The following is a 71447-nucleotide window of genomic DNA, read 5'->3' on the forward strand; positions in this document are numbered from 1 at the left end:
GGAGCCGTTTGGTGGCTATATAGAGTCACTGCTTGAAGGGTGCCTGGATCCTGCCTGTTCTGCTGCCTGCCCACTGTATACACTGAAGTGTGACTGGGTCAGACGTGGGGGTTGGTTTACCTGGGACTGGACACCTGCAGGCTTTCATTTGTGTGATATGCCTCCGTATAGGTTGGGCTTGGCATGAAAGCACATCTGCTGTGCATGATATAACTGTGACATAAAATGCAGTGACCCACTGAATCAGAACAATAGTCCCCATAACCCAGCTCTTGGTGTCCTGTCGTGTCAGCAGGAGATGGTATTCTGCAATAGCATGGGAATCTAACTGCTCTCAGCAGGTCCTTCACTGCATACCCCACCAGCACCATGGCATTTGGTGAGCAGCAGTTCTGCTTTCAGCTTATCTACCAGACTCAGTCAGTCTGCAAAACTTCCTAACATCCTCCTCTCAAAGCAAAGACCCCAGCCATTTCAGACTTTCCTCCCACAGTGGTTGCTCCATCATTTGGCCATTTTAGTTGCTCTTCTCCATGCCTTCTCTGCCTGCATGCTGCATTCCTGGGAAGCAGGGACCAAACCTGCCTACCATACCCCAGAGCTACGTGCACCTGGGTTTTATATGGTAGAGAAATGGTACAAAGGAAGAGAACTGCACAGTGGTGTCCCGTTCCACTCAGGAATCATCAACTCCAGCCAGTGCTACCTTTGATCCCTTTTCCCATCCATTCCTGGTATTGGACAAAGTCATTTTCACCAATCACTTTAGCTATGATATTTTCCCAACCTTTCTGTCCTTATAAACACAACACTAAGCAGGGAAACTTTCACAGGGTGAGTGAAAGAGAGAAATCCTGACTTCTCATGCTGCAAATGTGAGGACAGCTCAGCTCAAAGCTCAGGCTCCCTTCCAAGCAATGCAGTGAAGGGAGCAAGAGTAGATGCATCCTCAAGGAATATGCAGCCACCTCTGGGTAGGAAGATACAGCAGCAGTGTGGTGAACCAGGGAAGTGTGAAGGTGAGGGCTACTGCTAACAGGAGTGGCTTGGGGGAATTTTTTGACAGACTAACTCCATGAGTTAGCAGTTCACAGAATCACAGAATATGCTGAGTTGGAAGGGACCCATAAGGATCATTGAGGCCAACCCTTAGCCCTGCACAGGACCAACCCCAAGAGTCACACCATGTCCCTGATAGTATCATCCAAATGGAGAACCTCTCGTAAACCAGCCTTGCAGAGTGTCCATCAGACAGTATTTCTGATGACCTTGCTGAAAGGTCTGCTGTGAGGCAGAGGAGCAAGAATGAAGGAAGGCCCTGCCGCATTTCATTTACCAGTTGGATGTTCTGGGGGAGATGACAGCACGTGGGGGCCCCAGCAGACAGGGAGGGGTTCTCTGCTGATTGAGCATAGCACAGTTGTTTTTGGGGGCACTTGTGACATGGCAGGCCTGAGGCATCCTGTACTCAGCTCCTGAGGTATGTCTGGGTGAAATGCACATTGTGTGGGAGGGCAGAATATCCCTCAGAATAGTGAAACAGCCTGGAAAACATATTTGCCCATTTTCATCCTGGTCCTTTTGCTGAACTCACCTCTATAGCAGAGACAAGCAACTTGAGCCTTCTGAGTCTTGGTGTCATCAGCTAAAAAATGGGGTTAATATCAAGCTTACTTACTTTCCAGTGAGTCTCAGCTAATTAGAGTTAGTGTTAGTTAATGTTTGCACAGCCCTGGGATGTGAAAATGGTAATATCATGCTAAGTATTACTCCTGGTGCCTTGACACCATGATTCTTCATAACCAGAGCAGTCAATTAAATTAGCTGGAAGTAAAAAGATGCAGCAGCGAGGAAGGCAGATGATATATACAAACATAATACTGTATGCATGATGGCCTGCAGCTGCACAGGGCAGGGAAAGCTCTGTTCCTGCTACTTAGGGAGCCAGAGAGAGACCTCTCTGTTTGTGTAGGAGTGCAGATGTTCTCCAATAGCTTTGGGCTGCACTGTAGCAGTACAATGGCTGAGGAAGGGAAGGGTCAGTTCCTGACAAATTTATGGGCTCTGTTTAGTCCTCACATGGCCCTTGCTCATGTTCTGTTGAGGATCTTCTGGACAAAGCAGAGCAACATTTCCTAGAGAGTGAAGGCCAACCCTGTCTGGTGTCTCTCAGCCAGCAGTATCCTCAGTGCAGAGTAAGGAAAACTCTTCACTGCAGGTAGTACAGGGCAGTGTTTCACCAGCCACAGTGCAGGACAGCACTGGGCATAGCACAGCCAGGTAGGTACACTGTCTCCAACAGGAGACCATCTCAACCACACCAGCTGTGGGCATGGAGCAGACACTCAGGGAGAGTATGGGAGAAGTAGGGTAGGAAAAGAGCCTTTTCTGTTCCCAGCAAGGCACTGCTTTGAAGGGGAAAGGAAAGTAATGAGACTTGGCTGAAACCCAAAAGGAGGATGTAAAAGTGTGTGATGCCATTTCTCAAACCTGGATTTTGTCCAAGACACTTGGATCAATACCATGTTTTTTGGTGATTGATGAGGTATAACTACCCATGCCAGGACCCTGGCTTGCAGCCTTTCAAGAGCTGTCCCCAGCCACACAGAGGTCTGACCATCTGTAGGGGCATGATCCCCCAGGGAGGCAGAATGAGGAGTGTCACACTCTGGGTCACCAGTGCTGTTTTCTTACAGCTTCCTGGTGCTAACCTACATATTAGCTGAGGCCTTGGCTATAGCTCCTGACCAGCTTCCATACTCTGCAATTGCATTCTGCTGCCTTGAAGTCCCTCTCCTCACACACATGCACATGCATACCCCATGGTTTTAGAGGGAAACAGAAACTGTCACTGCTTTCTGTCCAAAATTCCTGCACAGTAGTGGAGTTGGCTCATCCTTCTCAGGAACATACTCCATTTCAGGGCCACAAGACATGAACTATGTGCCTGGAAATGTTATAAAAACTCCTTGGGACCCTTTGGAAGGAAGATGCAATCTTGAGATGAAAAGTGACAATAAAATGTCACCTGTTTTGACTCCTGGCATGATCAGGGCCTGTGGCTTTGACTAGGGAGAGGTGTCCTCATGATGCTGGGAAAGATTGCTGACACTAAGCATATTCCACTTATGGAGTCATAAAGATGTCTGTACAAGGCAACTGATTTAGGATTTTGTTTCTCCTTCCTCTTGCTTTCCCTGTCCTGTGTTTTTTCTTCAGCCTCCTCTGCCCCACACTCTCTCTTCCCCTCCCAGAGAAGCCAAGTATCTCCTGATGTCAGAACTACTATTCTTCCCTGCATTAGAATGAATGATTAGTCTTTGTCTAGTTGCCTCCATAATTAACTGCAGCATGAAAGAACATTTTTGTAAGTAACCAAGGTGGTTGCTCCCTGTGGGGCTGTTGGGAGCATGGTGAGGCTCTCCATCGGCTTACAGGTAGAGAGGGGAGTGTTTGAGTGTTCTACACAGAGATGCATTCACACACACCCCCTGACACAGGTACTGCACGCTCAAGCTGCTGTGCAAGTAAGAGCAAGGTAACCAAACTATGGCTATGTGCACAGGATGGTCTCTTTGCATTCATTTGTGGGCTCCTACAGATATCCCAGTTGATGTGTGTATGTGCAGGGGAAAAACACTCCACCCCTAGTCCAGGTACCCAGCCCTACACAGGCTTGTACACTCCCGACCAAGGACTGAGTCTCTGCATACCTCCAGCTTGCCTTTCTCATTTCCCTGGCTCAAAACCATCAGTCTAGTCCTTTCCCATCTCACTATACCCCCTGGATAACCCCATATTAAGAGAAGGCTCTCGGGGAAGGGCTGACGTAAGGGGAGAGGTGGTGAGTGGAGAAAGGATATTAGACAGTAATAAAGTGTAAAGAACACCCCACCCTTCCTATAAATATCCCAACAGCTCCCTCTGCTTCCTAGCAGCACTAATGAGGCTCAACAGGAGTGATGGAGGGGGACAAAGGAATCACTGATGAACAATCAGAGATGGTGCTTGGTTGCTAATGGGACTAATGAGCTGCTTTGCATAAGATGAGAGGGAGGGAGGAAGAAGAGCTAATGGGCTCTTGGAGGGAAGGCTAGTGGCAGCAGGAGCCCCACGAGGAGTGCCCTGCAGTATGGTAGCACTTGCTGCTGTCTTTCTGCTCCTTCCTGGCCAGAGACACTGACCATGGGAGGGCCAGCACTGGGCAGCTCTGCCAGAGTAGCTCAGGCACAGCTGACATCGTGGTGTGAACTTATCACAACATGCCTCAACCCACATGGCAGTTCTTATATCGTCCTTGTGCACCAGGGAGGTTAATCCAACCATTTGCTGAGGAAAGGGGGACATATCTTCTGTAACTCCAGTGGCCAAGACATAGACATGTAGACCTCCAAAGGACAATTCACCCTAATCTTAAAGATATCCAGGTCAGAGCAAATATGTCACACTCTGAAAGTGTGTTTACTGTGGCAGGCTGGATTGATTCTCCACTTGTCTATCTTCTGAGCAGACATCAGATGACCAACTGACAAAGCAGATGGGGGTTATTATCCTGCTTTGAAGGAGATTAGCATCTTGTTCCCTACTTTTTGCCAGTAGGAATGGGGCAGCTGTATGTGAGAAACTCAGGTTTCACAGCGAGTTGACAGATGTGATATTGTTGAGGAAGGAGTGTACAGGAGAAACAGCAATACAGAGAGGCATATGCTGCAAAGGAGATACACTAGTCTGTGCCTCTGTCAGCCACATATAGGCAAACCATAGTCTAATCTCAGCCCACATCACTAAGGCTTGACAAAGGTTTTGTGATTTAAGAGACTTAAGTGCCTGGTGCACTCCGGCAATGCATGGCAGGTACACAAAGAGGATTTCCCATCTTGAGAATATGACACAGGCAAAACACATTTGAGTCACTTTTCCTTGGCACATTAGTACCACTTCTACTATGATTGTTAATGTGAGACTATGAATCCCTGTTTTGCTGCCTACACCTGACTGCTGATCCTCCCAGCACTGCTGGATGAGAGCAGGTATACCATCTTTGTCACCCTATTTCAGTCCTTGACCCTTCTTCTGAGGCTTCAGGCAACCACACAAGTTATGATCTCCATTGCAATCCAGACAAGCATCTGCTAATAGCTGGCCTGAAGTCTGTTAATGCATTTCCCTTTCACAGAAGCTCCCCGAACAGCCAGAAGACAGTGACGACCATGCAGCAAGAGCAGTAGGTTAGAAAGGCCTCAGTGTTGCTCTCTTTTGAATTCAGAAACAGATATTCTAAATTATCTTGCAGGTACAAGGAGCTGTATGGATGATTTTCTGCCTCACTTCCATAATTCATTGGCACTTTATCTAAGTGCACAGCTGCAGATGGGGTGTCCTCGCAGTAGGGAGAATGCACTGAGCTCTCTGCCCACTTATTAGCTTGTATTGGGAGAGATGATGTTGGGCTGGGTGCAAGTAGTGTAGCAAAGAGGAGGTGATGAAAACCCTGTTTCCTCTAGGGCAGACAGTGTTCAAGGCTGTATGCTGACTCCCACTCCTGATACAATGTCCAGTGTAAGGGGCATCTCTAGCATGAGATGGACCCAGAGAACCAGTTCTGTATTCAGAGAAGCCTGTGGGCTACATAAAGCCACCAGATATTCAGATGGCCCCTATGTTTCTCTAACTTTTTCAGGGAATGGGAATAATGGAAAGGGATAATTTAGTACTGGACAGATGAGAATTACAGTGACATGTTTTCTTGAAGCCATTCAGTTTGGGTGCTCTCATTGTTGGTCCAGGATAGACTCCATGCCCTAGGGGTGTTCACAGAGAAGCTGCGCTCCAGCTGTCCTCAGGCCTTTTCCAGCTGCTGTTTCACCACTCCAGAGTCCTGCATGTTGAACTCCAGCATGTGAACTCCCTGAGTTAAGCCCAGGGGGATTTGATACCTATACCTAAACAGGGTGGTGTTGAGTCATGGGTTGGACTCGATGATCTCAGAGGTATTTTCCAACCTGATTGATTCTGTCATTCGGTGATTCTGTGATTCTATGGAGATCTGAGGTGAGCTATGAGGCAGATCACTTACAGGATCTTTGTGTTGCTTCTGGGATATTCAGTCCTCTTGCACTTGTCAAGTCTGCCTGCCTAGAGTCCTGCACTCTGTGACTTGCTGCGAGTGTCCCTCTGTCACTGTAGCCCCCCTGTTGCCCTCTAAGGGCTGCTGAAAATGCTTCTCCAGGATCACCTTCTGGCAGCTTTGCATAGCTGCAGAGCAGACCTGTAGAAAAACCCTGTAGGTTTTCTCTGCATGGAGAGTATTGTAAGGAAAAGAAGTAACAAAGCATGCTTGGCTCAAAATTCAACTCCCATCTTTTCAAATGGCCACCGTGCTGTTCTGATGCCTGATCAGAGAAAGAAATCTACCTCTTTGGTAACGTGATGGGTAATGTGATGTTATCCTTAATAGACTGTAGTGACATGAGGCTAAGGGAGGACAGAGCCTCATGAACATGCAGACGTAGATGTATAGATTTTGTGTGTCCCAAGAGTTTACAGGAGAAATCCATGATAGACAACTGGGGCAGAACATAAAAACACAATTAACAAAATGCTGCGGGAGTTTTGGAGTTGTGGTTGTCAGTGCCAGGCTGGTGGGGGTGGCAGGAGTGAGTGAGTGGCACTTGATTAGGTGGGATGAAAGAAGGGCTGGAAGCTAGCCTGTAGCACTGAGGAGAGAAAGCACTGCAATGCAAAACTGCAGAAAGTGATGGAAGGATGTTGACTATAGCCATTGGTCTCTGCCTCGTCTGCCTCTGTAACTGCTTTGCCAGTTTCAGACTGTGATTGGCATTTACTACCAGCTCCTTCCGCAGAGAGAAGAAAGGATACTGCTGTCCAGGCCTAACAATTAAGTACGTTTTTGCCTTCGGGATCCAGAGGTGCTAAGATTGCTCACTTGGAGCACAGTTTTGTAGCCGGTTCTGCTGATGATCTTGGCATCGGTACCTGAGAGCACAGCTACTTTTTTTCTTAGCTATTGGCACACTTCAGTCTCCACTCGCCTCCTCTCCACATTTCTTTTCCCAGAAGTTAGTCAGGCAGAGGCAAAATGAGGAGGAAGGACACCAGATAGACCTGCCCAATAGAATTTTTTCCCAACATGTCCTTTCATAGTCTGGCCCTTAAAATACAGGACAGGGTGGTTGTTGCTGCCTTAAGTGACTATATGCAGCTGATCACTGTAGCGATATCTTCCTTTCAGCTGGTAAATTCTCTCCTGCTTCCTCTGTGTAATAGGCTATTATGGCTGAAGGATGTTGGATTTTTTTTTTTTTTTGTTTAGTTGGTGCTGTTTCTAGTTTGGAAAGAAATCATCTTTGCTGAAACCATGGTGGGCAAAGGAGTGTCTGTCATGTTGCCATGACAATGGAGCTGTTGTGCTGCCTATGTTTATTCCACCTGTATGATTATACTGGGTCTCAGCAGCTGAGCTGCATCTGCAGAATTCTTCAACCGAACACCTGGAGATATTACTCTGGAGATATTTGTGTCATTAGACATTTGGATGAAGGTCAGGAGCTGTAGGTTCAACCACTTCTATCACAAACTTCCATTGCAACTTCAGACAAGGTGTTTTAACCTTTTGCACCTCATCCTTGCCTCCTATCTGCAAAATACAGATATCTAACTTTTTTTCTTACCCACTTGGATTTTAAGTTCTTTGGAGCAAAGAGGTGTTGTTTTCCACAACATGTGTAACTGCCTGTCTTTGCGCTTCCGAGCAACACTATACCACAGACAGATAGTTTTAGTTACTATTAAATCTCATCATTTTTACTAAGTGATGATCTAATGATGCTCTTTGCAAGAGGATGAAAGCTTTGTTTGGACTCCTGTTCCAGTTCTTCTCATATCAGTATTTTCTGTATCTCTTCAGTTTCCTCTCCTATGTCATTTTCCTTTTTTTTTCTTGAATTCTTTCATACCATGCTGCTGTGGCAAAACAGCTGCCATGGAGCACCTCAGCTTTGACATATATGTATGTGAGCTATAGGAGGTGAAAGTTGGGAACAAAATCCTCTTATCTTGGATGAGAACTGCAAATTCCTATTCCAAAATCTGCATTCAAGAACAATTTTAGCTCTTAAGTTTCTATTGACACCTTGTGCCATACTCATACAGCAAAGCAGCATCGTGGAAGGGCAAAAACCCACAATGCAGCCAAATCTTCAGACATTTGGCCTGCAACAGTCACCTACACTTGCCTCAGAGCTCACTCTGTCATCTATGAAGACATCCATTTCCAGGGGCTGTGTAACATCTGAGTGCTTACATACATCAACTGGAATATTTACAAATGCAGCCAGTTGAGGGAAGGGGTCTCAGTAATTATCTTTCACTTCACTGGAATACCTAACAGGGAAAGTCCTCTTTCTCTGGTAGATTGCTCCAGCAGATGCACCATAGGATATGTTGCCATGGAAACAAAGCCTTTTCCCTCTCATATTTCAACAATGTGTTGAAGGTTTTCAAGGCCTTTTCCCTTTTTTGCTCTGCTTGGCCTTTCAGCATTTACTGTGCATCATATGCTGGAAGTGCAATGCTCTTATTCTTCAAAACCCAAGCAAAAAACTCACAAAATTGTTTCTTCCATCTGAACTGACCCTCTGCCATCCCTGCCTCTTATTCCTCATCTCTGTCATTTGATGGCTTTCTATGACACTAGCTCCAGATCAGGAATTTGCTTTGTGTGATACAAAGTTCCTTCGCCTATGCCCAAAAGCTCTCCCCAAGGGCAAGGGAGAAGCCCTGCTGCTGTGGATCTGTTTTGCAGATGAAGTTTTTCCCTGTTACACAATGCAGTTGAATGTCTTGAATGTCTTTTGGGGTATCGGGGGTGAGGAGGAAGGAGGTGTAAGCTTTTCCACTCATGGGAAGAAAGTGATGAAATGTGCTTTCACAGCAATGATTTCTATCTCTGTGGATTCAATGCCTTGCAGTCTCTGGTGTGAAACCTACAACCACAGCCTGTTGCTTCCTTGCATAGCGCTGGATGCACTTGCTTATTAAAGTCCTGGTTGTTGAAAAGCATAACAGATTAAAGACGAGATCTAGGAGCAGTTAAGTACTGAGGAGGGATCCTCACTATGCTGCGCAGCTGCCTGTTTCCTTGCATGGTCCATTCCTCTAATAGATCCTGCAAGTCACTCTAAACAATGCATGTCCCACTGTAGCTCCTCCCTTACAGTCTGCAGATGACTCTCAGCTCATGAAAACCTTTTGAAAAGCCAAGAGAAGGTCTTATGTTTGTGGCTATCATGTTACATTCCATTAGAATTCATGGGCTGTATTTCAGATAAACATTATTATGAGCACATTTCCCAGTCACTGCTTCCCTCCACTCTTTCCCTCTGAAAGCACAGCTTTGGTTACCTCTGCTCTTACTTGCTAAAGCTGACTACAAAGGATGTAGTGTGTTTATGTTTTGTTGCTTTAGAGTGTGTCGGAATAACTGTCAGCCCTAGAGGGCAAACAGTGTTTTCTAGACAATTATTAAAAAAAAAGCAATTTATTTGAATACAGCAGGGGTTTTGATGGCACTGAAGGTGTCTTCTGACCCATCAAAAGAATAAGCTAGGGCATCCAAAAGCACCAGACAATGCACAAGGTTACTGCATTTGACTGCCAGGAATAAGAACAGGAGCTGCATCTCATAGCTGAGATGCTGAGATGGGATAACAAGAGAGCAGATAATCAACAATCACTCCTAATGAGTGCTAGGCCTGCTGAAGAAAGAGAGAAAAATAAAAGGAGGGTTTTTTTATGAAGCAATACTACTTTGGTAGTTTGGGAATATGGGAACATGCTCTAAAACTAGTCATCAACCACCATCACTAACTCCCCATAATCTACAGCAACTGGCCCACTCCTGGAGAAGTATCAAAGGGGAAGATTACCAGACCCCAATGTGTGCACTGCTGGGAAGCTTAAGAGTGCAACAGCACAGTATACGCTCCCAGGGAAATTAGTCTCTGCCTGTGCTCTCAGAAGGGAGTCAGGTCGAACTAAGTCTTTCTTCGTTTAGGAGACCCGTAACTTGGACTAGAAAAAGGTTTTGATGGATTCAGAATCAGCAAAATTCCCCCAGAGTCCATGGAAAATGTTCACAAGGCAAGGGTGTGCTTTGGAAGGTGCTGTCTTTCTGGGGAACAGAACCATAACACTTGAAGTCGTGGAAGGCTTTGCCCTCCAGGCCCAAATGACCCAGGGTGGCAAAAGTGCTAAAACACACCCTGAGTTCACAGTTTAACAACAGAATTGTCTACCACTCAAGAAAGTGCTTGAGATTAAGCCATTATGTAATCGCTCTGTAAACTCAAATTACTTATAGCATTTCCTTCCAAAGATGCAGGGATGAACAGTGTCTCATTTTGTAGCAATTACTGATAACAAATGGTTTAGTTAAAGCTTAGTAAAGATACTTTTAGTTGAAGCCCCTATTTTTCCACTGTGGACTGGAACTTATTATTTTTGGCCACAGCCCAAAGAGGTGACATTTCGAAGTATGAATAAAACTAGCATAACAACTTGCAATCGTGCAAAGACAACTAAGATCTACATTTCCTCTAATTCCTTCTGTTGTCTGCTGTTTTTTCTCATGAGCTGTACCGTCTCCGTTTGGTTAAACAGCCAAATAAAAAGGCAAGAGCCATCTTTCTGCTACAGTTTTATCTAGTGCCTTGCACAAGAGCTGCTGGGGACTGCTAACGGGGGATGAGGTGTGTGGGGCCCTATCAGCAGAGATGAAACTACAGTTGTAATGAGACAAGATGAGATGGACTGCACAGAACTGGGAGGGTGGTCCCATGGGAAATGTAATCATCATGCTGGTGCCAGTCACAGTTAGTAGCACTGTGGCTTAAATCCCCATTATCAGGGTTATCAGTGCTGGCAGGAAAAAGGAAGCAGTTTAGGCAGATGGAATATCTCTAATCTTCCTAGTCGTTGTGCTTGTGTGTTGCTGCCATGAGGGCAAATAATATGGACATCTAAATCCCTTGTCTACACTTGGAGTGTATCCAAATGGATGCCAAGGTAAACAATCACAAATCCTGGCTTGGACTGTCTACTCTTGAGGCCTCCAGCAATGCTGCCAGGCTGGGTGATTGTGGATTTTAGGCCCTGCCAAATGTACACAGGATTTACTCCGTATGTGTCCTTTGGAGCAGAGTTCCCTTCTTGACATGCTTTTTAGGAGCTAACCCTTGTGCTGGCACCTGAGCCAGTCTGCAGCTCTGTCTTGCAGTGAAAAGGGGCTATGGGACTGATAGAAAGCAAGAATTTGGGACAGCTGGGAGCATGTGGGCGACAACCTCTCCCATGAGATTTTGTGTGCACAACATTTTCCCCAGGGGAGGGTCTGTGCTCTTCAGACAGCGGCAATGTGAGGCTGTGGGGCTTGGCTGGACTCCTCTGAGCTACTGACGTGCTGTGTGGATGTGCTCCATGGCTGCCTGGCTTCTAGGGCATAAATCAGCAGAGCTGCACGGCATGAGGTAGGAGGCCAATCTGCTTTCCGGGCAAAAGGGCAGCTGCCTATGGGTGCAGTTTGATTGTGATAGTAGCAGACAGTGGATGTCCACCAAGACAGAGTCCCAGTTAGAGGTGCATACTCCAGCCACCCTATCCCACTTCAGCATTTTGGCCCCTTTCATTCCAGAGCTCATAGCTATTGCACTGCTGTCTCAGAGCTTAAATGGTTCCTGCTTCCGTACGTTTTCAGAGGCTGCTTCCTATCCCCCCCCCAGACCATCCCCAGCCCACCCTGCATCTATAACCCCCTCCTAACTCCCTGGCAGAGCTGCCCACCTGATACATGAAGTTCACCACCCCCCTCCCACTGGTGCCTATTTTTCAGATATGTCCCTTTTTTCATCCTTCTTGTCAGTGGTAATTTCTGCTCGTTAGTGTGGCTGCTCCAGCCACCCCTCACCTGACTCCCCAAGGGAATGATTTCTCCAGTGCATTATGCAGATGTGCAAACAGCTGGATGCAGGAAGCACTTGCCAAAATTTCTCCTCTGAAGTAATCAAATATCACAAAAAAAGATGTGTCTAGGGAAAACTTGACTTTTGCTAATCCTATTGTTGACTTCTACTAAGGATACAGTAACTTTGTCTTACTATTTTTTATAACTCTGTCATGAATCTGTTTAAAAACTAAGGGGGTTTTGGTGGAGGAGAACAAATTTATTAGGCATTTGGGCCAAGTTTGAGAGAAGATATTGGTATTTTGAAACAGTTAATTTTGGACACAGATAGAAATTTGATTTGGGTGATTTTGTAAATAACCTAAAAATACTGAAAAAAATACAAATATTGCTAAAAAAAATGACCTTGCTGAAAACAAGAAAAATGGGAACATCTTTCCAAAGTGATTAAATAACTCCAAACTGTAAGAGAGGTCAGTTTGGAAAGAACGAAAGAGGTCAGGCTGGATCCAGAATAAACTACTTTGCTTAAAATCTGCTTAAAAATCTTGTTATGGGTTGAATGTTATTGAAGGCTATATAAAAATAAATAAATGCCTCCCCAGCTCTACTTCACACAACAGTAAGAAACGCTAGAGGTGGACTTGCAGACTTTTGAATGGAGGCAATCCTATTTTTGTACAGTACAGAAAGAAAGAGACAGTCATAGCACAGCAGAATGTGCAACCTCTAAAGAAAAGGACAGAGGGAAAAAGAAATACAGGGAGAAAGGATATGTTCTGTCAGAAAGAAAAAAAAAAAGCCTTGGTAATATATATTTGTTTTATGGTGATACGTTTTATTAATGACATTTTAAACACTGTTTTGGCTTGTTTAAACACCAGTTTTATACAGATTTAACTAAATTGGTTTACAAAACAATTGAATTAAGTCAGGCAATCTCTGAGAGCACAGGCACCTGTATCATAAGTGTTTATATTGGCTTAGCTTGTGTTAGTAAATCATCCTTTGCTGCTCGGCTTCTTCCCACAGCAGTTGCTTGATTGCATTGCAAGTAGCTTTGCCTCCCTCTCTCTCTCTGGAATTTGACACCATTCCCCTGCAGCAGAACAGCCGTGAGCAGGGAGGAAAGGCAGAATGAAGGCCGGTCTCTCTAGTGGGCTTTCTGGGAGGAAAAAGAGGTGGACTTTTTCCTGAGGAGGAAAAAGAGGCAGAGGGGATGGGTAGCAGCTTTGCAGATGCAATGCCTGCATCAGCTCAGAGATGCAGCTTGCAGCTGACTACAGTGGAGCTCTGGCTCACCCAACAGCCATTTTAGTTGCTGGAACTCAGACACTAGCAAAAAAGTTTTCTGTTTTTGTTTTTTTTTTCTGCAAGTGAGCAGTGCATGTGAAGATGCCACTTCTTCATGTTTTGTCCCTGTGCTGGCTACTTTCCTCCTAACCCGAAATGTTTTGTGAAAATGTCTTTTTGCCAGGTACAGGGATGCTGCTGTTAAGACAGTTTCCATTGCCTCACACTGAAGCAGGATTCTTCACTGACTACTGCAGCGTGGGCCCCAGAGAGGTACAGAGCAGCACACGCCCCTTGCAAACCAGCCTCTGTTGGTCAACAGCCCTGACATTTTTGTACCTTCCTGCACTTCACTTGTTGCTGGACTCACACATCAGCAGGTGACATTTCAGCCTCCACCTATGGCTGATGCGTGAGGAGAAAGAGAGACAGTAGCCAGGGTCTGTGGAGGAACCCCGCAATGCGCAGCACCCATCACGGAGGATCAGCTGCCTGGCACTCAGCGTGTCATCTGTCCCGTCAGCTGATGGTGCTGCCCGTGTCCAGATGTTCACAGGTGATGGTGCTGTGTGGAAAAAAAGGGAGCAGAGCTTCCTGCGGGACGACAAGTGCACAGCTTTATAAAACCAGTTGTGTAGGCCTTCAGTGAGGAAGGAGGAAGGTGTGTGCCCCAACGTGTTGTGACCACGGCCAGTGTCAGGGTAACATTATTTTTGTAGTGTTACTTTTGTAGCGACACGTTGCAAGTACCCCCTGCGGTGCAGGACTGGTCTCCCAGACGGGACCTCCAGGATGAGAGATCCAACTGGCAGTCAGATGCCTGGGACTCGGCGGGACCTTCGTGGGGTGCAGGGGAGATGGACCCTCCGAGGCCTCTCTCCTAGGAGCACAGCCGGACAGCAAGTGGCTGAGGGGCAGGGGGACAGAGGCAGCCTCTCTGCCCGAGGGTCTGCCAGCAGACACCCGGGGCAGCGCGGGGCAAGGGGGAGCACACACAGAGCCCACACACACACACGCAGCCCGCCCCCAGCCCACACACACACAGAGCCCCCCCCCAGAGCCCACACACACACAGAGCCCCCCACACACAGACCACCCCCCCCCCCCCGAGACTCCCCCCCACACAGCCCCACACACACAGCCTACCCCCAGAGCCCCCTCGGCTCCTCCCGCCGGGGCCGGGGCCGGGGCCGGGGCCGGGGCCGTGCACGGCTCACCGGGGGCGGCGGGCGCCACCTGCCGGGCGGCGCTGGGCCGGGCCCGGGCCGCTGCCACCCGCCGCTCCCTCACAGGCCGTGCCTCCGGCCGCCCTCCCTCCCTTGCCCGGCCGCACAGCTCCTGTCCCTTTATTAATTTTTGCTTCACACTTTCCCTGGCCGTGCGTCGCCACTGCGACCGTCCAAGATGCTCAGTCTCACTAGGGCATCCTTCCCAATCTGGTACCTATCAAGCTAAATGAGGCATAATTAGGAATAATTATGACATGACATAGTCTGGAATGAGAAGCAGATGGGGTTCCCCCAGGATGCAGCAGGTTGGATTTCAGGGAGGAGGGGACGGGCACAGAGCAGGGACACGGTTGTCCGTCACGATTTCCTACTTGTTGTCACCTCCGCTGGCAGGGGCTGGAGACACTGTCCTGGCCAGCAGTGTGCTGCAGCAAGACCTGTGATATGGGTCTGTGCTCTGAGACACCCGTCTTGGCCACTGTGGCTCCTCTGTAGTGGTTTTACTCACTCTCTGCTAGAAAAGTGAAGCAGCACCATGTGTGCTGTCCTTCTGACTCCTCCTTCTATGCAACATCAGTCCTAATTTTGCAGTAATATATGGAGTTTTTCTCTAGCAAGTAGGTGGAAGAGAGAGAATTCAGGAGTATTGGCTCTTTGGTACCAGCAGAAGACTGTGGTGCTGAACTGCAAAAGCCAGAAACGTGTTCTCACACATCCTTTGTGTCCCCTGTGAAGGACACTCAGCTGCTCTGTGTTGTAGAGTGGGCGGTGAATAGGCAATGATACTGGAAAGGTGCTGGGCACTGCTAGGAAAAGAGACATTTAAGGGAAACCTCACCCTTTGGCTCTTAAGAGAAGATGCTCCTTTGAAAGGAAGTAAAGGAGGGGCCCCATATTTCTGGCACATTTATTTGCCTTGGTGCCTGTACCGGGATAGGAGAGAATGTGGGTTTTGGCTGGAGATGTGGATCCACCTGGGTAAGACTGTGAATTGGCTTGTAAGCACCCATTTCTCATTAAAAACTGATGTCAACCACAAGAAAACCCAGGACTAAGGGAAGCTATAACCACTCTCTTTTCCCATTACAATAACATGAGATGTTGGGAGGCCTTATTGCTGGCATTTTGTTACACTTGCATATCTGGGTACATCCCTCTGGGGAGAGAGCCAGATGTTACCACACAGAAGGTGGTGATATCATGAGGTGGACTAAAATGCCAGCTGAAGCACTGCCTTTAGGTGCCTTTTTGGCTACTTTGCTGTCGGGAGGCACAGACAGGAGGCAAGAAGCCAGACTAGCCCCGATCTCAGATCAGGTTGTTGGGAGTTAGGACATGTGGCAATAGAGGAGCAATGTGCTGCTCTCCCCTTCGCCTGCCCTTTGCCCTCTGACTCCCAGCCATGCCCTCAAGGCAATACATGACATGCAGAACAACTGGTTTTCTTTCACCCCTTGCTATACAGCCTTGGCTGCATGGGGGGCACCCAGAGGGAGAAGTTGATTATCTTTCTTTCAGGATAAATCTTGCTTGTTGCTGAGAGGCATTTTTCCCTTAGTCTTCCCAGCAGCCATTCTTTAAGTTGCCCCTACTTCTAGTTACCATAATTACAGATTTGCTGTTCCCAGCAAAAAACTATTTTCCTACAAAATAAAGGCAAAGCAAGATATTCTTAAGAATGTTATGGGAGATGGATAGCTGCACTCAGGAGTACTCAGGAGCTGCAGACTAGTTCTGCTTGGACATACATGCATCTCATGTCTGCTTCTGTTCAGCTAGTGTTGCTTGTGGTATCTCCAGCACCTGATATGGTTGAATTCAGCCTGATGACCACTACTCTTGCCTCCTTGATGTAGATTAGCTAACAGTGGAACTTCTTGCTTGTTGCAAGGTTTTTGCCATGTCTCATATGTTAATGAATAACCCAGTTCAACAGGGGATTTTCAGAATAATTCCCCCTAAGGAGCTGTCTTCATGCTGTGATAGTGCTGGCTGTAGGTTTTTAGTTTGCTAGGGCTTGGAAGCTCTGACTCTACCAAAGTTGCTAGAGTTCTTGATATTTTTCCTGGTGAGTGGGAATGAAAAGCAGTATTTCTGATTTTTCCTCTGCAGGAAATTTTCAAAATGAAACCGAAGAATCGCTTCTGGAAAATCAGTCTTGTCATCTCAGAGTTCTTTAGAAGTGCCATGCTGTTAACACCTTTTCATGCCAGAACAGTCTATTATTCTGATTTCATTTTCAAAACCACTAAAGGGAGGATTTTTCTTAGTATATCTTGAAACCCCTTTTCTAGCATAGCTGCTTCTCTTTCTTGATAGCAAAATATTTTAACACATGGATAGAAAGGGAAGGTGGGTTCATCTTGTTTCACGTTACTCACAGAAAAGTCAAGCATTTAAGCACAACTTGTTTTTTGGGGTCCTTACACAGTCAGGGAGAGAAACATAAATCAACAGCATGCTCCAGCGAGGTCATGCTGTAACTTGAGCTAGAAGAGATATACCTCCATCTCACAGAGCACTGAGCAAGTAATACTGCCCACATCTTGTTTGTTTTGTGATCAGACTCATTGAATTGCCCCCTGGATGTTTCTGTTTCTCCCCTTTTGCTATAGAGGGAACCCAAATAAGTAGTTTTGCCCAAATGCCTAATTGTTAGAAAGCTAAAATTAATATGATGAATGCTACTTCACAGGCCTCGTTCACATTCGAAAAAGGGATGAGATATTTATGCCATTTGCACATTTTCGAGAATGTCCTCATTGGCAACTGCAGTCATCAGTATGCTCCATACTCCTTGAATATGCATAATTGAAGCTTGGCTACTTCGGGAGATATTGCTTGGTTTGTTGGAGAGATACTGCTCATGAGCATAATGCTGTTGTTTGCTTATACACTATGACACAGACTGTGTTCACACACACTGATTGTGCTCCCCCTGGGCATCCTAGATAGCACTTTTTCTGTGATGGCATCTTTCATCATGTCCAGTTTTAAGAACTATCTTCATCAGCAAGACAAACTGGGGAACATTTTATGCTAGAATCATTCTAAGAATAGAAATCTGCTGGATATCTGTTCAAGATGCCTCCTGGATTTATTGCCTTGTGGGCTCTTGGATCCTTTCTTGGAAGTATAGGTAGACACTCTCTTTGAAGCAGATCAAACTGGAAGACTCCTCTGTGCTGGCTGATTCATGCAGCCCCACAGGTTGTAGACTTGTAGCAGTGTATGTACCTTGAACTTGCCCAGTGCTGTGTTCTGGAAAGCTTTCTAGATGACTGTACAACAGTTTGTAGTAACTGAGACAGAGTGGGGTCAAGTCACATGAATGGTGGTTATGGATTGGCAATAATCTCACCTTCCATGGACTGCTGGACATCTAAGGGTCAGCATCTGTAATTTGGATACAAATCAGAGCCAGAAAAGATATGTGTGCCCAAGTTTAGATTCTCATGTGATTTGCCAGGTAAGTTAGTTAAAGAAGGCTGATGAGGTGTCTACCTCTTTTAGAAACATTTTTTCCCCCTATTCTTAATAAATGCCTTTATCTGCATTTTTCATTTTCTGGATATTTTTGTAGATATGATCTCTCAACTTTATCATTCCAGCTCCAGCTTGAAAAACTGAACTTGCATAAGCAAGCATCTAGTCTAGTTCCTCTTGATTCTGTCTGGGAGTTGCTTCTAACATAGAGAGGTGATAGGACAGCTAAGTCCAGATGATAGGAATTATTGTCTTTGCTGTTGTCTCAGTTTATGTGCCACAGGCTGACCCTGGTGAACAACAGATAATGCAAATTAACTCCCCTTTCTTTGTGTCTTTTACACATTTTGGCACCTACAAGCTGATACAGGGACATGGCTCTGCTTGGAAAACCTGAGAGAAACCACAGCATTAACCATTCACTAATCAGATAATATAGAGACTCACTCCTGGTTACTGACCATTCCCACAGCGGTTTTGTTCTCTCTTCATCATCCTCAGTCATAGCAACTGGTAGGATGTGCACCAGTAAGGATATTTGCTGTTCAACATATGTCTGAGTTTCACTTTGAGACCTCAGTTCTGTCAGCCATTTAAAGATTAAATGCCACTTCTCTAAGTGAGTGGCAGAATCACCACAAAAATCACTGGCAGAGACACAACCCCTTAGGAGCATCTCATTGATCCTCTCATGGTTCCCAAGCAGCATGTAGTATTGAATGCATGACTGTCTATTTCTCCAGATTAGTTGATTTAGTTACACATCCCTTGGACTTTTCAGGGGGGAAATTTGTATCCTTGGAAGACACAAAAGTCAAATAAAAGCTGGTCCAAACCATACCAAACAGCATTACTTGCTTCAGCAAAATGCAGGTATCCCCTGGGTCTAGAAAAGAGCTATTTCTGTTGGTCCTGCTGAAACCAGCCCAATTCCACTGTCTCTGGTGGAACTGCGTGCTATGCATCTTGATTATTGCTGCTGGCATCCAGCATGGGGTCTAAAAGCTGTTGTGCTGGAGAAAGACCTTGAGGCTTTTTCAAAGCTAAATGATTCCATAATTCTATGATCTGTGTCTTCACCCTGATTCAGAGGGTCTATGATCACAGTCTTCCCCCAGCCAGTTGGTGAATGGGTGTGTCTACACGCAGTGCCCCTGAGAACTGTTGACAAATGCTGTGGATATTGCATGACTGATGCTTTCCCAAGGAAATGTTCTCTTTTCCCCTTACTTGCTTTATTTCTCCCACCTCCCATCCCTTCATGTTTTACAAAGTGTCTCTTGTTTTCTGATATTCAGCTGTGAAGATGAAAGGTGGCTTGTCCTGACTGTGGAGGCATGGAGACAGCAGTCATACTACCAGGGCAGTGTTCATGGTCATTTTCTCCAAGGAAAAATGTAGAGAATATTTTTTCAATTTTTTTTTTTAATTACATGGGGGGAAATGCAATAAAAGGGGAAACTTGCCTTGTATTCAGCATAGATAGTAATTTTGGTAGGAATCAAGGAGTCAACTTCAGCCGATCATTTCTCACACATATGCAAAGCCCTCTGGTGGTCACTGAACATTTTGTTTTCATTTTTTGAGTTTTATCCAAACATATACGGCCATTTGTAAGATTTATTTTTTGTGCGTTTTTAAGGGGGAATTTTGCAAACATTAGTGTAATATTTTAAAAATAGTTTTCCTACACATTTACATCACTTCTTTCTATTAAAAATGGTATTGTTCAGTTGCCCAGTAATGTTTACTTGGAAAATTGACTTGGCCTGAGAAGTGCCATATTTACTCTGCAGGCAATGGAAACTGATGTAAACTGTTGCTGTACAGTTAAAGAAAATTCAGGAGTATTTTTTTGAGTTAGAATTAATTTCAAATTACCAAGTACTGAAACTTTGACTTCACCGTAACACTTCCTTTTAAACCTCCATCTCAGAAGCAGATTTTTAGCAGTTTTCTAAGGGTGGCTGATCCTCTGGACTAGAACAGGGAAAATGGTGAAAGAAGGAGAGAGGAAGAGTAGATGAAAAACCATGTAATGCTGCTGCATTTTCAAGATGTCACCTTTCCTTCAGCCTTCTCTTCTTCAGCACTTTACCTGTAGCAGCACCACTGGCTGGTTACCCTGGACTCTTAAAAACATAACATTGTCTGTGCTTGGTTAAACTAGAGGGACATCTCTTCTGGTGGTGTGCCTCCAAAAGATGTCATGATCAGAAGATGGTTCCCCCGGGTTAGACTCACATCTTGCACTCCTGGTATGCTGATCCCTGCAATATCGAGCTATGGAGCTGTTTGGAAGTGAAAGGCAAACCTCCTTCTTCATGCTTTTGTCAGACTTTGAACCTCCCACAGTCTAAAGGAGACAATGGATAACATCTCTGCAGATCTCGCTAGAGAACAGGAGCTGCTCTCCTTTAAGAAATCATAGGATGCAGACAATTATAATGTAAATACTTCCCTCAAAATTTCTGTCATGTAGGGTCCCTCATCTGTGTATTCCTGGCACATCCCAGAAACCTCTGGAAGAAACTGTCTTCTTCTGAATGAGTGGTGCTCTGCAAGTGTTGGACTGGTCAGTGAAAGGTAGCAAACAGTGTAAATCCAGAAGGGAAAAATGAGTTCCTTTTTTGCCAGCTGAGGATGGAGGCAGCTGTCCCTTGGGATGAAGAGGCAAGAGTCACCTTGGAAAGGAAGAAGGAGTCTGACACAGAACAGAAGAAGAGTAAATACTGCTTGAGAGGGCACATGTGATCTTTTTGGTATTCAACATGCAGTAAGCTTTAGTTATGTGTGTGTTCATGTGCATGCACACCCAGGGGATTCTTAAAAACCTATTCCCAGGAGGCTCAGATAAACCTCTGCCTTCTAATCTTTGGGGGGCAAGGAGGCCATGTAGACCCTGTGAGGTGCTGGCAGTGAGCTCTTTTCTGGGTGGTTGCAGGACCATTATGCAGACTTATGAATGATGCGATGTGCCCAAGGCCAGCCAAGGAGCAGCTAGAGAGGAGAACTTGCTGCAGACTTGGGGTCAACCTAATGCTCCTGCCATCATGTTGAGAACTGTAGCAGATTTGGATTGCTTGTTTTCTGGACAGGCACCACCCTAATCTTATTACTGAAGTGCTGTCAATTTACACATAAGTGGGTAAAAGAATAATTATGGTCACTTATGAAATTTCACTTTGGCAGATAGTTTGTATAAATTTTCTTATGACATGGGTTGAGTCTTCATCTTGTTGCTGAACTGGGTGGAAACTGTAGGGGTCAGGAGGAGAGCTGGGGGAGCCAGGCTGTTCTCAGATCGCTATCCTGATTGTGGTCTAAGTAATTTCTCAGCCACAATTCTCTCCTGTATTGAATAGCAATAATAGCCATTACCTGCTCTGCCAGGCTGCTGAGAAAATTGAATAGTTAATCAATTTGATAATGGTATAATATTGCAAGGCAAGCAGATCTGGGCCTGATCTAGCTTTGGCAGAGAGGTATGGGTGATACAGTAGATGACATTAGAATCCTATCTGTGACATAGTGCAGAGGTGATGGACTTGATGGCCCTTCTGTGATCCAATTATTTGTATCAAGCAAGAGAGTTAGTTCCCGTCTTATCATAGGCTCGTTAGCATTTTCACAATGATACAGCTTGGTTTGAACCAATGACCTTGAATTTCTTTAGTCTCCTAAACCAGCCCCTGCTATATGCTAAAAAAAGATTCTTTCTTTTCCGATCTCAGAGAGAATAAAAATCAAATCCTTACAGAACAAAGAACTTTGAAGTGCTACAGAGCAGTAGGAAGCCAAGTTAAGCCATTGGACAGCATGAGAACTTTGAAAGCCTGGATTAAAGTGCCGACTTGCTGAACAACCCTCCTGAAGAGATGTCACCTTTCACTCAGAGGTAGAAACTTGTTCTCCTCTGTGTGTGCATGCACGTCTGAGGGAGGCAGGCAAGGAGAAGGAGGAACAAGGCTGGTGTAGCACCACAGACTCCTATCAGGAGCTGAGTGCACTGGGCTAAGAAATTTTCAGCAACTGAGATGATCTGTGTTGACTTATGAGATGCAGAAGAGGGCTGTCCAAGTCATCTAGCAGATAACTAGCTTAACTGACTGTCTATTCTCTCAGACAGCAGCTCACTGTTCTTCCTCATCCTGGTCATCTTTTAGATTTCTGGGATGGTAAGAGTCATAGGAGGAAAGAGAGGTTATTTTTCTGCAGTGAAATAATAAGATTGTATTTTTGCTTTCTAACACTGTAAAAAAAAAGAAAATAAATTCTTCATATATCTCTCTAAAATAGGAAAATCTTGGATTCCTCTGTTCTCTGAAATTAGGGGCTAGTGTGCCACTGAGTTTTTCATTGGAATCTGCAGAAGTACTGTGATTAGCAGCCTACAGGCAAATTGCCTTACATTTGCAGATAGTAGCCTCATCCCCAGAATGTATGCTCCTTTCCCATGAACCAAAACTTCAGGATCCAACTCAAGAAAAAAGCTCCATTCCCTTCCTCTCTTCCCCCATAGCCAAGTGTGTTCTCATTTTCTCACACTGATGAGAAAAGCTGGGTACCTACCTTCAAAGTGGTCTCTGTCCCCCTTAGGTCTGCTCTCTTTTTCCAGCTGCTGTGGGGCCAAGGGCTGCCGGAACAACTACAGTGCTGCCAGCCTGGCTCCCACCAGGCAGGCAGAGCCTCTCTGTGTTCAATAAACTATGCAATAGCCTTAAGCCATTACACTGTGACTGCTACTCTTACTGTGTGACATTGAGGTCAACACTTAACTCTATTCACATATGTGTCTCTGTAGGTCAATGTAAACCAGTCCAGGAGGAACTTTTCCACTAACATATTTGGAACTGCAGGGAAGTGCTACTTTTACCTGAGGGACTGTGAGGAATTGTTCTTTGTAATCTGCTTCCCTCCTTCTGCAGCAGGGATTTGGGGCAGGGATTGGAGGGAGGGCCCTCTTCCATCTCAGCAACAGCAGAAAACTTGGCTTTTGTATGTTTTAGGGCAATCACTTTTCTGATGGTTTTCTGACAAAGCTTTTAATTCCTTTTATTGATGTAATAATTGATCTCCTAAGAGTGCAGCCTGAGATGCTGCCAAGCATTTTCAATGGGCTCAGATTGAATACCATGCAATTTCTCCATTCAGCTGTGATAACACCTCTCTGGAATTATCCTGTAGATGAGATGAGGGTGAGATAGGCTACCTCTGGCTCATATGTAGCAATTCAGGGTAAATGGGAGCAGCCCACAATACATTGTTCAGGGATAACCTTCCTGAAGGGATATTTTTGCTTAATCCCTGCCACTTAGAATCTGGGTTTTACACCCTGCAATACACACAAAGCTCCTAAAAATTCCCGTCCATTACAAGATGCATGAATCCTGCTCTACGTTTTTCTAAATTTTTAACCTGAATGACATCTTCCAACAGTAAGTTCCTCAAGTCATTTAGATGCCATGTTGAAAATGTTCCACTGTACCTGCCTTTGTCTTAATTGAATTTCCTTCCATTTCCTGTACATAGCAATAATTTTGCCTTTGTCTCCCTTTGATATTTTTGTCTATTGCAGCCCACACTTATTTATTGTCTCTTGAAACCAAGCAAAGATAATCATTCTTATTTCTCTTTATGCCACAGTCTCTTTATTCCTCTAGGTTTTTACCCCTCTGTTTCTGGTTCAATTTCTGTGATTTCTTTCTTGATATCTTGGTCCCACTGTAGTTGGAGGCAAAATGAGTGGATGGCTTTATTAGTGCCTGGGTTTCACTTTAAAAGCTTGAAAGAAGAGTGATGTTTCAACTGAAGGTGCATCACAGTTTTGTCTTCTGAGGGTACAGCCCCCTATGTTACTGATGCTACCAGGTATTCAAGTTATTTCATACTCTTAGAGGAAGAAATGCATAAGAGCTCTGATAACTTTAATTTCTTGTCAAGACACTTGAAAAAATTTAATAGTACCTGCTGTTTGACATCCAGAAATGCACTCAAGTTCTCTAGGATGAATTATGCTAGAAGAAGTGAATTTGTCATCCTTATCAAAATTATCAGCTTGCATTACTTTTCATAAAGATAATAATTTCAACTCAGTTAAGTGATTTCTATTTTTTAGACCTAAAGTCCTTCATGCTGTCCAGTTAAATCCATCCTATGCTTGGCTTTGGCCTCAGAGTTTTTGCAAGGATGAAAAGCTTGCTTTTACTGTTGTTAGCTCTTTTGTAAAGGTTAGCAGACATTGTGTGGGTGCCTAGGTCTGTATTTAACTGAAGGAAACAATGCTTGAAATGGTACAGTTGGCTTCATCTCTGTGATGTCTGAGACACAGAAGAATGAATCACCAGTGTGGACGAATTGCTTGCTGTTTTTCCCACTGATAAGCCCCAGCATGGTGTCATGCTGAAACCTGAAAATTTATAACTTCAAACCAGCTGTGGATATGTTGGATGCCATGTGGATTCCCCATTCACTTGCAGGTCAGACTGCAGGCCTGGCATGCCATGTCTGGGCTGCTGTAGATACAGGAGCACAGCCATTCATGAATTTTGAGCTGCTTTTCTGACCTCTCCCTTGGTTCATCTACAACTTCCTTCCTCTTTCCTGGAAGGGAATTCCATCATGAGACCTCAGACAATTGGTCCTTAACAGACTTAGAGTAAATAAATAGTAAAAATGCTGATGAGGATAAAGCCAGCAATAAAATTTTCCTGGGAATAGTAAAAACAAAACCTGAAGGACAGCATTTGATGTGCCTATGAATGGGTATGTGTGGGTAGGAGGCTGCTGAGCTCACGATCTGTCAGACTGACCAGAATTGCTTCATTGTCTCTTCTTATTCCCCTCCTGGTTGGTATCCATCTGTTGTCTCTTGTCTTAGCATATTAATTTTAACTTGTAATTGCATCCCATCATCAAAGGGAAATAAAAAGGCTTTTAAAATAAATGAGTGTTGGAATTTAACCCCCTCCATAAAACACTCCAGACCTCTTACCATTCCTCAGCTCTTGTCTCCAGTCCCACTCCTGGCTTTGCTGCTCTGACAGACAGATACATCTCTCTGCATTTCTCACTTCACTTTTCCATGATCCTAACACTCTGCTCCTGTCCTCTCAGCCTACATATCTCATGTCACTGGCTGTGCACCGCCTTGAGGACTCCTGAGCAGAACTGGGACCTCAGGGACCTGTGATGTGATTTTTTGCTCATGGAGGTCTCCTCGAGCTGTCAATGTGCCTCTGCTGAAAGGAAGTTGGCAGACAAGAGTTTTCTTTTGAAGAGTCAATGGCTGGATGTCTACTGCTTTCCTGCCCTTTTCTCACTTGGTAGGCTTCTTTCCATTCAGCCTCATGACCTTCCACAACCTCTGAAATAGTCTCCCAACTGGGAACCTCCCAAGTCCCTTGCCTCTGAGAGTGCTCCTCTTGAAGACATTTTGCTTGATGACTGGTGGGTTCCCTGAGGAAGGAGATGGGAATTGGTCATCTTTATCCATATAGGCTTGGTGAAGTTAACCCATCCTGTCAGTGACTTCCTCATCACTGCAACTCTCCAGGATGGCTTTCATAGCGTGGAGGAAGAGGAATGTACAGAGATGAGTGGGCAGTACCTTGATGCTTGAGCCATTTGGACTACATATGCCCTGTGGGTCCCAGAAGGCTCTGAGACTCTTGAGAACCTTTACTTCTCACTATTTCCAGTTGGGAGTCCTCAGAGTGTGCTTTTCAGTCCAATTAAGGTTTCTGGTGTTGAGGTTTGGCCTCAAAAATGCTGCTGGGGGTTTTGTTGTGGCAGGGTAGACCCATCTTCAAACACCAGTTCCCTGAAAAGCTTATGTTCATACTTAGCACTGCCATTGCACTGCAGGATATTCTAGACTGTGATTTATGAAAACCCTTAAAGCTGTTTTTGAGCACTATGAATTATACAATTAGAATTATTGTGAGGGGAAAATAATAATACGAGGTATATTTGATCCTGTGGGGAAATGAAATGGCCATGGAGTTGGGCAGGAAAATTAACACAAAGTGCAGAGAGTATTTCTGAGGTGCTTGGACACTTGCAAGCACTTGTGTGAAAAAAATCTCGAGCAAGGGTTTAGTTGTGTACTCCTTTGTGGCTTTCACTGCTGATTTTCGCAGAGGATTATCTCTGCATTGGAAGAAGGCACCAAAATGATTGTACAGTATAGAAGATGGAGAATGTCTCCACTTGGAAAAGGAACAAAAAGGTTCACTGTGTAGGATTAAAAGTGGGCTAGTCAATGGCTGCACTGCTACCAAGGGTTTGTTAGGGCAAGGATGAGTGTCTTACACATAATCCCAGAGCTATGTAGCATCTCTAGGCCCAGACTTGTTTCCAAGCAGTTGAGCTATTCTTGAACTCAGCTGTATCTATCTTGTCCTAACACCCTCCTTCCAAAATACCTGGCGATGTCAGGCCAAGGTCTTGTTCTTTAGAATCCTCGGGTAAGCCAGGACTGTCAGGTCCCGAGCCCTGTGCATGTGGCTGTTGGGAATAAAATGAGGTAAGGTCTTGAAGAAGTGCTTAAAGCAAAAATTTAGGCACTGATATCAACAGATATAAAAGTGCACCAACCTAAAGTAAGCATTAGTTAGAACAATGCAAAATTAGTGCAGCTTGGGGGTAAGAAGTGTTGAGCTGAAAAGTCAAGATATCCCTAAAATAACAGGTAAGTACCTTATCAAAGTCTGTGGTCCTGTATGGTCATCATTAACCTCATTAGTACATCTTAATTTTCAATTAGCCTATCATTTGCAGAACCAATTCTAACTAAAGACACAGAGGTGGGAAGGGGAGAGGTAAAGACTTAAATTAAGCTTAAGGATGCACAAATTTTTTAAAATTGCAGGATCTGAATTTCCTATCAAGTACAAAATATTTTATCTCATTTGCCTCTTCCTCTCTGACAACTACTGAGCTGAGAACTACATTTTTTTTTACAAAAAGATAAAGGAGAAGCAAGTGCTGTCATCAAGACACAGCCATGTGGTTTGCTGACATATCTTAAGCATGTGTGTGGTCTGATACAAATGCAGCGGGCCAGCTGCAAGCACAGGCAGAGCAGGACATTTCCTTGGGAGTCAGGCTGCCCAGAGTAATGGAAGAGTAGGACCTGCCACTGCAGGATCTGCCACTGCAAGAAGACAGTGGTACTATCCACTTGAGCAGTAGGCACTATGAGTCTCTGCCTCCTTGCACAGCAGACAGAGGGGGTCAGCCTGGCTAGTGTGTCTGTCAGGAGCAGGTTCAATTCTGTTTGGTCCCTCTGTGTCCATGGGTGAGGTTTGTCCCAGTAGCAACTCTGGCCACCCTGCCCCAACAGAGTGGCAGATCCCACATGATCAGCACACCTTACCTGGTGCTTTCACTGCTGCCATGTGGGTCTGATTTTCTGCCAGGGAAGAAACCTTTTGTTCTGGTTGTCAACAGTAAACTTTGCCTGTGCTGTTAGGCATTTTTGAAGTAGCTCTGGATCTGTCTTCACAGGCACACACATGCACGCTTGTACTTATGCAACACCCATTAACAGGAAAGAACACTCAGTATAAACACATACACACAGAGAGCCATATGGACACATGCTCATTAATTGAAACCGGGCCCATGTACTGAATCTCTTTGTTAGCATCCAAATCCCAGCCAATCTGCCAGTACTTAGGAGACAGAAAACTGGATCACTTCCATTGTCTGTCACTTAAAAGCTGAAAATTATTTCACTGGCCCCTGGTCCTTGTTCCCATATTCTTTGAGAAATAGCATTAACATTTTGTTTGAATGCACATGCGGATAAATTTATATTTTGTGCAGTATATTACATGTAAGCTATAGCTGATGATTACTCCCATGCAGATGGTTAGCTCAAGGCATAAAGATAATCTAAGTTGTCAGATCCAGTTTAAATGGTCAGAAACACAGAACTCTACGGCAGGGAATTTCTTCTTAAAAGTCTACTTCACACACTGGAAAACAGTCTCTTGATGATAAAAAGACTTAATTGAGTACCCAGGAAATGTCACAATTAAGCTCGTTGTTATTACTGAATTAATTGCTTTGGCTTTCCAAACAATTCATGAACCTTTAAATACAACCGCACATGATGCTTCAACACAGAACCATACCTCACTGAGCCTTCAGAGTGGGAGCAGCTTTTGGGGGAGGTCAGAGCTCAGTAGCACTAAGTACTGCAAAGCACAAAGCCTTGCCTTAATTGCTACAGTTATTGGAAAGTCTGAAGAGAATGAAGTGGAGGTCCCCAGCCTGGACACAGAGGTACCTTCATGTTAAGGCTGGTTAAATCTGTCGGGACAATTCAGAGGAATGCCTGTCTCTGCCACAGCTTTTCGTGTGATGCTGTGGGGGCCAGTCAGATCACTGTGGCCATTTGCTGAGACTAAGTTTGTGTGTGCCACTTTACTCCTCCATCGAATAAGAAAAGCTTCCTAGGCAGCCACATATAATGATATCTTAAGATCTTTTTCCAGTGTTTAAGGTCTGGACCTGTGAACAGACCCCTGTGCCCTGCACAGTGCTCTGTGGGCAGAAGATGCATCCAGTCTCATATAATGAACACATACATCTCCTGGTCATGACTTGGGTGTGTAAAATTCTACTCTGAAAGCCAGGTCTCCAGCAGCCTCTGTGGTGAGCAGTGCCCAGCCTTCGAACAGACTCTAGCTTCTCGAGTTTGTTCCAAAAGTTTTGGTCTGATTGTCACTGCTAAAAGATTGCTTCTTTGAAGGGGGAAGAGAACTGCAGTGACCAAGAGAGGAGCAAGCAAGCTAAGTATGGCAAAATCTTTGCCTGGTGAAGGAGAAAGTGCAAGGCATGGTGGCTTGGGAACTGGACCGTCAGGGGAAAGCCTACTTGCAGGCATTTGAAGTCATCCAGTTGAATCCATGCTCTGCAGCAATGTTGCAGACCATAATTTTCCTGAGGACTTGGTATTTTGAAACTCACTATACGTGTTTGATCTGTCTTCCCTCTAAAAGACCATCGAGAAGATTTGCCAGTGATTTATTTTGCCCTTACTGGGAGGAGGGAAAGCAGATCATTAAGCCTCAAATACAGCCTGCCTTCTGGATGGGCTCAATGTGCAAGAAGGCATAAAGTTGGGATACAAATATGCAGTGCTTGGTTCTCAGCCAAGACAGAGCTTGTGCTCAATTGTTTAAAAGCAGATCTACGCAGACATGACTTATTGCAGGGGTGGAAAGGGGTTGATGGGAGCCCTTGGGGTCTGCTTTGCAGAAATCTCTACTACAGCTGAAACCTATAGGAACTGTGCTTTGAGCGCATAGAGATTTCTATACACGGGCTCTTGGTGTCTTGACAGATGTACCTAAGATTAATTGATCCTTTTGACATTTATCTTTGTGTTCCAGTGCTACCCCTGCAGAGGATTTACGTTGGTGGGAAGTTGCCTCATGTTCCCCAGCTTGGGAATCCTGACCTGAGGTGACTAGTGGCTCAAGGAGAGGCATGCAATCTTCTTTTGACCTCAATGTGCAGACAAGAAAATGAATACAGCTAGCTGTATTAAGAACATTACAGTGGGTTGTAGAAATATGCTCTTCCCTCTCTGCTTTTACCATTGGACTCTGAATGTGATGCTGAGCAAATCACATACACCCAACTTTTCAGCAGTGGCCACGAGTTGTTTTCTTTTTTATGTAGAGGCAGCCAGCCACTGTGGTGGCCAAAATTAATGGTCAGCATTGCAGATTTTTAGCTGTGATCTGCCTATGAATCAATTCCCCTATCTCTAAAATATCTGTGATAATTGGTTTTGTCGGGGTGACTGGAAAACAAAAGTCCTTTTGAGTTTGGGAACTGCTCAATGGCAATAATAACGAGGCAAATTGAAAAGCCCAGGAGGGAAGCAGAGTTCTGTATGCTTTGCAGTGCACTGCTGGTGTGCAGATAAATAAGGCCACAAGAGTGAATAACGAAGATAGCCTCATCCATAGAGCACTCCTGTGTGCTGAATGAGGCAGGGGGTCCAGTACAAAGGAGAAGAATATAGGATCAGTTAATTAAAACTGTACCTCTTATTATTTCTGTTTCTAGAGTTTAGTCCTTTTCCACAATCCATTTGGTATTAAATCAAGGGTGGGTAGGAACAAAATGTTTCTTTTTAGAGACTCTTGTGTGGTTGAAACTTACATTTGATATCAAAAGCCATTTCCTGTCCATATTTGAAGTTGATATCATGTTATTCTGCAGCAGTTGCTAGTGGAAACTGTTGATGTGTTGGTACACTTCCATTATCCATCGCTCTGCTCTGCAGTTCGGGAACTGGAAGGCATGCAGGTGGCTTCATTTTAATATCTATTTAAAGTGTAAATGGCTGTCTGCAGTGCTCTTTGAAAAGGCAAGGGCTGTTGGAAGCTTTCAACACTGGTGGGAACTAAGAGCACATGTGTGATCAAGAAGAGCGGCAAATGTGATGAAAGATAATTGCTGATGGCTTTGAGGATTAAAGCGAGACTTTTGCCTTTTGACTACCAATGGGAGCTCTGGAAGCTGGCAGCACTGGGAAGCAAGAGGGAGGCAGTCCCCAAGGAAGCAGTGTGGTGGGGGTGTGACATGGCATGCAGCAGCCAGCCCACCCCTGGAAGGGCTGGGGAGCAGACTGGGAGATGGGTGCTTTTGGTTAAATAATGGTGCCTATACCATACCTGTTAATCTGGCTGTCTTGAAAGTAGGAATCCACACTGCAGTCTTATGTTGCTTGTTGGAAACCATCAGTTTTAAGGCATAAGGTTTTCATAGACCCAGAAAGCAGAAGTAGTATAATTTCTCTCTCTCATATTGGAAGTCTGTCTTCCCAGACCTGCTGGAGGTGACTTTGCAGCCATCATCTCAACCTGTGGAACTTTGAAAGTTGAGGTAAATCCATGCATATGAAGGATGCTGTTATAAAAAGAAATTCCAGACAGTGAAAGAGATGGAAAGCAAGTGCTCAGGGTTTGTGGCTTCCCATGCATTGCATCTTCTCAGAGAGAGAGTACTCTGATGAAAGAAGAGCTCTGTGTTGCTTGGATCCCGCTCAAATCAGTGATTCTGGGGAAAAGAGTAAGTTTACAACATAGGGACATGGATTTCTTCTCTTAGCTCCATCTGGCATGACACAGGTGTGGCTGTGTAGTGTTTTCCACCTGAATTCCATCTACATCTGACTAAAGCTTTACTGATATTTGGATATATGTGCAACATAGCTAGAATCAGCAAAAAGTTAGGCATGGGCTACCTTTCCTGATTGTGGATTGTCTGAGCAAGTAGCATATGTGTTGGCCTAAGTGGGACTGTGATATAGCTGTGCCTCTCTACGGGCAAGCAATTATACAGCAGGGACTACTAGATTTACTGCACTGCAAATACTTTGCCTTTATTGCAGTAAGGTCATTGCAAATCTTCTGGAAGGCACATGGCAAAAAAAAGCAATGACTTCTCTTTATCTCTCTTCTGTGAGGTTTCAAGGTCTGTCCTGGGTGCCTGTGTCCAGTTTTTCTGGCTTGTTTGTTTGAAGTCAGATACTTAAACTGATGGATCCTGCTGATCCTCTGCAGCTTCCACAGATTTCACTGGCAACTCATCAGGATTAAAACCTTTGGGCTGGTTAACTTAATAGCTACTAACCTGCTGCAATCAGTCTTTAGGAACCTAAGGCTTGCTCTTTGCAAAACTGAGAACAACCATATTTTCTTATGGTCCACTGGAATTGAAGGAGATTTAGCTAGAATGGGTGCCTCCCCGAAGCAGGAACTATGGAGGTCCTAAAGCTCTGTAGTCTTTTCATCTTCAGGTCACCACAGCACCTCCTCCATTTTCTGCCTCCAGTCTGCTTCCCCCAGCTTGATGCAATTTCTCTGCCTCAGTTTCTCTGCCAGTACACAACAGAGGGGTTAGCATTAACTGTAGAAGAAAGGGGCAAACCCATTTACCTCCCTGAGATCAAAAAAGCTCTCAGTGGCCAAAGGGAATTGAGCCATAGTCATCTATTCTGGCCAGATGATTACAAAGTCTTTGCTCATTCCCCCGTAGAGTTTCTTCTTCCATTTCCATTTGCCCTGTAGGTTTCTCACAGGCGGTAAACACTCCCATGATGTCACCTCCGATGTGGGTCAAGATGCCCCATTTTTCTTTTACATGACATGCCACAGGCCAGTAGGGAGCCCATACGAGGGCTTCCAAGGGGGGCTGGGGCACGTACTAATTTCTGAATTATACTGTGTTAAAGTGACACCGTCCCTGGATAAGAATGCCCGTGCCACACAGAAACATAAATTTAGCAGAGGCATTTGCTGGGCTTGCACTGACCTCTAGTGACAACGCAGGGGACCAGGGCCTTCAGCCATCAGTGGGCTGAGACGGCACGTGTGGGTCCATCCATCTGTGCTTGAAAGTTTACAATGGTTTGCAACAGTTTTTGGCAGAATTGTGCATGTAAGCCTCTGCTACTGCCTTGGATAAGCAAGCCAAGCCTACTGACTGATGAGGATCTGTCTGCTTGGTAGGTGACTGCAGTGGGTCTCAGGTGTCCCAAACTCCATGCACCTCCTCACTAAACTGCTTGTCCTCCCCAACCCACCAATGCTGCGGTGCTGTTCAGGTCTTCTGCAGTCTTTGTTCTTTCTGTTTATCTCATTCTCCCTCTTGTCCCTAAATCTGATCCCCCATTTCTTTCTACTGCCCCATTCCTTCATGGCATCTGATTGCTGCCAGTCTACCCTCCTGGCTAGGTAGCAACCATGCTCCTGGTTTCTGGGATGATCCTGAGTACTTCATCTCTGCCTTTGACCTCTGTGTCCCTCTCTCCACCCTGGCTCTCTTGCAGAGCCTGAAAGTCCTTTCCACTGCTGGGATGCAAAGGACAGGAGTTCTGGTTTCTTTGCCACAAAGCTGCTTGCTGTACCACATAGAAGATGCTTGCTGTACCACATAGTTGATCATCCTCTATGTGATGTACATGAAGCATCTCCTGCTTCTAATGCCACTTAAAACCAGAACCCCCTAAAAAAATACATACAAGCTGTGCTGACGCTGTCTTGTACTTCTCCAAGTCTGTAAATGAAAATGGTGAGAGCTTTGGACCCAGTCCTGGAAGCTGCCAAATGTGCCTCCAAAATGCTGAGCAGTCTCAGCTTTTAGGGACATCTCTAGGACTCATGGGATGTCGGTAGTTCCCAGGGAGCCCTGCATTACCCAGGACCATGGGGGAAACCTGCTAGGGCTGAAGTGTGAGAAGTACACGGAAGCCTCTTTCACAGCCCCACTGCTGCATGCTGATGCCACCCCTCACAGGCCATGCCTACAGCACCACCTTTTCCTTTCTTGGCTAAGCAGCCCCAGTGTGTGGACGTATGGTTTCTGGGCTCTGATAACAAGATAGTGCCTCATTCACTTGACATTCCTGTCTCTCAGAACCATAGATTCACCCACCCTCCCAAAGCCCTAGGAAGTGCTTTTACTCACTGAATTACAGCTCAGCTCCTCCAGCTCTGTATTATCATCAGAGTAAGGCCCAAAAAGCTCCGCAGTGAGCACATGAATGAAATGAATTTTTATTCTGGGAGTTGCTTCCAGAGAAAGAAATAATCCATGATGCCCCACAAAACTCAGGATAAAAAGTCCCATCCATCTGTGAACTCCAAAAGCCAGGCTTCTGTCCACCTATAGATTTAGCTGGAAGGTTGAGAGAGGCAGGAGCATGCACAACACCCCCATCTTTAATACCTCTGACTGTGTTATGTTCTCCAGTTCATCTGTATGAGAGTTATCATACTTACAGGGCAGAGCTCCACAGCACTGCCTCTTCCCCTAGACCTCACTGCAGATAGATCCAGTTCTGTTGTCCAAATCCCGATACTGGAATTAGCCTGAGAGATCAGTTGAAGCATCTTGGCTTCTCATAAATCTCTATTGAGGAGCATGCCTCCTGTACTTGCCTTGAGGCATCTGCTGTGGATTGACTCCTCTGGTCTCTGGCTAACCTAGTCCACATGAGAAGCCTCAGAGAGGGTGGAATGTAGGAAGGCTGCCAGCTACAGCCTTCCATGCTAGGCTGAGCAGAAAGGCAATCAGGTTTCCTAAGCACTGTAACAGATGACAAGGTGTATATTTATACCAGATACCCACATACTTTGAGTGAATTGTGCAACATGAGATTTGTCATCGTGCATCAGATCACTGTGTATCTAATCCAATACTACGGCTCTGACAATGTCGGGAGAGCTGAGCTGCCTGCAATGATGCACCTCACCAACTGTGCAATGCGGGAACAGAGGGTCTGCGATTAATATTCCTCCCCAGTTCCTCCAACAATCAACTGGTACCCTGACTGCTCTTGTTATCTAAGCAGGCAGAGCTGCAAATGTAAGTAATCACAAGTTTAGGCAACCTTCTAAATACAACTTGTAAAACCACAACATACATTTCTATATTTTGAGTGGGATAATGTTATGCTGATTTCACCTTACTTTCCTCTGTTAAATGATTCTGAGGCTAATTGCTCCCTGGATGCCAGCAGTGAAGAGCTATCGTAGTGCTGGAAGTGTCCTGTAATCTTTTACACCACTCCTAGCATCATCTTTTATACCTCCCATGAGCTCCCCATTCCTTGCACGCTTGCTTTTTATTTTAGCTTTGTTTGGTTATGTTTTTTGTATTTTGTTATTGGTGGTGGTGGTTTGAATTTTCTCTCTTGTCTTTGCTGCAAGGGAATCAAGCCATTCTTCTCCTCTGGGTGTGCTGGCAGTCAGCCACATTCCGTAAATGCAGCAGGTGCTGCTGCCTTTGTGTTCACAGTGCTGTCATCACCCTTTGATCAGGCCAGGAGTCAGTTACTTTGCTTGGCTGGTTTGGGCTTCTGCCATTCACAGAGCAGAGCTCTCCTCTAAGCTGTCTGCAGCAGCTTTTGCAGCACTCCCATGAGCATGTACAGATAATTTCAAACCCCTTAATATGAGCAGCTTCCTAGACCACTTCTTCCCAGCCTACATAGTGTGACTTTCTGGTCAGAGCAAAAGGGTCTCTTGTCCAAGGGGCTCTTGCGTCCTTGACTGTCTCTCATGTTTAGTGCTTTCTGCAGCTGATTTACGTAGTAAAAGTGCCCTGAATTAGCTGTTTGTCTATGGAAAACTCCTTCCTCCTTGTAGTGACCTGCAGAAAAGGACCAGGGAGGGGGAATCCTTCTTTTGATCTGCAGTTGAATCTGAGGCATGGGAATTTTGTTCTTCTGTTTCTCTTCTCTCAAAGGCTTCTTTTCCTAGTCCAAGGACTCTGCTGTGAAGTACTGGAATCAGTTCTGGTCCTGGGCCTTGTGAGGTTTGGTCCCTGAAATCCACGTAATGGTTCTTGCAGGAGTGCCATGATTTTGTGTCTCACAGTCCATGTGGCACTCGGTCAATGCCATTTCAGGCTGTGTTGAAGATGATTTTTGAGCAAACAACTGTCTTATGACACAACCAATAGTGCTATTTGCTCCTATCCTTTTCTGCTTCCTTATGTTTTGTAATTGATCCATATTTGTTGGCATCTGCTTTTCTGTTTGATGTGTTCTGTCCTGATGGTGCCAGCCACTAATGTAACAGGATTCAGAAGATGGTGGTGGGAGTTACCAGGTGTGGAGCAAAGACTGTCTCATTTGGAATAAATTGTACTTCAGGGACTTAGATCAACTAGGTTTGTCAGATACCAGGGGATTCAGTGACTTTTTCCACTTGTAGATTAAGGTACTGATCCTTTAATAGCTCAAGTGATTTTTTTCAGGCAAAACAAGCTACCCAGAGTGTCCAGTAACCTTTTTATCCTTTCTAAGCTGCCAGTGACAACAATTTGTGGTGAGGCAAATGTCATTGAAGACCATCATTCAAAAAGTGAGACCATTGCCTGTGACCTGTCCTGGTCATCTCAACAAAGTTGGCATTTCCTTGTCCTCCTGCGAGGTATCATATTGTCACATGTGATCTGTACCATGCTAGAAACAGGGTATGGATATCAGCCTAGCGGTAGGTGTGCTCCTGCAAAGCTCACTGGCTAGCATCCCTGGGTATTCCCACTTCAGTACCTGGCTCACATCTCACCTGCCAGTGTTAGCCTTCTCCTCGGTGGCCGAATGGTCTTTGGTTACCCTACACTTACAGGAGTGTCAGGAGGAACAGCAGGACTCAGTGGTCACAGCACCAAGCAGTGCTCCCAGCACCAAATCTGTCTGAGTTCAAGAAACATTTTGACATCACTCTCAGGCCCATGGTGTGATTCCTGGGGTGTCCTGTGAAGGGCCAGGAGTTGGGACTTGATGATCCTGATGGCTTCCTTGAAAATCAGCATATTCTATGATTTTATGACTCCTGGGATCTCCTGAGACCAAGACAAGTGTCCACCCATGACACTCCATGAGCCTTTCCACACCCTGCAGTGTAAGAGGTCCCTCTCTGGTAAAACTTCAGCTCCTAAGGATTCATGTCACTGTTCTGCCTTCAATTAGCATGTCTTAGCTCTCCCTGAGGTGCATTAATTGAAAAAGAAAAATTGCCTACATAGCTCATTCCTGCTAGGTCTTACCTCACCTCACAGCTCACAAGACTGTGCCCCAAGTTTCCTGAGATCTGCCGGTATCTTGGGCTTTGGACTCTTTGCTCAAGCTCTAAAACTGCAGAGGTGTTTGGCCAGACAATGCCACAGAGGCAACAGCTACTCATGAGACCCAGGCAAACACTTTGGTGATTTTACTTTGGGACAGATGAGATTCTGCCAGAGTGAGAAAGTATATTTCTAGCTCTCCTGGGTGTGGAGCAAAGCCTGGCGCTGAGACCGAGTGATACCATTGCTCACACTGTCTGCTTGAAAAAGGCAGCCTGAAAAAGGAGCTCTGAGAGTTGTTCTGCTTCCTCCTTCCCTCCAGAACAGGAAATCTCATATACTGACATGCAAGAGAACTTGGTAGTTCTGCATCATCTTAAAGGGGTGGGCTTTGATTCAGTGAAAACAGCAAATGCTTCTGTTAATAAATATCTGAAACACTAATGAAAAAAAACCACAGCAAAACTCTTTTTTTATAAAGGGAATCAGATTTTATTTTTATACCCACAAAGTTAAAAATATGCATTTCAAAATATTTACAATGACTATATATGAAATAACCTTTGTTAATGAAACAGCAACATACAGTACTAGAATATATCCACCAAATTGATAAAGTCTCCGTAAGAAGAAAATGTAACAGAAAGAGAGAGAGAGGTAAATAGCATCCATGCACAATCTGCACCGACATGGTTTTTTATACTCTCTACCTTTTAGCTGTGAATGGAGTCACAGGGAATTTTGACCTCATTCCTTGCAAATGCCTCTTGTGACTGAGATTCTTCAAACTATCAGAAAATTGTGGGTTGCGGCAGTACCAATGCCTTACTTTCCTATGCCAGCCTTTCATATGGGAACCTTGTATTACATAGTGGACTCAAAAACTCTCAGCAACCCTGGGAGGTAGCTCTAGTTCTATGGAAGAATTTGGCAGATGGAAAAGCACCAGATTAAGTGGCTGGCCTAAGGTTGTACAGCAAGGAGCAAAACTCACAAGCCCTGCTTCATCTCTTCTAATCTCTCATTAGGGAATACATTTCCTCTGCTAACTATTATCTGCTTTTGAGATGAGCTTTGTCACAAGGTGGGCTTCTCAATTAATACCATGTACCAGGTGATGATGTGGGAAAACAACCCTGTCTATAGATGAGAACTTGTCTCAGTAAAGATCTGTGATATTGCAGTCTGTTACCATGTTCTGGAGTTGAACAGAAGATTATTTTTGTGTAGACACACACCCAGACGATTCCCTCCCTGCATGTGGACCACTGATCAACTGCATCCTCTGTAGTTAGAAACCCGTATCTTCACCCACACACTTTCTGTCTCTCTCTCTCTCTCTCTCCATCATCAATGCCTGTATATTTGCCATTCCTGGGAATCATGGGAATGTCAAATAGAAAACAGAACAGCAAAAAAGTCTGCTGCCTTATTTTTGTAGATATTTTAATACAAAATTTATCTGATTTCTTCTGGTTGCTTCTAATTTAATGTCTTTAGCATTCACCTATGCGCACATATATATATATATATATATATATATATATATATATATATATATATAAATGTAACAAAAGGCCCATTCCATTTGTTTCAATGGACAAATAAAGGGGTCATAATCCTCACTGTCCAACCCACAAGGCAAACTCAAAGGTAAGTGAGAAGGGCTCTAAGAAGAGAAAAAGATGTAGCCTTTGTTTTTGTGGTGCCCTTCAATCATCACTGCTGAGCTTGAAGCTTTGTGAAGGTATGACATGACTTAGCAGAAAAGCAGAACAGCTGTCTGGGTCACTTGCAGATTTCTAGCCCCAGAAGTGCGAGATCAGTAGGAGCTGGTTTTCTCCCTCTCTTTGGTGAAGGAGTTTCTCAGGATTCTAGCTTTGTTAGTGATTTTTCTGTGGTGGTGGCAGTGGTGATGATGGTGGCTGTTTCTGTCTATTGGCCCAACAGTTCTCTCAGCAGAGTAATTCTTCCCCATTCCCAGTAGCAAGCCCTCTCCCCTAGACCCCCATCAGCCTTATTTTTTCCTAAGAACAAGGTAGAGGATGCCGATGATGAAACTGAAGCAAAAGCAGATCCAGGCCAATATGAAGCAGTAGCCATGGTGAGGATTTGTGACGTACTGCGTCTTGCCTGTGAACCGAGCTGTGTAAATGGAGACTGCAATCAGAATGCACATCCCTGTGGGAAGGAAGAAGGAAAGAAGAGTTGGAAAACGCACTGAAACCAGCATTGCTGCAAGACTTCTGAAGTACTGTTGTCCCCTGAGATTGTAATGCACGTCTTGTGCCGTATGAGAGAGGAGCTGCTGCCCATTAGGCTTATTTTTGGAGGATTTCTTTTGCAGATGTGATGACATAAGACACTTGGGGCTTGTTTGGTGGGTGCCATGAGGAATAAACCTTTGTTAGGAGGAAATCAGTAATAAGATCTGACGACAGTTTGGTGGTAGTGTTGAATCCCATGAGCAGTAGCTGTCTAACTGTTTATTCCCCTGCCCCCTCAAAACACTTGAATCCTTTTTGTTGTCTTTCAAAGGTATTTTGCAAAACCCACTGGAATTTCCTAATGAAAATCTTGAAACATTTTCATTATATACAGCAAAAAAAACCCCAAAAAACCCCACAAAACCCGACCCAACACTTTCCAATTTCTCAGTGCTTTGTTTTGTAACAAAATCGGGCCACTGGAAACATTTAGCTGGCTGACAATGTCCCCTGAAGACCATGTGTGGCAAACACGTGTGGTTACTTGTGTTCGCAGAGGCAATGAGATGCACATGGGGCCATTGCAAGGTGTGCATGTGCATACTTACAGCAAACCAGCATGACGGCTCCAGTCATGTAGAAACGTTTGCCTTTTTCCAGAGTGAACAGCTGGATAATGAACAGGATGAGCGCCACGACGGAGAAAATGATCGAGAGGATCATAAAGGCTTGCACGACTTTGAGGGAAGCTGTCAAAACACAGGGAATAGATTGGAGAAGGTCAGTCTTGGTGTTGTGCACCAAGGTCCTGCAAGTCACCACCCTGATGGAAATGCAGATGTAACTTACTCTCATCACCGCTCTTAACTGAAAGCTGATTGCAGGTCTTATTGCACAGCAACCAGAGTCCTGTTGAGATCGTTCCAAAGCTGGAGGAACTCACCATCCAAACCTGAGATAGGATAGAACACTTGCATCAAGGGGGAGGAAGGTTTTCCTGCTCTTCTGCCAGACTAAACCATAAAGTGAGCATGAGTAGCCAAAGTGCCTGAAAATGTCAGCATGTATCGATTGCGATGAGCAACCAGACTGGTGAGAGACGGTGCTGGCTTCCAGAGCCAGGAGGTGTTTGGTCCAGGCAAAACACCAGGAAGTTTGTTCCAATCATGTGGGGAAGTCTCCCGGGTCATCCTTGCCCTCTCCCCATGCGAGGTGGCGGGAGGGAACGGTGGGCTAAGCGAGCTGCCCAGGCGGGTGCGAGGGGACCCTGAAATCCTCTCCGATGGCCGGTGGGGGCATGGGGGACCCCGGCAGTGCCTCCCCTTCCTCCTGCTGCCAGGGGTCCCCCTCGGCCTGGATTTCCCCAGCAGCCAGGTGGTCCTGGCCCGGCTACCCCCCTTGGCTTGGGATGCACCCCACTGGACAACAGCCTGGCCACCAGCTGGGGGGATCAACAATGCAGCAGAGCTGTCATCTGTTGATCTCCCCAGCTCCGACTTGCATTCTCTGTGGTGAAGGGTGTTGAGGTGCTGCTGGTTCTGGGATTTGGGGAGATCACAGACAGAGGCTGCATCCTGTACCACCCTGTCTGCCTTCCTGCTCTCTGAGCGCACCCATCACTGTTTCATCTCTCCTCGTGACTGTGAGCAGATGTTCATCACCCACATACCTGAGGACCCACCCTCCAGTCCACCTGCCAGCCATATCAAGGGCTGGCTGCTGCTGCAGAAGATCTCACCCAGGGCAGTCTACTTACGTTGGCAATGGTGGAGACAAAGAGCATGATGACAGTGGCAATGTGAACCACAAAGATACCAGCCAGTAGCACCAACATCTTGAGTCCCTTCTAGGTGGTGTCACTGATACAGAGAGATCTGGAGAACAAGAACAAAGGGAGGAGGTGAAGGGAAGGGCTGAGTCGAAGAATAGCATTTATTTACATGCAAAAACCATGTTGATCTTAAATCCTTTCTGGAAAGATGGAAGCACAAAAAAACCCATCACTAAAACCCTTGTCAAAATCTGCTCAAGAGGTTAAATAGAGCCTGGAGGCTAAGGAACTGGTTTGGGAGGAGGTGTAAAACAGGGGTAGATAGCTTGGGGGCATTTTAAAAATAGCGTGATTATATATACGGGTATATTGATGTTGTTAACGTAAAGTAAAAAATGCCATACTCCAGGCCTACACTCTAGGAAGAGGAGTTTTTGCCCATGGCATTCACAGAGGTCAGGAAGGTTTTTTCTCTTCCTGTTCCCCTCTGGTGTCACAGCCTCTTCCAGATGCTGGGACAAGGACAGGTGGCATGGAGTGGAGGACTATGTGTGTTCCTGGGTGCATTGGGTGTTGAGCAGTAGTGGAGAGTAAACTGGGGGGCAGCCCCTACTCCATTGTGTGAAGAGGAGAGGAAGCAGAAGAGAAATGCCACTGAAGTTTTCTGGAGCTGAGGAAGATGCTTAGGTTTGCAATGAAAACTGCCTGTTTCCCTTTTAAAACTTGAGGCATGCAGATCACTTTATTACTGCAATAAGATTCTCTTGTAATGCAAATTCCTCTTTGGTTTGTTTTGGTTATTTTTTGCCTCTGTACCCTGCAAGCTTTTGTTTTTTGTAACATTTCCTGTTACTGATGAACACGTGATTAGAAAGAGAGGGGAATGTGCTTTAGAAAGCTTGCATGACACTGTTTGTCAAGGCTGCTGACTTCTCACCTGAAAAAGCAAAATACAAGGAACAAATCTAAGCCATGAGAATGAGTGCAGACAATTCACACGAAGCAAGTGAGTATATTTCAGGCAGAAGAACTTACTGGGTCCACTCTGTGGCCAGTAAACTTCCTAGAAAGTTTCACAGGGCTGTGTTGCTATTTCCTTTGGTAGTGCTGGTACTGAAAAGCAATATCAAGCATGTGATTAATGTTAACTGTCAAGTTATTTTGGTCCAGGTGACTCAGGCAAGGTTTGATGCTGTCACCATTTGTGCAGGGTGTGGTAACATTGTCGTGTAACAACACAATTGTACTTTATGATGTCTTTCACACAAACTGTGACAAAACGCTTCGTAAAATCCCATTCATGTGTCTTTTTTTACTTGATGACTCCACCTTTTCCACTCCTGTCTTTCCTTTCAGTGTGACCATGAGTGGAAGTGTATTCCTGTAAAGTGCTGCAGCTATTCCTTGCACTGCTTTGGATACAGTTTCCCAAACCACAGTAGGTAGGCAGGCTTCTCCATCAATGGCACTTCAACCAGTTCAGCATTAGCTGATGACCACGAGGAATTCCTTGAGTTCAAGATCTCAAGGAACCAGCTCTGGTAGGTCATTCCTCCCACCCAAACAAGGTCAGTCCTTAGTAAAACACATTAGGTTTAGTTACTGGTCCTATCTCCTTGGCAAAACTTGTCTTCTGTGAGGTTTCCTTCACCTGGGAGAACTCTCTGGAGCTGTTTAGTCCTGGCTTGCTGAACATGGACCAGGCTTGCTTGTCTGCTTTGGGGTGTCCTAGCAAACTTCATGCTCTAAAGCTTGATTTGCCTGGATGGCCTGGTCACTGTGCCCTCTCTTGTGACAGTACCTCCCTTAGTGATGATCTTGGAGAAAGCGCAGCCTTCTTAGGAGTTCCTCTCTGACTGTAGTGACAGTCATTTATGAGTTCAGCACTGTTAAAATTCAGGTTCTCAATACTAAATGCAAGCTACCACATGAACATCCCTGACCTAAGAGTTAAACCCCTTCTTTCCATTTGACTGCAAAAGGAACGAGGGTTTCAAAATGCTGGATGGCAACTGGTACAGATACCACCACTGTACCTTTAACTAAGAAACTATTGCTGTTGCCATGACTAAGTGACATATCTGCAGCAGACTTGAGTCAAATCTTCCTGTCTTTTTGACTACTTCTTATTCATTTTTGATTACCTCGGTTCTCACACAAGCTGTCACAACTGGTCTTTCCACCACAGGGTATTGGTATGCATTCATCAAACTGTGGCAAATTTGCCTGCTCTGAAATTTGCCTTTACTTAACAGTAGCTAAACTTTTCTTCTTTTTTAGATGGATTTTTGCTATGGCCTTCTTAAAAACTCACTCAGCAGGGCTTTTTTCCTGATTATTTTTTAGGATCTTCAAACAAAGCTCTCTACTTGAAAGATTAAAAACCTACTTACATGACACCCTAAAGGACTAGAACAGCCTTTTTAAATGCATTTTTTGTTTGCATTCAAAAATGAAAAGGAGAGATAAATGTTACTTTACAAAGTAAAAAGAAAAAAACCAACAAAAAACCCCACACCCGAGACTTTGACCAATACTCTATGAAAAAAATGAAATCCTTTATTCCCTTTGCTTTTTCTGCCTGTTCTAGCACTGCAGGAGAGCACTGTTAGTTCAGGTGCTTTCAGTGCACCTATTTCCTGAGAACGTCAGCACCTCTCCCTGAATACACACGCTATCAAATGCAAACTCCCCCAAGGGATATGTGCTCACAGCTTAGTTTTGATTCTTTGTGAGTTAAAGCACAAGCCTCCCTCTCTATTCATTTGCTTTGCCCTTTCTTCATCTCTCTCTGCCTGCTAAATAAAACACGAGAGAACAATCCCAAAGGAGCTGGGGGTGAACAAATGGCAGTGAAATAGAGTCATCTCTGTCTCTGATGCTATGGCGTGGACTTTTCCTCCCATTAGACAGAGAAGCTGGCAGAGCATCAGGGACTGACAGGAATACGGTTTCCATTTGTTAAGTGTGAGACATCTCTCTCCGCTACAGGGTGGGGTCACATTGCTGGAGCAATAGGACAAAATTGCATGCAAATGCCTTTTCTTCCATTCCCCTACCTAAACTGCAGCTGCATTTGGAGTTCCTCAGGCTCTTCCTGGGCTATGAGTCAGTTTTAGCCTTCCTAGAGCTGCCAGTTTTTCCACTGACTCACCCCAAAGCTCTCAAAACCCACAATTATTTAACCCTACAAGGTTAAGTGCTCAGGACACTGTCAGTTTTAGGACTGCTTCTCAAGAACCAGTCAAGCAAACAGTTTGTGAGTCCTCCTCATGCATCTTCCAGAAGAGAGACACCAACTAAGCCAATAAAAAAAGGGGTGAGACATAACAGGTAGGAGGTAGGACAGGCTGGTGGGGAAGAAGGTGTGAAGGTCATGTACCTGCTGAACAGCCTGCATGAGTCAAGAGAAGACCTTGCACTGATGACAGTGGGCTGAGTTTCCTTTTCACTGGATGACGGATGAAGAGAAATAACAAGCCACACCAACAGTAACCACGAATAATAATCACCCTAGCAGCCTTCAGTACAAAAATGCCTACAGATAAGCATGACAGACTCTTAGCTGTGTAGACTATTTCTCTGACCATGCAGGAGTACACATACCAGGGAACAACACACAGCTCTGGTGCCCCCTAATTCAAGTTCAAGCAGGCCAGCACGATCAATTAAAAATTAAGACAAAGTCTCCTCATGCAGGCAAATTGGTGCCACCCATATCGCCCCTCTGTCTACTTAAGTGCTTTGGATCCTTCTATTTGGAGGGCAATACAGAGAAGAGAGTCCTTGCCCTTGGTTTGCTGCTTCACAAAGCGTCAGGATGGAATGAGAAGTGCCACTTGGAGATATGATAAAGGCCAACGATATAGTTTCTCAAATATAGGGAGTGGGCTACTCAAGATTAGGTAGAAGTCCTTTGCTTCTGACAGAAAGGGCACTGCAGTGAAGGGAGTAGAGGAGGAGTGTACACGATATTTCTGCAGGAATGATTGGGGTTGTTTGGGATGAAGAATCAGGGCACTCTCAAGTAAATCTGAAATATTTCACACCTGAAGTGTTCCTGAGGGATGTAGCTCATCTGACCTTCCATTCCCATTCTCCTCTCTGAACGGAGGTCCCTGCTTGGGACTGCCACTCCCAGGGTGATTTGGTGAGGTGTGCTGTGAGAGATGCTGGCTGGGGTGAAAATGCAGCCAACAGCCTAGAGCAGCCTATAGTGTCCAGGGAGCAGAGGACATCTAAATCGCACTGCCTGTGCACACTGTGGTGAGCTCTGACTCCTCTAAAACTGAGTTTTTCAGCTAAAGTCCCTTTAGTTTTATACGTTAGATTTCTCAAAAAGGGAAAGATGGCATTTTGGGGAAAAAGCAAATGCTTTTGGCCAGAACATCAACAAAAATCTCCATAGATTGAAAGCAACTAACATAAAAGAAATTCTGCCTTTCTTATCTGCCACTACAGAATATGAGGAATGCAGTAGTAAGTCAGACCAATGGTCTGTCTAACCAAGTACACTGTCTCTGATGGTGACAGTAGGAGGTCCAATATTTAGAGAAAGTATGTGAACCCGACCACTGTCTGAGGGGGCACAGAGTCACACCAGGAATACTGGTGGTTCAAATCAGGACCAAGGCCACTTGGAAAGGAAGGAGAAAACTGGAGAGTAATGGACAGAAAGTAAAAACTGTTTGATACTGTTTGAGACAGCCACAAACTGCCACCTCTGTTACCAGTACATTTCTCAGTGCAAAGCCAACCCACAAAGAGCAATGCTGCCATGTTGCTACCAGTAAGGGAAACCTCAGCATGGGATAAAACCTTCTGCAGAATTCTGCCTTTTGACTGACCTGAGGCCATCACTGCATCTTAGCCCTGCTACAACTTAGCCCACACCTTGTCATTGTGTGCGATATGAGTCCTCCTTGTGCCCAGGGTTATTTGGCAGGATGCAAAGATGTGAAGATGTCTGTGATATTCCAGTAGCATGACAACATCACATTGTTACTAGAAAGCTCATGACAACTTTAAACAACAACACAGAAAGATCTTTTTGCTTTCCCCCTTTGTTCTGTTTCTTGCTTCAGATCCAGACGAACCTGGAGTCCTTGCTGACTCCAGACTTCTACAAACCACTGTGTGTCAGCGCTGCTGTTGACAACCTGGTTTTGACAGAGCAGCCTGACTCAATTTACAAGTCATACGCTTTTTATAGACATGTGGATGAGTAGGCTGGTGCCTCTGGAAAGAGATTTCACATGCGTGGGGAAAGGGTTGGGCAGGAGGTGTGTGTGGGCACACGGAGACCTTTGGAGCCTCTGGTTTATGGCAGTGAGATTTCATGTATGTATGGGTGGTGGCTGTGATGACCACTTGGGGTACAGCAAGGCTGTAAAAGTAGTGGATGAATGTCAGCCAAAAGGAAAGTACAGACCAGCCTGAGGGGCTACAACTGAAAATAAGCTTAAGTAAGTGGGAGATTTTGTCTGGTTCTTACAAAGTGTTTCCTGGTGGTATGGTCTCCAAGAGATCAGAGGAGTTGCCCTCTCAAGCGAGTGGTGAAGCCCCAGCATGTGAAAAATTTCTTGTGGGATCTGACAAATTCCTCAAGGATCCACCCTTGGTAATGAACATCCACTCACTGAGAGATGCAGAGGGGAGTCACAAAAGATGACACACAAGGGTTTTCCAGCTCTCATGCTCATGATTCATATGAGAGTGGGGAAATATCAGAGCTCCTAGGGCAGACAGTGAGAAATTGGCATTTTCTCCAGAAGAAACCACCCTCAAGCACTCAGCCATGTGACAACATCAACTGAAACTCCAATGCTCGCTTGGTAGTAGGAAGGGGAACAGACAGCTGCCTGGGGCCTGGCAGGCAGCCAGCATCTGCTGCTGGAGGAAAACACTGTCACTCCTCACGCTAGGAACGCCAAGGAAGGGCTGGGACTGATGGGCAGCGAGTAAGAGGGAGGGGTGGGAAAGGGGAGTCCAGTGCTAACAGAAGCACAGAAGTGTTCCGCTGCACCTCCAGAGGGGCAATGGGGAGTACCCTCACCCCTTAGTGCACTGGATTGTCCCTGGGTGGGTTAATTAGACACAGGAGTTGCTGGCACATGCAGGGTTCTGACAAGATGCCGAGACACACAAGAAACGTTTCTCAGAGGACCGACTGGGCGTTGATGTGTTGTGTGTGTAGGGGTGTGCATCTGCAGCTCTGCGTGGCTCTCTCTATGAATGGGAGTGTGTATCCGTGGGCTCCCTGTGAACTCTGTGTGTGTGTGCCTATGTGTGTGGTTGTGAATGGCTTCTTTAGGGGTGCACCTGTCTATCTGTGTGACTTTGACACTGACAGCGCCCACATGGGAGAAACCAACCGACAGGTTTGAAAGAAAAGTTCAAGTGACAGTGTGGTGTGAGCAAAAGTACACAGATCATTTCTGGTGGGACTTCCTCCTTGCAACAGCCCTTACATAGAGGTGGAAGGTCCGTGAAGCCCACATTAGCTGTGGTTTTGGCTGCAGTTTTGGATTAAAACTGCAATCCTGTGATTTACATATACAGTTTTGTCTAGATCTTCCCTTTTTTTTCCAAGAGAGGGTTAACTCTGAAAAAGAAGCCATTCCTTACCAGATAGAGTCTCTCTCTCAAAGCTGCAAAACCTCTGAACATGCCAGTACAGCCTATCAGACACTGAGATCAATGTAACTCAGGCATCTAAAGGGTCTGAGCTTTTGGGTCAGTCTGCTTCCAGGATGCCTTTATTCCTGCAAGCCAACTTGGAAAAGACTGCGCAGGATTAAAATGCAAAATTGTGTGGTAGTTCCCTCTTTCAACCACAGTGCACAAACAATGGATGGGGGAAGCATGTGTATAAAGCAGACACAAGAGGATGCTGTGCAGTTTGGAGCTGGTCAGTGCTCTGTGCAGGGTGGGATGAAGGTGGTTGTGATGGCTGTGATGTAAAATACCTCATCTGGCTCTCAGAAGGCTCCTTAAACCTGCAATCAATATGGGCTGGGAGAATGGTATAAGCTTGTTCATGTTATATGTGGAAATGACTTTCCACAAGACATCAAGAACTCCCCTATTTAGGGTACAGCACGCTGGCCAGGGTACAGCCATTGGAGGCTGGCTAGTAGGCAGGTTGGCCCAGCTTTCCTTCAGCAGTGGTCCGTGTTCTTGGAGCTGGTCTTCAGCAATCCTTTGACCAAGCCTGCTCCCAGCTCTGAGCATTTTATAGCTCTCCCCTCTTGCTCCCATGGCTCTCACTATTCTTCCCAGCGCCCTTCTGGGGCCAAAAAAGGGGAGATGTCTTTTTGAAATGAGAAAAATGTGGACATTGGACCCAGTCATGGCACCTGCTTTCACAATTCCCCTCCTTGAGCAGACTCTGCCCTGTGAGGGCAAAAGGACAGCAAAGGCCCTCACCCTGGATTTCCTCTAACACAAACATATTGCCAGGTGGCCTGACATCGCAAGAGCTAAGCCTTCTGCGTGAGTCACTGTTCACCTGTTGTCAGCCACTCCATAGTGCACTTCTCTGCATGATTGGGGATGACCTAGCCCAGGATCTGTCCCTGGGCTCTTGTCGTGGGTGTCTCCCCATGCCTGTGTTAGAGACTGGTTTGCAGGGTAAAGGGGATAGATCTTAATTATGAGCCTGGCAAAATGGTCACTCCCTTGGGCAATGTGGGTTCTGGAGCTCAGTTGTCCTAAGCTATGCCTCCCTACCATGACAAGGCATGGGCTATATTTGGTCTTACTAAAAGAGCAGTCCCCATATACTCTCTGCCCTGTTGAAAACAGTTCAGGAGAAGGACAGTGCAAATTTGGCTACAGTTTCCTTTGCTCATTGACCAGGTATGCTAAATAAGGAGGTAATTCCCAAAACTCTCCCAGCAGAGTTTGAAGAAATCATACTCCAGATGGCAGCCCCGAGATGTGCTGTTTTGCTGCTCTCCCCACAGTGTAATGGCAGAAAGCAGTTTAAGAGGCACTCTAGATTTCCCTCTGAGCAGTTTATATGGGAGAATTGCTGCTAGACCCACTGTCATGCTGTGGGATGATTGGATGTGGACCGGCCTTGACGAAGGATCAATATAGGCACATTTGAGATGGTGCTTCAAAATATTTGTTCAGGGCCACTGTTACAGCACTTGTGGCTATGATTTAGTTATCACTCCTGGCAGGGCCATGGAGAAGAGCCTCCTTTTCTGTGAACATGGTATTGCCTCAGCAGAAAAGACCCGTGAACTATTAAGCATCCATCTTCAGATGGGAAGATGAAAAATCTCCTTCTTTGCCCTCCTTTTCAGGGGAGTAAAATATTAATTCCAGGCCTATTACTTCTCCCTGTCTTGAAGGAAGGGTAAAGGAATCTCGTCTTTTAGTTATTTCTCATTATGTTTTTTTGTAGGAAAACAGAAGGGTGGGAAAAAATTAGGAGTGCCATGCTCTGCAGCCTACCTTATGTTCTGTTGGGTGGCAGTGCTATCATTTCCTTACTGAAGGGTACAGGCACAGAAGCCACTTGAGATCAAAGGGGTCTCATAGTGCTAGTTCTTGTCTTATGGGGCACTTGAGCATCTGAGGGTGAATCCTAGCCCAGTATCAGGTGCCTCCCCCTTTGCCATCTGTGTAGCACGTAGTGAAGGGAGCACCTATCCAGCAGCCACAGTGAACTGGGGGGGGGGTAAGCAAGTGGAAACGTGCCATGGAAGGGGCGTCACGGCTGCTGCCTGGGGTTGATGGAGCCTGTGAAGCCCCATGGGAGTGGGCAGGGCTATGGAAGCAGGCTGTAACCCACCACCCTCCTGCTGTTGCTTGCTTTGAGGAAACTCAAGCAGGCACAGGCTGAGTGCAATGTGTGAGCCTTGTGGCTGCGAGGGTGATGAATATAGAGAAGGATTAGTGTTTGCAGCAAATCTCCCTTGTTTCATTATAAGCAAGGCCCCGAGGTGGGTATTTTACCAAAACCACACTGGCTATTACCAGCATATCTCCCAGAACTGTTTCAAAATACAATTTGTGCTCCACCCCAGACCACTAAACAGTAATTCCTGCATGCTCCCACACTACAGAATTGAAAGACCACCAGCTAGACCAGAAGGGCTGGTTTTCCAAGCCCAGGGATCTCTGTCCTCAGTAGGGTAGCACCAGGGAAGCACTAACAACCCTGCAGCTGAGGCATGCACTCCAAAACTTGGTGCTTCTCCACAAGATCCCAAGTCGCTCCTCCATTATTGTGTCCTTGGGTGTGGCTCTGCTCTGTAGCTCTCAGATGTCTATCTCGGGATGGCATGTGCCCAGTGGAGATGCCCTGTTCACAAGGGTAGCTGGGATGAATGGCTCAGACTTTGTGTCATGTGTTTGGATGGTTAGTCATAGCTGGGGGGAACTTCCACAGAAGCCTACTGAGAGGAATTCCTTAGGTGGGTGTGCAGGGCCTCGCAAGAAGGAGCTACATTTCAGTGTGTCCTTCCAGGCACTGCAGTGTTAGTAAGATACCTCAGTTTTGATCCTTTTCCTATGCTAATCCCCAAGGGAGCAAATAGAAATAAACTGCCTTTAAGGCTTCACTATCTCAGGTGGACTGGGTGGAGGCATTAAACCCCTGTTATCACAGGAACAATAGCTAACGGGCTCCAAGTTTTCACACTTGTCATGTCCAGCTCCCTTTTGTGTGTTTGCTCAGAAAAGAATCCCACTCCATACAGAAATGTCAAGTGGGCAGTTCCTGGGCAACTCTGCTCTCAGGGGTGACTTGAGGAATTCAAAGCTTCTGACTGAAAGTTGTTCTATGACCACAGCATTTTTAATTTTTTTTTTTCCAAAAATGATTTAATTGTCAATTGTATTAATTGACAACTTCTGAAAATTCTCTCCATTCTGGTTGCAGACTGCCCTGGAAACACTGCTTCAGTCAGCTTTCCCAGCATTCAAACAGATCTATTTCTCAGTCAGGAGGCACTGCTGCATGACTGAGCCACAGGCAATAGGGCCAGAGGGGACTTCGAAATTCACGAAATCCATCCCTCTGCCACAAAGTTAGGTCAACTCAGCTTCTTGGTCATTGATGTAGTAACTGTGCACAGCTCCAGCCGGAGCCCCACCCATTCCTGGCCCTATTGGGCTAAATACTGTTTCAGTTTCTTTCAAACTGTGCAGGAGTGGGCTGGGTTCCTGCAACAGGAACCAAAGTGTGGTGCCAACAAACTGGCTCTGCTGCACTCTCTTTCTCAGACCTCAAAAATAGTTCAGATGTGACCGCAGGATGCAAACCATAGCAGATACATGAAATGAGAGAACTGGTGAAGGAGTGGAGGGAAAAAGGAGGGGGTGGTTGTGTGGAAAAAGGCAGGTGAAGAGGCAAAATTGCCAGTCTCTACAATCTTACACTTCCCATCAGTGCCTCTACCCCCTCGACACACCACCCTACCATGCAGCCCATGGTGCTCTTAGCAATTCCACCCGCTCCCTCACTTCGCCTCGCAGTGCTCCCCACTCCAGGGTCTGTGCTGCCAAGGAAGGCGCAGCATGCATTTCTACCCATCACGTGGCTTTTCATAAGAACTGGGGCTTGGCTTCAGCCTCAGGAGTCGGGACCCCCACAGAAAAAGAGACTGTCTCCACTGTACCCCAAAGTCTGCACCTTTGGGGCCTCTCAGTCTTCACTTGGAATGATCGCTATTGTTTTTAATTAGAGCTTGGCAAACTAATGATAGAGGAGAGAGAGACAAGCAGAAACATGTGAAAGCCAGAAAAACTGAGCCAGCAGCCCTAATTCCAAGCAGGCATTTTCCCACATTTGTAAACAACGCTACTCCAAAAGCACACAACAGCACCTGAGCCGGGGCTGGCCCAGGTTGGGCACTCTGTGTCTGCACCCTGGCTGCATGTGCCTGGGAGGTGAAAATAACACTGCTGCTGCCAGTGCCCTGGGGTTGCAACCAGAGAGCCCTGCAGTGTCCCTTTGCCCCGTAACGCAGCTGGATTTCAAAGGAAAATATGAAAATTAAGGTGTGTCCCATAGCCGGCTCGAGTGCCAAGGTGAAGAGAAGTGAAGGAGCAGAAGAGAAAAGCAGACTGGTGCTGCTGGGAATGGGGAACAGCCAGTGAGAGAGGAAAGTTGGTGAGGATTTTCGAGCAGCTCTTACCGTGTGGGCTGGGGCCGGTGCTGGCACCTGTGGAAGAAGGAGAGTGCTGGGTTGCACTGCCGATGTCCTGGAGTGCGGAGCTGGAGTGAAGGGGAGTGACCTGGTGGTGGTTTAAGTTTCCTCTGGTGGTGTGGGAGGGTGGTGTCTTTTCTGTTTTAAAGGAGTTACTATGAATCAGTGTGCCTTTAAAGAGAAGGAAAAAAAAATAAAATTAATGAGCTACGCCCTGCTTTGTTGGCAGGGAGTCAAGAGTCTCTGGGAGGAAACCAGCGATTCAAAGAAATCTGTACAGGGCTGCGTCTGACTCAGTGTGCAGTACAGAGACCGCAGCCTGGAAAAACTACTGACGCTGATCCAGCTGAGTAAGAGAGGCCCACAACAACATCTGTTTATAAAACCGAACTTCTGGTTGTCATAAAAAAAAAAAATGTATAGTTACAAATGTGGCAACAGGACTTCAACAATACAATCACTCAAACAAACAGTGGGTTGGCAGGGGGGATCATGAGGCTGGGTGAGTCACCGCATCCCCTCCCTGTGCTCTATGGAGAGAAGTCACTGAGGTTGGCAGCATGGGGGGTTTCAAATCAGATCTGTGGGGTTGGCATGGACAAGACTTTCAGGAATATATCAAGGAGCAGAGATGCTCAAAATGCAGCTCTGGCCTTGTGGTGATTCTGGAATAAGTTGGCCAGATGCTGGTAGTTTGCTTCCACAGAGAGAGAGCAGGCAAGGAAGGAGAAATAAAGAGTTTGTTATTCACAGTTTTCTGAGGTCAGCATTTCTTGTCATCTTCAAGACTTCTAAAAATAGATCCTTTACGTTTGCAGAGAATTGGCTGGTGGAGTTGTCTTGTAGATGCTACAGGCAAGACTGAGTGGGGATATGCTTGAGATATGGATGAAAGGGGAAGAAGTTTGTCAGAAAGCATCCGTGTTAAAATGTGATCCATATTGTGATAGAGTTGGTGGTTTGCTACAGCAATGAATCAACCGTGTCTTTGCAGAGGCCCAGCAAGAGATAAGCAGATACAAAAAAAATACCTGGCAAAGGCCTTTCCCACTTTATTGAAGATGACATTGGATTGCCTTTATTGGAAAGACGAAGCTGGTGCTCTTTGAAATCTACACAGATTAAAAAAGATCTTGCTGTTTTTCAGATTATTCCTTATGTCTGGTGTTATTGATATGTGTCTGGTCTAATTTTAGACTATAGCAACCTGCTTATAAACAGAGCTTCGGATAAAACAGCAGCAAAGATGACACATATGGTGGACAAAGACAATCCTGTGGGAAGTTTTCCAGTGATGGAAAATAAACATAGGGTCTTTTTTCCTCAAGGATAGAATAAGCTTAACTGGGTTTAATACCTATGGATTAGAATGTGCTTCTTGGTGATATACATGAATACAATAACCAGGGAAAGGAAAGTTTACTTGCTTACCCTGCAGAAGGAGCTGGCATTCCCATTGAGCTGCACCTTCCATTTGCCCTCCTCTGTTCCCCCAGCACAGTTATTTGGAGCCCTACACAAAATACTAGATTACAACATCTCAAAGCAAACTCTGTGGATCAGAGTTCAGCTGTGTCTCTGCCGCAGACCTCTTCACAAGTGACTGCCCACCTGCCAGAGAGCAGTTGCCTGCACAATCACAGAATTGCTATCTGAGACCCAGCAGCCAAGACACCTACATCAAAAAGACACTCACATGCGGAGTGGAGCCCCCGTGGAGGGGGTGGAGCCCCCTAAGAGGCTGGGTATGAAGTGAGCCGTAACTGGCAGTGCATTATTTATTGTCCAGAGAGAGCAAACTAGTTTTGTACAAACTGCTCTCTAGCCTGGGAGGTTGTGACAGGCAATTTCCAATATCAGAGGCTTTGCAGGAAGGCAGCAGTGTTCTGCAGCGTCAGCTTGCCCACAGGAGCACTGCTTCCCAGCTCTCCATCTGGAAGTGTTGGTGCCCAGCCAGGAGAGTAAAGAAAAGTAACCAGACAGGTCACAGGCTGTGGCCATGGCCCTGGAAAAGCACTGGTACCCTGCCAACAATTGGTTTCATCCCTGTTAGACCTGTCAAGCCAGGTATGACAGGAGGTAACAGCATGTGTCCAGTGAATAAAGGTGTGGATAGATGCTCCTGTTTGGGAGCAATGCTGCATGTCAACAAGATGATGGTTTAAGCAAGAGACGGTACCCCCCTAATGTCAAGGAACAATGAGATCAGGGGAGAGCTCAGCTTCCACTGAGCAGATTGGTAGCTCTTTGGGATATTTTCACCTTGCATCTGGATACAGAGAAAGAGTAGAAGGGAGTGAACTTCCTACCAACAGGTAAAGGTAGGAGAAAGTGTCAAGTTGATAAGATTTGTCAGGTTTTCTGTAACTGTTTGTCTGTGTATGGAGGGTTATCCCAATAAGTCTTTATGTATGTGTGGCTGAGAACCAGCTCTATTTACTCATCTAGAGAAGAGGCTACTCTTTCTGTGTGTCTGCAGCAACTTCTCCCCTTAGGGTGTGTGGTTTCCACAAGGCAGGTTGCAATAGAAAACCTATGATATGAAAAGTCTCATCATGAAATCGAAAGTCTAAAGCATGCTGCAGGTTTGACATACTAAGGTTGAAGTGCCTCAAATCCCCAAATCACAATCCATGGTGTCCCTTGACCTAAGTACCACTCATTTCACAGGTTTTTCTGAATGCCTGCAGTCTGCTAATAGGAGATGGTCAGGTCAAAGCCATGAGAATTTAAGCTGTGAGAATCTGGGTTAGCATTTTCACAGTCAATGAGAGGGTGAAGCTTTCCCACGCGTGCCATGCCTTTGCTAAAGTTCCTTCCAAATAAGCAGCTTGCAGCTGCCATAAGTCTGCTTTTTTTGCCATGCTCCACACATTTGCAGACATTACTACTGTCTGTGAACAGTAGTCCTTGGCTAACAAGATGAGCATCCACAGTGACATTAGATAAGACAAACATTAAGCATTCGCAAGACCAGAGCAAACCCAGATCAAAGGAGGAATGGACAATAATAACTGGGACATGGGGTGTGGAGTTAGGAGTGGGGGAGGCATGGTCAGGCTTGGCTGGAAGCATCTAGAACAGATTGTTTCTGGAGAGTGGAGGTGCCAGAAGAAATAGGCCATGGCCTCTCTGCACTTTCTGCAGATGCAAGAATCTGTGCTTAGGAAAGATCTGTAGCTGACTTCTCATGCTCTCTGGAATGCTTTCAACAGGAATTTAGCTACATGCTATTTGGATATGCTTTTCTGGCTAATTATCTGCAAATACACATTGCATGGTAAGCACCTCTCAGCCTAAATAGCATGTCTTTCTACCTAAAGATACTTCCTCTCTCTAATGCCTGCTATTTATTCTGTGCATTATCTTGCTGGTTGGTTGCAGGACAAATGGAAGTGATGTGGTCCATGATGTTAGCTCCTTCTATGCCTGTCATGACATGGAGAAGGTGCAGTTGAGCCTGAGCTAATGTGTGGGTTTAAAGAAATAGAAACCAGCAAGTTTCATACTGCTCTGTAGTGGTGTAATTGATGTGTTTGTGTGTGTATTGTGGGGCTATCCACGGGATACAATAATTTGCAGAGACATAGGCTACATCTCAGAGCCATATGATAAACTGCATTTGTCACACCTGACCGGGCAGGGTTTCAAATGTGAGCATTTCAAATGTCTACACTGGAGAGGAAAGGGTGGTAGTTCCCTTATTTATAGCTTCACTCAGTTTTGAGGAAACAGATATAGGAAGTCCCACCTTTATGGATTTGATAATTTCTCTAATGTGTCTTGTCATGTTCCTGTCCCTCCAAGGACTGCTAGATGTCCAATACTTGGGGCAGCTGACTGTACAAACTCAATGGTACAAGAAAAGTGTGGATTACAGTCAACACTGAACAGATATAACTCTTCCTGTGCAGAGTTTAGTTTTTGACTTGTGTTGTTGTTTTCTCTCTGTTTTTTTTAGATGTCAGGGATGATCTCTGTCCTAAGTACTTTGGTAAACTGTATGAAGAAAAAAACCTACTGAAACATCTACATCTGATTTTTCCAAAATCTCTCAGGATTGCCAGACTGACTGATCTTTTGAAAGTGCATGGTAGGTATTGAATTGAAAATGCTCTGAATTTATAGTATTTTTGCAGGAATTGTTTGTCACAAAGCTTTAACGGGCAAGAACTGCAGTAGTTCCTTCCAGGACTTTAGCATTATGAGTGAGATCTGTGTCAGATTGCATTCCCCACATCCCACTTATCACAGCTGGGAAGACCCAAAAATTCCCTTGTTCCTTAACAGGAATAAAAAAATTAATATGGGCATGAGATAAGGAGACAATTTCTATCATAATTTCATAGTGATTGGAATTTACTTTTGTCCTCCCATGTGGAAAGGACCATACACTTTGTTTTTATCTTAGAAAGGGAGATAAGATTCTCCTGTGTAGTGAGTGGACTGGCATCTCACACTGTCTGACAATCACGTTATGGTCTCTGCAGAAGATTCTCCCAGACTTGTTCAATGGCAATTGATGTGTAACCGGTGAAGGGGTTTGAACTAGTTCTTAGTGGGTCAGGAAGCCCAGAGGTGCCTTGCCTTCCCAGGTGGTGTAGAACGGGCTGAATGTGATCCTTAGGCTGAGGTTCTGAACACATAGAGGAGGGAGCATGAGCTGGCTGGTACTCCAGAGACCTGAACCTGGGAAAATTTAACTTTTTTCTGAGCTCTGGTGTAAAAGAAGGTGTGGTGAGATGAGAGCCACCTGAAATTAAGTGGTCTTCCCCTGGTTTTATAAAAGCAGGGGAACTGCAGTCCCTATCTCATTTTCTCTTTAGGCTCTATCTCAGTCTCTTCCTTTTTTCCACTGGAAACAGCCCAGCTGAAGGCATTTGCTTCTAATGTGCAAATGGTACCTCTGCCCTGGCAGACCCATCTGAGCTGTCACTTTCCACAAGAACCTCTCCCATTCCACATCAAAGGAGTAGTGGTTGTTGGTATTCTCCACCTGTGCATGAAGATCTCTCTCTTCCATTCTGGCAACCAAGGAGGTTTTCTTTATTGCTTTCTCCTGCTCCTGCTTCTCTGTCTTCTGTGACTGTTGTACCATGCAGTACACAGTCCCGATAGCTTCATCAACAGGTTTTACCATGTTAGTGGAGCAACAACTATCCTAAAAGCACCAAGAACTGGCATAGGTTGACAGTGTCTTACTGTTCTCCTTTCATTCAGTGCTGACAAAGCGAATTAGCTGCTTGACCATCCTGCATCCTGGACTGCAATTTTGTTATTGGCTGTAGAAACCAACCTTGGTGAAGAGGCCAAGGCAAGGGCGGGGCCGTTTGTGCTGTGGTTGAGGCTTGACAATGGGACTTATTTCTATTTATCTGCTGCTCCTATGAGCTATTTGCATGTGTTTTACTCAAGGCTTGCTGGACTTTCTTCTTAGACCATATGTTGGTGTCCTGAGAAAGTTGTAGGATCTCCTTCTCCAGCCAGAGGTAAGGCTTGGAAGGGGCATGAAGACTTCATACTTGCTTCTCAGTCTTTGCAATATCTTGCATTTTTTGAATTTCAGGATGCATTTATTTAAGTAATGTAGTGTCACAAGCTCTACAGATATGCAGGGAGAGTGCTAGCCTAGGAAGGTAGATGGCAGAGACTGCAAGGGACTCGCCACATTAACAAACCAAACAGGCAGATCTCTTTTGCAACTTAATGGAAAGAAAAGCCCATGGAAGGCTTGATAGTGGTGTCCGTACTGGTCTCCCGGTGGGGGGAAGGGTTAGTGGGAGCAGGAAAAGCACCAAGCTCAGTGCACAGTAAGGAGGTAGGAGAAATAAAAAAGGGAAATGTAGCTGAGATGGAAAGACGGGCTGGACATTGACAAGGTCAGGGCAGGACAGAAAGGGCTGAATGTCATGGGTGATGCAGCCAGTAAGGATAACAACTTCAAGCTCCAGGTTCCTGAGCCAAGTGCTGGCAGGAGGCTGGGAAGTCCTCTCCTTCCTGTTGCTGTTGCATGGCAGAGGGAGGGGACAATCTCTAGGTTTGCTTTTCCATTCCCTGACGGAGGGGGAAATGACTCCTGTGACTGCAGAGCAACGGTTCCCTTCTAAAAGAGGAAACATCCACTTGTGTCACACTATGGGCCAGCTTCTGAGTTTATTTGCAGCAGGACAGAACTGGAACGACTTGCATCGACTTCATAGCAGTCTTTCTGACTTTGAATCAGGGATTGAAGCAGTGACATCATGTTGAGAAGCTCGTGGTAAAGAGAGGATTTGTGAGGGGGAAGACCTCTTACTTCAGCACAAAGACTGAACATTTAACTAAGCTATCTCTCTCCTTCCTTGCTCCCTGCTTCTTGCCAGCTCTCCATTGGACTTTTGAGAAGGAACATAAGTTATACTTTGCTTCCCCTTGTACACACCCACTCCCTGTCTGTACCTTATGCATTCATAAGCACAAAAATTTTCTTGACTCCATTCCTTCTTCTTTTGTAATGTACAGTCACCACTTGCATGGCTCCCTCATGCTTGAGGCAGGATATGGGCAGGAAATAATAGCACGAGATTCAAACTGGAAAAATGCAAGCCTATTATCTAGGGGAAAATAAACTCAAAGTTAGCTATTCAGAGATTGTGAGCCTCTGGAACTTGCAAGAGAAATAAAGCTGGAAGGAACTTAACAGAGACAGCAGACGGAGAGCTGGAGAAGAGCTTGCACTGTGGTACAACACCTAGCAGACCATATAATTTAGAGGTCTTCAGATGCTGATGTCCCTCTCACATCTACAAATCTCAGAGCCATGTTTCACCCTCAGAGATGCCATATCAGAGGTAATGACAGTGAATGCTAAAGCTTTTCACTGCTGAGAGGATTTCCCTTAAATGCTATGGCAAGGGATCACTCTAGTGTAGTCACAACAGTGTTGTGGGACTGAGGAATTGCCTGGATGGTCTGTGATACCTTCATACCAGTTAAAGTCAGAGGCATCATGCCACTGTGCAGCTCCATGCTGGGAATACGCGGGAAGACATGAGCTAGCAAGAGAGGGGATAAAGGGAGCACTCACCACATTGCCAGGCTCTGAGGGTGATTGGATAGGGTGATTACATAGATGGGCTTTTTGATTTCAAATGTACCTATAAAGGATGATGCTTTGTGAGTGTGAACAAAACGTCAGCAGAACGTCTCAATATCACAAAATGATTGCTTGAATTTGATAGGTATCTCTGAGCACTTCCATCCCTCTAAGATATATGACAAAAAGTGAGAATTAACGAATTGAAGCAAGGAACATGGCAGATTGGTAAAGAGAGCTTACAAGTGAAGAATAAGGACTCTTGGAGGTGAATTGAAGAAATGTGGATTTGGAACCTTGGACTGAAGCTTAAGAGTTGCCCCAAAACTGTAGGTACTGCCTTGCTGAGAACAAATGCTACATCTCTTGTGATATACAAGAGAATGAGTCTACTTTAAAATAATTGCCCAAATTGGACTAGAGGATGAAAGTGAGCAAAATGAGGCAGAGGCTGAATAACCTGCAACAATAGCTTTGTAGTGGCCAGGTTCAGTATGAATGATGAGTTTACTGGGTCAAGTGAAACACAGAGGAGCAAGGGGCACCATCATCTTCATCATCCTGAGATTAGCTCAGTTGGTTATATGCATGGTGCTAATACCACCAGGGCCATGGGGTTGATCCCTGTACAGGCCATTTACTTAAGAGTTGGACTCAGTGATCCTTGTGGGCCCCTTCCAACTCAGAATATTCTGTGATTCTATGACTTCCAGAAGAACAGGGCAAAAGCCTTCTAAGTGCAGGGTCTGATCCTCTTCACAGTGCTGCTCAATGTGTGTGTTGGGGTGAGCAATGTGCAGGCAGGTGTTTGGCCCACTCCAATGTCCTATTCCTATTATTGTAGCTAAAGAGGCAGTGAGCCACATGTTAGGAAATCCTATGTGGTACTTGAGTTACATCTCTTACAGATGGTTATGTTCCTTAAACTGGTGATGTTTTCTACAGATGATGGCGAAAGAGGCCCTTCTGACTTGTGAACCACATGCAGAACAGCTATTCCCACCAGATCAACACAGCTCCAGCTGGCTGGCCATGGAGTCCTTTTCTCTATAAGAAAAGTGGTCAGGGTAGAGGGAAAGAAGATAGTGTCTTTTAAACTCTCCAAATGTCACAGCAAGGATGGGCTTACTGTGAGTCAGAAGCAGTAGTGTGTCAGGGCAAACCAGCTCTGATCTGTAAATGAATGCTTATGAACTGCCCTGCTGCTTGTGGAGATTCCTTGTGCTGCCTCCTATCCACTTGTTTCAATCCAGTGCTGTTACCTTCATGGCTTAATGCAGAGGTGATATGCATGCCATGGGGCAAAGAGTGGGCATGGTGGAGCTCTGAAAGTTAGCAGAGATCTCTGCATGTCACAGCCACCAAAACAAGTGATTGCAGAGTGAAAGCAGGATGGAAACAGCAATGACAAATGGAAGCTGCAAAGTCTTTGGTAGCTGATGTGCATCTTCATCTCTCACAGGGGTTTTACTGTTGTCTCTGCTGTCCCCTTTTGGGGAGCAAGATATGTGGCTGCATGGGAGACATGAATTCCCAGCCTTTCTCTTTGCCCAATACTCATACAAGTGGCAACTAACTGTTCTCCATTCCACTTTGTCCCAGCAGCAGCTGATGCTGCTCACCAACACTGTCCCTCCCAAAATGCCTGGACAGAGTTGCCAAGCTGAGAGGCTCTGAGTCACAGGAGATTTGTGGGGGGTTCTCCTCTCAGGAGAGCAATCTCTGAAGGCAGGCTGTTGCTGCATACCATGAGCTACTTGTAGAGCTGAGTTCTTAATACAAGAAAGGCCAGCTTGTCACTGTAATTTAAAAATCCTTTTGCCATCTAGGGAAATGTCAGCAGGCAGAAACAAGCAATGGGAGGGCTTGACCCAAACACAAAGAAGCTGCTGTTTTCTGCCTGTCCTCGCTGTCAGCAGTGTTAGGTTGCTCAGTGCTACTCGAGAAAGCAGCTCTGGAAAGCAGCTCTGGAAATTCTCTTCCTTCCATGAAAGCTGAAGACATGTGAAGTGAAATGCCTCTGCCTGGATAAACACCTGCCAGACTGTCATGGGAAGAGCTGCATTGTTGAAGTACAGCAGAGTGAGGACTGGCATAAGGCCCAAAACTGGGAGTCAAGGAGAATCCTCTGGCAAAGCTGACACCTTGTTTTTGATGGCTCGTTTTCCACCTGCAGGTGTAATCGATACTCAGGTGCTGGAGTGACTAAACTTGCCCGCTGTTGCTGCTGCCATTGCAGCTGCACCAAGCAGTGTGGCGGAATAGAGGGAGGGGATGGGTGTGAGACAAATTCCTGTCTCAAGAACCACAGAGGCATTTTCATGCCTGGGATACTTTCCTATTTGCTTTCCCCCAAGGTGGCCCCTCTCGCCTTGGAGACAGTGTGGCACCTGAAACCATGGGGCACATGACCATGCAGTTATTGACAGCTCCAGTTCAGGAACAGAAGACCTATTTTGCAGTTCATAATCTAGGCTGGGGTATTCTGAGGGGCAGAATATGGAGGAGCTGGGGTGAATCCAAATAGGATAGCAGGGTGACATCCTCGTTCAGAGAGGCTGTGGTTTGGCAGAGGAGAGTGGAGGGTGTGCTGTGCCCACACTTGGCCCACTGGTGTGTTTCTGATCCATCCTACTCTTTGTAGATGGCTCAAGGAGGATCCTTCTGTGTACAGACTTGTTCGCAGCTGATGGAAACTTGCCCAAGGCATCCTGGCTTGCCATCACTGGCAAGAGAAGGGACACATCAGGAATGTTTCAACTCAGTGGAGGTGAGGAGTTGCAGTGGGATGGTGCAGATCTGCACCCTATCCTCCACTGCTGTGGATACCCCAATCTTTCCTGTGCAGTAACTCTGTTTTCCCTATGCAGCCTTCAGATCCCCTGGAACTCAAAACCATAGAAACCAGCAAGCATCTGTGTTCAGTTTCTTGCATTCCTGTATTTGCTGTATTTAAGGTCCAGGTCATTAAAGCAACTAAGTCTAGTTATCACAAAGACTGTCCTCACATACCTGTTGTCTGAGCACACTGCTTCTATAAGGGCTGGTGCCAGGCAGTCCTTTGCACTGGACCAGTCTCAAAGACGAGCTCTGGCTGTGGAGAGCTCTGTAAATGGGATCATAAGTAAGAAAACAAGCGTCAACCCGAGCACTTCAAATAGTCAGTCTCGACAAAGAGCTCATCAGAAGGACCCAAAAGGCTCTGTGCTAGCACTAGTGCTATTCAACACACTTGTTACAGTCTGGAGAGGAACACTAACAGCAAGTTAACAGTTTACTTGTGTCCCACAATTATTCCAGAGAGGCAGTATAAGGCTGACTGCAAAGGGTTGCAGAAAATCTCCTGACTCTGAGTGGCTGGACACTCCGAGGCAGATGAAATTCAGTGGCGGCAAATGCAAGGCAATTCCACTAGGAAGAAAGCAGTCTAGCTGTACAGATATACTGAATGGCTCTAAGTCAGCTGCTGCCAGCAGGGAAAGAGATTCTTGGATACATTGAGGATAGGCTGCTGAAAACACTCTCTCTAGGCTCTGTTGAGGTCAAAAAGCCAAAGAGAAATGTTAGGAATGAGTACAGAAGAAACAAAGAACATGATTATGCTTCTGTGTACTTCATGGTCTGCTGAAAGTTTGAAAGTTATGAGTGCTTCTGGTTACTACTTTGAAGAGCATAAAGACACATTAGTAAGAGAAGAAAGGACATCAACCATGATCAGAAGTAGGAGATAGTTTCTGGGGAAACATAGATTGCTAATCTTGAAGAAGAGATTCCTGAAAGGGAATCACAAATGGTATGGAGAATGTCAACAGAGAAATAACATTCATGCAGTTCCATATCACAGAAACTAATGGCACCTGATAAACTGGTTAGGCAACAGGTTTAAAATAAACAAGCTTTTCCACGTAGGCATCTAGGAATAATGGAACTCTGCCACAGAGTGTTGGTGGAAAACAATCCATGAAGGGTTTGGGCATATCTATACGGCATATTTCCTTTGGAAACTGTTGGATGCAGCAGCATAGATGTTACCTCTGCATCAGAAGTTTCCTAAACAGCAGGCTGATTGGAGGTGAGCAGGAGAACTGGGATATAGCTTGTTTCCTCTGTTTCTTATACTTCTTTCCTAAATACCTAGTGACTGCTAGAGAAGACACACTGCTTATTTAACCTGGGCTACCACAGGTTGTGTTACATTTTTAATTTGGTTTTTTTTCTACACTATTTTCCTAAATTGTCATCTGACCACTGATGATATATCACAGGAGAAGTGGAAAGTGAACCAGTGAGCTGGAGAAGAGAACAAACTTCCAGATGGAGAGCCGACATGTCTTATAGAAATTCTTAATGTTTTTTGCACTGGTGTGCTAGGACATACCATAAACCAGAAATAGGGACTTTTGAGTGAAAGTAAGCAAAGATTGTGGTAATTTTCTTAAAATGAAGAAAACATTGCTTTTCCTGTTAGGTTGGCCAGGGCAGTGGATGTCATTAGACATTTAGGAGATAGAAGAGACATAACCTTCCCTTGCTGAATGAGCAGTAAATATGCCCTAGCTATCTGATCCAAACAGTTACACCTGTCCAAGCAGGAAATGCCAAGCTTTGTATCAGTAATGAAATTTGGATTCTGTGTATTTGCAGCCATGAGTAAAATATTTGCAGAAATAATTGAGAGTAAAATTTCTCCCCAGGGGTGTTGGTCTTTCCAGCTTGCACAGATTCACTTCTTGGGGACAAATTTCAATAGAGGAGAATAATTTTGCATTAATAAGCTGAAAGGAGATATCAGCTGTCCACAGACAATCTTTGTGGAGGAAAAGATAACTAGCTACAAGTCCAGGACTCTGGGGTGCTGGTAAGAGAAACATGTTGGTTATGGCTTAGCACAGTTTCAACCAGCAAGCTGTCCTAGCCTCAGCCTCTCTGGAGGTATTTCACAATGTAAGATCCTGTCACAGCTCTGGGAGTGGGAGAATATTCTCTCTGCAAACAAAGCTATGTTTTGGTTTATTTGGCCTTTTCCATTTCAAATGCCTTGATTGCTGGTGCCTGTCAAGTCATCTGATGGCCAATCTCTTCTCAGAGACTACAGCTTTTAAGATGATACATGTCCTGAACCATTCAGCTATGGTCCTGCTTTTTCCCCCTGTTCTGTTCTGCCCAGTTTCTGACTCCACCTTCTCTGCCTGCCTGCCCATTTTTCCATTTCATTATATCCCCTCCCCCAGGACTGGTGAAGAAAAGCCCACATCTGGAGGCCATTCACAGCTGGAAGATCTCTGCTGACATTCCTTGCTTTGAAATCCAATCCGTGTGTAACCTTCTGTCTAAATACATGGCAGAAAGAGGCTTTGTGAGGGGAGCCTGTGAACAAACCTGTGATTCTGCATCCTTTTTCAAGTGCAAGACTTCTAGATTTGGGTTTAGGGCTTCCTAATTTTGAGGTTTCCAAATGTGCACACTGAAAGCGATTCAGAAAGGGGTGTTTATTCTTCTGCACACTATCCTCCACTGGTGTGAGTAGCCTCAACCTTTCCTGTGCAGTAACTCTGTTTTTCCTATGCAGCCCTCAAATCCCCTGAAACACAACAACACACAAACCAGCAAGTATCTGTGTTCAGTTTCTTTCATGCCTGGATTTGCTAGATTTAAGGTCCAGGTCATATACCCAGCAACAGTTAAATGAAGTTGCTGAAGCATTACATAGGTTCCAACATCCACAACTGATTTTGTCCAAACAGTTCAGTCAGTGGCCTTTGGGCTGCATTTTGTCTGTAGAGCAGTTCACCCAGGCTCCTGGTAACTTTTCCACCACTGAAGAATAAAACTTTATGTTTCTTGCATCCTCCTTGCCGAGTTAGAGTAAATTGCTTTAATGTGACCCCCTGCTTGCCAGGAAGGTGAATAATTTCTAATTCCATTTTAAATACCTTGGAACAGAGCTTTAGTTGTTATTGCTGGGTTTGTTTAGCCTGTATAGCGTTTCTTCTATGACAGCATTATGGAGTGCTTTACAATGCTTACAACCACACTCATCATTGTCATAAATGCCCCTGTCATGACTAATAGGACAAAGTTCATTGAGCTGGTGGTCTGGAATTTAAGGCTTGGCACAGAGGAAACAGGTGTGTCTTTTTCTTAAAATAATAAAAATAAAAATAAATTTAAAAAAAAGTGAGGGGGATGTCATGTTTGTTTCCCAATGGGATTCTGTCTGCTTTTATGTTCTGATAAGGGCCAGCAGCTTCCTGTGCCTTTTCTGTGGGAATCCACTGGTTTGGCTGCGCAATAGCCTCAGGTTTTTCACCCTGTATTGGATCTCTGGGACCTGAATGGGTCCAAATACCTTATCTTCTGGCATCACACTAAGGTACTGTTGCACTCATATTGTGTGCCTGCTTGCCTGGAAACATCCGCCTTGGTGTTCCGCCTTGCATTGCAAGTCTGAACAGACTAGAGAGGCTGTATTCTGTGTTAGTATAATTTGGGAACCATTCGTGGCTGGCTGTTAAATTTTTACTCTTAAAGTGAGCGAGCCTTATTCTGAAAAGAATAGATGTATTGTATATATCCGTGCACTCAAGAGTTGAAAGAATATATTTTAGTAGAGCTGTATCAGTTTTCTAATCCTCAACCCCTGAGAGATTAAAGGCATCCTTTCATTCCCCTTTTGAAAAGTTAACTGTTGCAGGGTATGATTTAAGCTGTTCTGTTTCACATCATACTACTACGGACACTGTTCAGCTCGTGCGTCATAGTGGAGAGGGTAGGAGTAAAGTACTGAACAAGAGCAACTTAAACCATGACAAGTTTTATAGGTACTTGTTTGACTCAATTTAGCTTTCTAGGCTGCCCCATAACTGTAATGTAATTTAATGGTCTGCACATATCTGGGCCTTATTTGGCCTACATGCTAGCTCAGTTTGACTCACATATTATGACTATTTCCCTGATAAGTCTGCTGAGGAAACAAGGGGTTAATAGCTCTGGCGAGTAAGTGACTATTTTTTTTCTTTTCTCAAGTTAGAATTGTTCTTTGTGTGATACGGTCACCAGAACATCTGGAATAGACTCGTATTTTGGGGAATATGGCTGCTTGTGCCTAAAGCTAGTGACTCTATGGCTTCATATACCCAGATGAATACCTTTGTAACACTGTGATTAAATTTGCACTGGTATAAAGGGCAAGCAAAATGCTCATTATTCTTACTGACATCTTATTCTAACAGTCTAAGGAAACAAACCAAACCATATTATTACTAATGATTATTACTGTTATCTGCCCTTCGGCAGTGCTGAGAAGCTAGTGCCCCAACATACGAGGTTCTGATCAGAAATCTAAGCAGCCATCACTGACCTTAGAGATCAGTGTGATGCTGAAATGCAATAGTCATCACTAGTGTGGCTATCACAGAAATCTGGGTCCCTGTTTCAGAGTACAGTGATTTGCCTGACAGAAAAACATTTTCTTTTCTTGTTTCTCTTCAGTTTGGATACTATGGGGAATAGTTCTAGACATTTGATGCTGACCTTCACACCTCAATTATTCTGTTTCTGGTGATAACAAGGTTGTCATCAGAAGCAGCAAGACCTGCCTTTGGAGGCAACCTGTTCTGTCCCATTGGGATTGTAGCCTCTTTGCCTGCTGTGGGCAGCTGGAGATGGTCACAGCTGTAGCTCCTACAGATTGCTCTGGAACTGTGGTTTCTTAATAATGCTGAAAATCTGGCTCTTGCTCCCGCACTGCAAACAGTGTGCTTCCTTTTGAGAGGGCAGTGAACCAGGGCATGGCAGCAGTGGGACTGGTAGTTCTTCTGAGAAGCTGGACTTGCATACTGTAGTGGGTTTCTGTGGCTGGGTTTTGGTGTGGGGGGTGGGCTACAGGGGTGGCTTCTGTTAGAAGCTGCTGGAAGCTTCCCCTGTTCCACGGAGCCAATGCCAGCTGGCTCCAGGAGACTTCCTGCCACTGGCCAGGGCCGAGCCAATCAGGAGTGATAGTAACGCCTCTGTGATCACATATTTAAGAAAAGAAGATTGTTGCACAGAAGAAATTCCAGCCAGGGAAGAGCAGAGTGAGAACATGGGAAGAACAATGTAGACACCAAGGTCAGTGCAGAAAGAGGGACAGGAGGTGCTCCAGGCACGGGAGCTGAGGCCCCTGTGGCCCATGGTGCAGACCATGGTGGAGCAGCTGTGCCCCTGCAGCCCATGGAGGACCATCGAGGTGCAGAGACCCACCTGCAGCCCATGGAGGAGCCCATGCTGGAGCAGGTGGATGCATGAAGGAGGCTGTGACCCTGTGGGAGGCCCAGGATGGAGCAGGGTCCTGACAGAGACCTGCAGCCCATGGAGAGGGAAGCCCACACTGGAGCAGGATTTTTCCAAGGTGGGACTTGTGGCCCCTGTGGGGGACCCACGTCAGTACAGCTCATTCGTGAAGGACTGCACCCCATGGAGGAGTGACCCACGGGACAGCAGTTTGGGAAGAGCTGCTGCCCAAGGGATGGACTCATGCTGGAGAGATCCATCAAGGACTGTCTCCCGTGGGAGGGACCCCATGGGAGCAGGGGAAGGACTCCTCTCTCTGAGCAGCGCCAGAAACAACAACTGACCATAACCCCCATTCCCCATCCCCCTGCACAGCTGGGGGGGAGGAGGAAGAACATGGAAGGAAGGAGGGGTGGGGGGAAGGTGTTTTTAAGATTGCTTTATTTCTCACTCTTTGACTCTTATCCTGCTAGTCATAAATATAAGTACTATCCCCACTTTGAGTCTTGTTTTGCCTGTGAAGGTGATCAGTCACTGACCTCTCCCAGCTCTTATCTCTACTCATGAATCCTTAGCTGTTTTTTTTTTCTCTCTCCTCTGTCCAGTTGCAGAGGGAGAGTGAGAGAGTGGCTTTAGTAGTGGGTACCTGGTATCTGGCTGGGGTCAACCCACTACACATACATGGTGATGAAACTTTGTCTTGAAAGGACAGAAGCAAGTGGAATATAGCTGTTGTAATGGAAAGAAAGGAAATTTTCAGTTGAATATCAGGAAATCTTTGCTAGCAACTGACTTTTGTTAGTGCGTGGAATAGCTTCCTAAGGGAAGCCCAGTATTGGAAGCCTGTCAATTCTGATCTCCAAAACTAGACTGGACACAGCAGAACACACTGCAGGCCAGGAAATGAATTTACTTTGTCTGGGATGAATACTATGGGTGTGACCCTGCACCACGAAAAAAACAATGCAAGTGTTGCCAACGATCTCAGGGAACATAGGCTCCTTCTAAGCAGTAATCCAGTGCTGATTTTCCATCTCTCCTATACACTGTGAGGTGTTTCTTATCAGTGCAGTGGTGATGGCAATGTCACCAGTATATCTAAACCCATTCCTTTCCATTCAATTCTGCTCCTTGCTCCTTTCAGGCAGCTGTTAAGGAATGGTACTGAGTGTCTCAGATGCACAGAGCATTAGGAGAAGAGAGCCAGATCTACTTCTCACCTGCAGGGATGGGAGGGAATACATCCCCAGTGTGCATGAGGTCTGTGTAAGACTAAGACTGTATTTATTTCATAGATCATAGAATCATTAAGGTTGAAAAAGAGCTCTAAGATTGTCAAGTCCAACTGTCAACCTAGCACCACCACCATATTCACTACAAAAACGTGTCCTCAAGGGCTATTAATTAACTGACACTCACCCTGGCCTCTGATCTGGCAAAGGCAGAGAAGGGCAAAGGTAAAGGAATTGATGTCTTTCTACTGGGCTTGGTCTTACTTCACATCGTTTCACTGGTGCCCCCTGCTCCCCTGGGGCTACTTTGCCCAGTAGCCCTTACAGCAGAGGCAGGTGACTTTTCTGCTCTTGTGCTGATGACTGATTCCAGTGAACATCTGTGTTCCTTGCCAGGTGGATCCTAGAGCAGCCATACTCCTAGTGCTCTTTATAGTCCTTTCCAGTGTTCCCAAATGCTAAGGTGTGTTAGTGCTGGGGTACACAGGGCAGTGGTGAGAAGGGCGGAGGCAAATAACTGTGGTTTTAAAAGTAAATAATTTATGCAACAATAACCTCTCCACCCAGGTAATCACTTAGAACAAACATTCTACATGTCAAAGGTGTTTCTGGAGATAAGGGTTAGCACAATAAGACTCCTGCTTTCTTGGCTTTATCTAGTGCTCAGCACTTAATGCCACCTCGCTCTCTGCTGAAGGCAGTGCCCCAGTAGAGGTTACCAGTCAGGGGTAAGACTTCAAGGGGAAGAGTTGCACTGACAATAAGCTTCCAGTGTGGCAAGTACAGTGTTTTCCAAGGGGACTGGATTTAGGCCCTAAAACTTTGCCCATGTTACAGAGAGTGCAGTATTTGTCTGGGGGGAAAAAAGGACAGATATGGAGAAAAACACACTCTAATGGCTGGGAAATTAGGCTCATGGTTGCAAACTGCACCTGTGCTTGCAAAGCAGGCTGAGGCTTTTATTGTCCCTTTTGGCTTTTTTTTTTTTTTATTATTATTCAGGCAAATACTGCTTATTGAAGAGAATTTTTCCTTGGCTACTTGGCCAAGGGGAGCTCAACAAAGGAAGTCCTGGAGACTGCTGCTGAAGATTCGGCCTTGTGACCTTCCTGCGGTATACTGACAGGCCATTACCATGTTGTGATGGTTGCCTAGCAAAGTAGTGACAAGTGTGCTGAGGCACAGTGACAGCTGTGTCACACCTGAGGCTGAAACTCTGTAGTATTTGTTTTGCAACAGAGCAAAGCTTGCATCAGTGTATCCCCAAGTCAATGAGTGCAGGTGTAGTGACAGAGTGGCTCTGTCCATGTGCTCACCTAACTTGTATCACCAAGTGTCCTGCAGTGGCTCCCTGATTTGGCCTTACCAACACCCCTGTGAAGAAATAACTGAGCCTTGCTGTGATCATAGAGACAAGAGGTAGAGAGACTGAGTCGTAGTTATTTTTTGTGTTATGATGTAATGATCAAGACTGTGGTATGTAAGAGTCCATGGGCTATGATGCAGAAACCTTCATGTGGATAGCAGAGTGAGAGGCAAAAACCCACCACCACCTCTGTTGCATCGCTGGAAAGAGTATCACTGATTAGACCTCAGAAAGCACCTGCCAAGGGGAGATCCTGTTATCAGCAAGTGCTTCTAGTGGGGTTCCTATGGATGTAAACTTTTAACCTGATAGTACTGGACTAATTTATCAGGATAATTTAATTTCTGGCATAATTTGCATGTCACATAAATAATAGGGAGGAGGATAACAACAGTAAGGTCAGCTCAAACTGCACAGATGGATCTCAGGTGCATTTAAACAACAAAAAGCCATGGCTACCTTCTTATAGCAAAGTGTGGGTTTGGATGTGACAGGTAGATTGGAGACATTATCCAGTTGGCCCACATCTGTAAGATTCCTGACACTGGAAATGAGGTACACAGGTCAGGATAGGAGGGCTTGTGCTTTGTGCTACACTCCTAAGAGGAAGGCAAGCTGGGAAGGGCCTGAAATACAGGCATGACTGGTGAGATCATGCTGGAGTACTGTCTTCTGTTTTCCTGTTTGAATTTCTCAAAGGATGCTAAAAACTGGAAAGGACTCAAAATATAGTTTATATAAGAGAAAGTTAAGAATTTACTTAATCAAACTCTACAAATATTTCACTTGGGAGATAGATTTCTAATAGTAAACAATGCTGGCAGAAAAGGTCTTGTTGAAATCTAGGTTACACCTACACTTGTAAATAAAGTGATCCAGAGCTAGTTCTCTGAACCTCAGGGCAAGTGGCACAGCATCTGTCTGAATAAAACTTCTTCTGCCCTAAAGAAGATTGCCCAAGTAATCCATTAGGAATGATGCCCTGACCCATGTTGTCAGACTCAGCCCTGCTGTTAGGAGAGTACCCTCCTGTTGTTCAGAGTACTAGCTAACACAAGCCAAATCTTGCCATGAAGTATGCTAACAGTTTAACAACACAGAAAATTGCCTGTCAGGGCTTGTGCATGGCTTGAACTGCTCAGCTTGTAATAGAGAAGTCACCTCAATGGCTGGAGGTTGAATGCCATCTAGAAATAGGGTGTGGTCTCCAAACTGTGAGGTTGGTTAGCCAGTGGAACAGTTTAGGGACAATAAATTCCTTGTCATTTGAAGTCTTTCAGTCCAGCTTGGATGTCACCCTAAAAAGACAGAGATTTAAGAGAAACCATGGCCACAGTGTGGGCAGGAGAGAGCCCTAGGGTGAATGCTGTGCACGGAGGCAGAGCAGGTATCTGCCATGTCCAGCAGATGCACCTGTATCCCTGAAGGGTGTGTTCACTACAGGGAAAGCCTCTGTGAGAACCTCCTAATGATCATAAAGAAAATTATTCTCTGTCATCACTGCTAGGAGCCCTAAGCTCTGTGGAAAGCACTTGATTAAATCTCTGCCTCTGGGATAGGAGATTGAAGTGGCACTCCCTGCATTCCCTGCTGCTCTACTCTCTTCTGTGGAAAGTCTCAGCACCTACACATAACTGAGTAGCTGAGAGGGGCTATGGGGGCTCAGAAAAAGAGAGAGAAGCTTTTTGGGGGTGGACATGGCATTCCAAGACGTGGCTAGTTTCCAAACAGTGATGCAATAAGCTGGATAAGATCCTGCAGGC

The 71447-nt window shown here is 45.4% G+C and overlaps 1 protein-coding gene and 1 long non-coding RNA gene across 3 annotated transcripts; both read right to left on the reverse strand.

Moving 5' to 3' along the window:
* Positions 1–12795: 12795 nt before the first annotated feature.
* Positions 12796–14460, reverse strand: LOC113988035. The gene is made up of 2 exons (XR_005564555.1): positions 14420–14460; positions 12796–14153 (listed from the first exon to the last, which is right to left on the reverse strand). It is a non-coding gene; the product is annotated as an uncharacterized LOC113988035 (long non-coding RNA).
* A 22608-nt stretch (positions 14461–37068) lies between these two features.
* EMP1 (epithelial membrane protein 1) lies at positions 37069–51862 on the reverse strand. Of its 2 annotated transcripts, none has more exons than XM_027721261.2 (5): positions 51729–51862; positions 40558–40675; positions 39651–39753; positions 39410–39550; positions 37069–38775 (listed from the first exon to the last, which is right to left on the reverse strand). In XM_027721261.2, exons 2-5 carry the CDS (start codon positions 40633–40635, stop codon positions 38612–38614), a joined length of 486 nt encoding a protein of 161 aa, XP_027577062.1. In that variant the 5' UTR covers positions 40636–40675; positions 51729–51862; the 3' UTR covers positions 37069–38611. The 2 variants fall into 2 exon arrangements, with proteins under 2 accessions (XP_027577062.1, XP_039239922.1); XM_039383988.1 differs by lacking the exon at positions 51729–51862 and adding an exon at positions 41608–41686.
* Positions 51863–71447: the final 19585 nt, after the last annotated feature.

This window comes from Pipra filicauda, unplaced genomic scaffold (assembly GCF_003945595.2).
Source record: "Pipra filicauda isolate LSUMZ 115617 unplaced genomic scaffold, ASM394559v2 scaffold334_size1588553_pilon, whole genome shotgun sequence".
In the NCBI taxonomy this organism is placed as follows: domain Eukaryota; kingdom Metazoa; phylum Chordata; class Aves; order Passeriformes; family Pipridae; genus Pipra; species Pipra filicauda.

Excerpts from the sequence above, each read along its gene's own strand:
- EMP1 (XM_027721261.2), bottom strand. The coding sequence starts at position 40,635 with ATGTTGGTGCTACTGGCTGGTATCTTTGTGGTTCACATTGCCACTGTC. Across the intron at positions 39,551-39,650 it reads AGTTAAGAGCGGTGATGAGA|CTTCCCTCAAAGTCGTGCAA; the intron begins GTAAGTTACATC and ends GTGTTTTGACAG. Across the intron at positions 38,776-39,409 it reads AGCCGTCATGCTGGTTTGCT|GGATGTGCATTCTGATTGCA; the intron begins GTAAGTATGCAC and ends TCCTTCCCACAG.